General features: G+C 35.8%; 2 protein-coding genes, 2 long non-coding RNA genes and 1 other non-coding gene across 14 annotated transcripts; 4 read left to right on the top strand and 1 right to left on the bottom strand.

Annotated features, from left to right (window-relative positions):
• Positions 1 to 10,095: 10,095 nt before the first annotated feature.
• LOC145629569 (small nucleolar RNA R71) lies at positions 10,096 to 10,202 on the bottom strand. The gene has a single exon (XR_014111734.1). It is a non-coding gene; the product is annotated as a small nucleolar RNA R71 (small nucleolar RNA).
• An 18,813-nt stretch (positions 10,203 to 29,015) lies between these two features.
• On the top strand, positions 29,016 to 33,851 carry LOC145627151 (uncharacterized). 8 transcript variants are annotated; one of them, XM_081679542.1, is made up of 9 exons: positions 29,016 to 29,257; positions 31,062 to 31,144; positions 31,234 to 31,463; positions 31,568 to 31,810; positions 31,903 to 32,115; positions 32,194 to 32,289; positions 32,372 to 32,473; positions 32,564 to 32,930; positions 33,568 to 33,851. In XM_081679542.1, the coding sequence occupies exons 3-8, from the start codon at positions 31,428 to 31,430 to the stop codon at positions 32,921 to 32,923; spliced, it is 1,050 nt and encodes a 349-aa protein (XP_081535668.1). In that variant the 5' UTR covers positions 29,016 to 29,257; positions 31,062 to 31,144; positions 31,234 to 31,427; the 3' UTR covers positions 32,924 to 32,930; positions 33,568 to 33,851. The 8 variants fall into 8 exon arrangements, with proteins under 8 accessions (XP_081535668.1, XP_081535670.1, XP_081535672.1 ...); XM_081679544.1 differs by lacking the exon at positions 31,062 to 31,144 and having other exon boundaries at positions 31,389 to 31,463; XM_081679546.1 differs by lacking the exon at positions 31,062 to 31,144 and having other exon boundaries at positions 31,389 to 31,463; positions 31,557 to 31,810.
• On the top strand, positions 30,329 to 31,426 carry LOC145628071 (uncharacterized). The gene has a single exon (XM_081680396.1). The coding sequence runs from the start codon at positions 30,329 to 30,331 to the stop codon at positions 31,424 to 31,426; it is 1,098 nt and encodes a 365-aa protein (XP_081536522.1).
• Positions 33,852 to 36,297: 2,446 nt separating the features above from the next.
• LOC145627150 (uncharacterized) lies at positions 36,298 to 38,731 on the top strand. 2 transcript variants are annotated; one of them, XR_014111334.1, is made up of 6 exons: positions 36,298 to 36,524; positions 36,955 to 37,075; positions 37,535 to 37,716; positions 37,802 to 37,896; positions 37,980 to 38,034; positions 38,251 to 38,731. It is a non-coding gene; the product is annotated as an uncharacterized LOC145627150 (long non-coding RNA). The 2 variants fall into 2 exon arrangements; XR_014111335.1 differs by having other exon boundaries at positions 37,980 to 38,110.
• A 5,496-nt stretch (positions 38,732 to 44,227) lies between these two features.
• LOC145627149 (uncharacterized) lies at positions 44,228 to 46,938 on the top strand. 2 transcript variants are annotated; one of them, XR_014111332.1, is made up of 3 exons: positions 44,228 to 44,371; positions 44,748 to 45,007; positions 46,504 to 46,938. It is a non-coding gene; the product is annotated as an uncharacterized LOC145627149 (long non-coding RNA). The 2 variants fall into 2 exon arrangements; XR_014111333.1 differs by lacking the exon at positions 44,748 to 45,007.
• Positions 46,939 to 72,089: the final 25,151 nt, after the last annotated feature.

Raw genomic sequence — 72,089 nt, 5'->3', positions numbered from 1 at the left:
TTATAAGTATATATTAGGTTCGCATAGATCAAATCAATCTAGAAAATTCAGACCAAATCTTTCTATTTGTGCTTTGCTTATTACCAATTTTGAAATTTTGTACTTGTTATTGATATAATATAAAACCAAGGGTCTGGTCACATTTACTGAAATGAGCTGAACTAAATTGATTGGAGCTGAAGTGAACTAAATTGAACCGATTGGAGCTGAACTGAACTGAATTGAACTGAACTGAGCTGAATTGAACTAAACTGAGTTGACATGAATATTTTATGAGAGAAGGAAATTAGGAGCTAACTGAACTGAACTTAACTGATTGGAGATGAATGGAATTGAACTGAACTGATTAAAGCTGAAATTAAGCTGAAGTGAACAGACCTCAAGACAAATTTAACACGATTTCACTACTTAAACTCATTTATATTCTATTTAGATGTTAACATGCAATACGGTCAATGTTCAACCAAAACAGACTAGACCAAAAAAAAAAAAAAAAAAAAAAAAAAAAAAAAAAAAAAAAAAAAAAAAACGATGGAACAGATCATACTTTAAAAGAATCTAACCTAAACTCATTATTAATTCAGATGAAGAAAACACAACCTACCCTATTAGACCATGCATGTTGGTCTTGTTTCTTTTGCTTTACTAAGATAGAATAAAAGCCTAAAGATGATAAAAACATGTTAGAATAACTTAATTTAAGCTCAAAAATAGCTAAGAAAATTCCAATAAAAGTTTTTGAAAATGAATGAATTTGAAAGAGATAACTAGAAATGAGTTTCATTGCAAATGATTTACATTATTACACTACTAACAGTCTAACATAGAACAAATTAAATTAATTATAGTTTGAATGAGTAATTTAGCTAAGTAAATCTTACCAAACGAGAAAACGAGGAGGAGAGCCAAGAAGACTATCGTTGCTTTGGAAGAAGTCTTCATGTTGGGAAACATTAATACACTAGTAGTATTAAACCTTGCTATGTTTCCTACTAATATATATAGCTAATACAACGATTATCATTTATAATGGCACATATTTAAGGAGTTGGTGGCAAGTTAAGTAAAAATTAAACTCATATTATTGTATATTAATCTACTTTATGTGCTGTTAAAGAAAATTTGGAGCATACAATTGTTATCACTCTTTTTAGCTAATTATTCTTCACTAATTATTTAATTAAAGGCTTACATACAAATGACAATAATTGTCACATTTATGCGGCTAATCTCCATTGGAGCAAGAACACCGACCATCTTTTTATTAGTTTAGCAGAAGAATAGTACATAATCTTTCACTATTAATGAATTACTAATTACTAATGAACGGCTAATTAATCTATGACCATATATTAATTTATTAGCTATAATCTATACGCATGCACTTAGCCGTTCTAAATGATCCGAATCTTTTGATAGATTATTAACTGCCCATACTTCTTAACAACAGACAATCGATCCTAATCTAAACATAGGTGTGGCTAATTATGAGTGGTTTTATTTATTTATTTATTTATTTTGCTGGAAAAAAAATAATAAAAAGAAAGTATCTTCTAAAGAGATAGCCAAACATATCCAATTGTAATGTACGAAGTATCATCTATAGCAACTTTGAAAAACAAATATAATAGGAAAATAGTTAATATAAGTTTTAATCGGTAAAATAATTTCAATTTAACAAAAATAAGGCGAAGAAAACAAGGATTAAGCCTCGCTTTTTAGTTCACTAATAATTCTTTGTTAATTTGATCATTATTAAGGAACCTAAGTTATTCTATCAGACGAAAAAATATATTTACTACCAATTATATATAAATAACATTTTCTCAAACATATATATATATATATATATATATATATATATATATATATATATATATATATATATATATATATATATATATATATATATATATATATTAAGACTTGGTATATTATGACTTGGTATATTATTAAGGTCTTGTGTTATGATAATAATTTGAAGGGGATGCTCAATTATAAATTACATCCAATAATCTTATATTACACGTACATGCATAATTGCATAAACCTTATATCCAAGTATACTAACTAACCAATCTTTTAATCTTATTATGATATGCTAGCATATTTCAAATACAAAATAAAATTAATGTCATTACTTTGGTGTTGGTTTATGCTCACTTTATAGATCCATTTTATTTGATGCACATTTAAGTCATGAATGCTTTCAAGGGTAATCAAAGTTCTAGAGATGACACGCTAAAAGTCGCACAATATATTCCTTTCACTTGAGCAAATCCCCTAAATAATTCTAGCTTTATACTTTTTTTTTTTTTTTTTTAATTTTTTTTTTTTGGGATGAGATTATGTCTATTGACAGGCGTGTCGCGTACCTAACAAAAATAAACCTAACTAGACCACTACTATGTAGACGGGCAAGCAAGGGTCGGATCCCAAGAGACTATGATTCAACTAGTCAAATAGACTCAAGCAATTACTAAACAAGTAACCAAACCAAATGAGTGAAAATCAATAACTAAAGAACGAATTAAAACGATTAAATCAAAACAATATGATAAATCAATGCTAAAAACATCCAAGATCAAGCATCACCACGAATACAATTAATGCAATAGTCCTTCTACCCCTAATACATAATTTAATTGATTAAAGAGGAAAAGTAATCCATGAATAATACCAATGGTCTCTCCCGAGTTATCAATGGCTTCTCTAATCACAATCAAACCTACTTTCGTGGAATCATGTAAATTAAAGACCTTAAGCACATTACTCTAACTTCCTAATCATCCATTCAACTACTCCCGTGATGAACTTCAAACCCTTAATTGATTTATTCAAATCCGTCAAAACCCAACTCCCGTTGCGATTAAAACAAAGGATTAATAACAATACCAATTATCCCTAATCTAGTATTGGCATAAGTATAATCAATTAAGCATATCAATTACAATTATTATTAGAGAATTTAAAGAATTAAATCATGCATTAATCATATTCGGGTTCCGCCAGATCTTGGAATGAGAAAACTACTCACACATATTAATGGAAGCAAAAACAATATTTAATGAAGAAAACATGATTAATAAGCAATTAAAAGTAAAAGAAGAAATAAAGATGAATACCAATTGCTTGAATGAAGAAAAGTACCAATTGTTGATGAATAAAGATTAAAACTTGAAAGTGGAATGTAATCTAGATCTAGAGAGAATATTAGGTTCTAATAGTGTTTAAAACTGAAAAGATAATGATTAAGTCTGTTTTAGTCGGGGTTTACAAAGGGTATTTATATCCCTTAGTTAAGAAAATCCCGAAAAAAAAAGGAAAACGGGGTCTTCGACACTCCGCCCGGTCTGACCGGGCAAGGCTGCCCGGTCGGGCGCGCGAAGCAACTCCTTTTTGCGCTTCTTCATATGGCCTCTATTGTACAGTTCTTTGTTTGCCCGGTCTGCCAGGGAAATGTTGCCCGGTCCGGGCGGACAAAAGCTAACTCTTCATACTTCCTCTATTGTGACTTCTCTTCTTTCCTTCTTAGCCCTGGCTGCCAGGGCAATGTTGCCCTCCTGGGCGGACACGGGTAAAATTCTCCTCCATCTTAATAAGCTTTCGTGGCTATCCAAAACAAGTCCAAATCATCCGGAAATCTTCATATGCCTACAAAATCAATCAAATAGACCAAGCCACACTAGAGAGGAGGATATTAGCGAGAAATAGCTCCGTAGAGCTTAGAAATCATACGAACATAGCTATAAAATGAGGGTAAAATATGGTATAGAATGTGTACATCATCTATACTTGTCCATTGATTTGTATATATTAGCTCCGAATCTTAAATTTTTTAATTACTAAGGTCATGTTCTCTTTACCTTAATAATATCTAGTAAAAGTAAATTCAATTTCAGTTCAGTAAAAATAAGTTTAGTTCAATAAAAAATAAGGAAAATTTGTCAAATAACACCTTTTATAACCCTTTTGCTGTGAAAAAACACCTAATAATTTTTTTTGTTAAAACACACCTAAAACCAGATTTTTTTTGCGAGAACACACCTTACCCCAGTTTCAAGCCATTGACCTTGGTTTAAAGGCGTTGACCCCCTCACGTGAGTGTCACATGCTTAGAATACCCCATTTATCTCTCCTCACAACCACATCCTAGCTAGCCACCCTAGCCGCCAACACCACCGCCTATCTGCCACTAGAACCACCTCTCAGCCGTGGACATGCACCACCATCACCGTCCACAGCCCACCTAAATCTCTTTTAACCTACCCAAAAAATCCCCCCTCCCTTTCTTCATCCATAACAACTAGGCCATCCTCACCTCCTCCAACGTCGACGCAACAATCCACGGCAAAGAGTGACCACCTTAACCACCAGGAACAAGATTAAAGTCAGTAATTTGTGGTGGATTTGATGTGGGTTTTTGTTGGGGATTCTTGCTCCATTGTTAGATATACGGAAAAGTTGTAGAAAATTGAAGATCTTAAGTAGGAGGGAGTGAAAATGAAGGAGAGAGAAAGATATATGTGATTTTTCGGGTGGATTTTTTGTTATTTGGGTGGGCGGTGATGGTGGCTAGGTTGATTGGTGGTGGTGTCCACGGTTGAGAGGTGGTTCTAGTGGCGACTAGGCGGTGGTGTCGGTGGCTAGGGTTGTCTAGGCTTGTGGTTGTGGTGGCTTGAGGAGAAAGAAAGGGGGTATTCTGAGAATGTGACCTTCACGACTTCACGTGAGTCTCACGTGACGAGTCAACAACGGTAAACAAAAGTCAATAGTCTGAAAACCAGGGAAGGTGTGTTCTCAAAAAAAAAAAAAAAAAAAAAAAAAAAAAAAAAAAAAAAAAACTGGCTTTAGGTGTGTTTTAACAAAAAATAAATAAATTATAAGGTGTTTTTGGACAACAAAAGGGTTATAAAAGGTATTATTTGACAAATTTTCCTAAAAATAATTCAGTTCACTAAAATTAATTTTAAATTAGTTAATTTAGTAACTCCAACAAAACAAAAAATATAACAGAGTATCAATAAAAATAAATTTTAATTAGTAAAAATAATTTTAGTTTAGCAAAAATAATTCAATTTAGTGAAAATTAGTTTAGTTCAGCAAAAATAAGGTGAAGAGAACATATTTAATAGCGTGATGAAACAATTTTAAGAGATAAAATTCAAATAAGTATAGAATAATGTAGTACAATTCTGTTCGTTTACTCCTTTATATTTCTTTAAGCTCCTAAGCTTAATTATGTCAAATAAGAAAGCAAATTTCAGAGTAATGTGTCACATAAATTGTCGTAAAATATATACGAGTATATGTTTCGAGAACATGATATCATTATGTTGGAATATTAATAGCTAGAGTAGTCTATGTTCTTTTGAGCTTTTAGACATATCAGAGCAGAGCAGATTTCAGTAAAGCAAAGCAGATATATTATTATTATTATTATTATTATTATTATTATTATTATTATTTTGAAACAATTATTATTATTAATTATTATTATGATTATTATTATTCTTATTAATTATTTTTATCATTGTTATTAATTATTTTATTATTATTATTATTATTATTATTATTATTATTATTATCGCATTATTATTATTATTATTATTATTATTATTAATTATTTGATTTTTACAGATTTTTTTACTTGTTTTATAATGTTAGAAAATGTGTTAAATAAAATAAAATACTAATTATTATCATCAAATATTAGTTGTTATTATAAATTAATATTATATATTATATATTAATTAATATTATTATTATATTAATTATTATCTATAAATATTAATTATTATTATTATTTTATTTTTATTAAGTATTAATTATATTTTTTAAACAGAGCATCGGATTTCAGCAGAGAATAGCAGAGCAAGGCAGGGCAGGGTAGAGCAGAGCAGCTCTAAGGAACATGACCTAATTGTTAACTTAGCTCAAAGGACAATAAAAAGGCATGCATGATGCATCAACAGGAGAAAGTGAATCTGAGACAATGCAATTCATAATTTCATACCCACATAATTATAATACCTATTGATGTATACTGTATATGTAACATTATAACATAACGTAATAACGATACTACTATGTAATATACTTAGAATTCATTATTTTATACATTACATGATGTAATAGTTTCATCTTTTTCTCTCTCTAAAACGAGCTCTCTAATGCTTAGACCTCTAAAGTTATTTTAGAAAACTTTAATTTTTTGGGGTGTCAGTTTGGGTTAGCAGGTCGGATTCAGGTTAAAATTCAAGTTGATTTCAGATTATGCTTAAAAATTATCAAATAAGTATATAATTTAAATTATTACAAAATATGATACTTGAGTCAAATTCGGGTTGTTCGGGTTCGGTTCAGGTCGTATTTGGGTTTCTCTCAGTAATTTCGGGTCGGGTTTGAAACGGGTTAGGGATTGTCAGCCCTACATAATGTAGTGACCCTTTAAAAGCCCACGCCATTTATATATTGAACTAGCAAAACCCACTTATAAACAGGCTAGCTTAAGGCTTTTAATGGGCTCTTGACCCATGGAACAGGTTTAGTTCATGCAGTCGTACCACTACTTGAAGAATTGGGAGTGAATAATAAACCTAAAGCCTATAAGGATACATTGTGACTTTGTCAGTTTTGAAAATCAATCGGTTGAACAAATAGATTTTGGGCGTATTCGACGCTAGGTTTTAAGTAGCTTTTAGTGGTTGGCCAAGTCAACCAGTACTTCACAAAAATATGAGTATTTGACAATGTAGTGGTTGAGGTAGCCTTAATCAAAAGTAATAAATATTAGCTTTTGAAGTTAGAAGTAGCTAGTTATTGAAAATTTAATCTATAGTAAAAAAAATATTGTTACTAGGGCTGCCACCTGTCAGGGCTGCCACCAGCGCCAACGACCAGAGATTATTACCGGAGGTACCAGCGTGACCACCCAGCCTGAGTGCTTGACCACCCAGCCCCTCCTCTTCCCCTGAACCACCTTCCTCCACCCTAAAACCCTTATCCCTCCCCTCGAAAACCCCCCTCCCCTCACCGGCCGCCAGCCAAACCCCCTCCCCTATACCGGCGAAACCACTTCGCCCCCCCCCACCCGCCGTCTCCACCTCCTTTCCCCTTTGAACCACCATCCAAAAACCCTAAAACCCCAAAATCGAGTGGTTTTAGGGTTATAGGGTTTTCGACCTTTTGGTGGTGGGTTAAGGGGGGAAGGGGGTGCAGACGACCGACGAAATGGTTAAGCCGGCACGGGGGAGGGGTTTCAAGCACCAACGGTGGTGGCAGCCTGGCAAGTGACGGTGGTGGGAGGGATTCTTTTTTAGTTTTTTCTTTTAAGGTTTTTTTTTATAAAAATTTTAAGTTTTTTTTTTTTTTAAAAAAAAAAATTGTTAAAAAAATTGACCATTGATAGTGTGACACGTGTCACAAGTAACCTTTTAAATAGGTTACCAACCAGTCATGTTTTATTTTTGGAAGATGTGTATTAAAGGTGGTGTTATTGTGGAATAATCAAAAGGTGGTGTTATTTAGGGAAGACCGCTTAAAGGTGGTGTTATTTTTGACAAATTTTTCAAAAAAAAAAAAAACCCCCTCTTCCCACCCCCTTACACCGGCATTCACTGCCTCCCACAAAGATCACCCACCCGAAACCACCCTCTCCCCAGCCCCCTTCCCAATTTCCGGCACCCCTCCCCTTCCTGACCCCTTTTCCGACACCCCCTTCCTTCCGGACCCCGTTTTCGGCACACCTTCCTTCTCGACCCTATTTTCGACACCCCCTCCACTTTCCGGCAACCTCATCCCCTTCCCGACCCCTTTGCAGCACACCCTTCTTTCTCGAACGTCAGGAAACAAATTCGATCTTCAATCAATTATGAGGTTTTACGGGGGTGGTGATTGGGGAAACAAAAACCACGACAAGAATTTGGGGTTAAAGTTTCGGGTGGTGATTCAAGGGGGGAAGGGGTGGAGACTGTTGTTGGAAGGGCAAAATTGGTTCGCCGCAATAATGGAGGTGGTTTGGCGTGATGTATCTATTTTATATAGTATTTTACCCCCGTCCCTTGGTCGTAATTAGTAGTGTTTTTGGCTCTTTAGAGCCACTTTTATTACTAACTGGTGTTTTATAGTATTTTCGTAGATTTGGTTGACTTTTGCAGGGATTTGCACTTTTGGAGCATTTTCCCGAGATAAAATGGAGCAATTACGAGCACTGGAGAAACACGACCAGTTTTTATAGCCCAGGGCCGGTTAGAGCCATCGAACCGTTGATTAAAGGCTCGGTATATCTGATACCGGGGCATTTGGACCGAGTATTCAAGACCCGAATAGGAAACCCAGATTGGCCCGAAGAATTGGGCCCAATCGTAGTCCAGATAGTGGCCCAAGAGAGCCGCCCGACCAAAGAGGCTGGCGCCTGGAGGCGTGCTCGGCCGGGTGAGGGAAGCAAAGGTTGGCGCCCGAAGGCGCGCCCGATCGGGCGCGTATTATTATTAGGAGTTAATTTTGACGTTTAAGTTTGTTTTAGTTTAGGATTCTTACTGAGTATAAATACTTCTCCGTAAAACGAGTTTATTACCTTTCTTTACCTTCTTTTACTCTCTCTTAATTATTTCTTAGATTTTCTCTCTCGACTTAGCTTTTAGATTAGTTTCTCTCTCTTATACTTTGTTCTTAATTTGATTCTTAATTCTAGATTTATTTTGGTAACAATTTCTCTTCTCTTAATCTTAGTTGTTTATTTTATTCCTTTGATCATGTCTTGTTTTTTTGCTTTGATTAGTTTAGTTTCTATTATGTGTGAGAAGTTTTATTTCTAGGGTTTGTGAGGATCCATAAATAATATGAAGGGGTAATTTATTGTTGTTGATTGTAAATGCTAGATTAATTTCCTATTGATTGATTTAATGCTCTGTAACTAGATTTGCGCAGATCTTTTATGCATGAGTTTAACAATATTGATTCGAGATTCGACAGATGAGAATTGATGTTTAGGTCTAGTTTCAATAGGCAGGTTAATTTATAAATGGTTAAGTCGAGATTCGAAAGATGAGATTTAATACCGGTAAATTAATTGTGTGATTGTAATATGTAGCGAAAGCCCTTTATGATCTGATTAATGTATGCATTGATGATTGATTATTATGTTTTACCCTGGAATATTATTTATTGGTGAACCTATGCCCTAGATCCTTTTATTCATTGTTTTCTCCTTATTCTTAATCTTCGTAGTTTAGTTCCTTTTGATTATAATATATTGGTTACTTCATAATCTAGATTATATTAGTTAATTATGAATAGAAAGACTCGTTTCTTTATGGATTCGACCCTACTTCCCTATCTACATTAGTTAGATGATTTAGGAATTACTTTTGATTTGGGGATACGACTTTACCCTGTCAAAATTTGGCGCCGTTGCCAGGGAAACGGTTTTATTTTTTATTTCTGATAATTTTTGTAGTCTAGGTTATTTCTTTTTGTCTCAGAGAACGTTAGTTCTTTGAGGCAAATCTCATATTTGCTTTTAGTTTTTTGTTTATGCCCAGGTGTTCCAGATCAGGGTACATCCCATTCGATCCTGAGATCGAACGATCCTTCCATAGACAGAAGAACCTTTACAAGCAAATTCTGGCGGATTCTGGTGATAATAATAATCACCGGGACCCTCCAACTGGTTCTAGCGATTCAGAGGTATCATCATATCCAGAATCAGAGATGACGGCTCCAAAGAAGCTTAGTGATTACTCCCAACCAAAGCTTACAGATTTTCCACATCTCACTCCCACTCCGGCTCTTGATGAGGTACAATTTGAGATTAAGCCTCAATTTATAACGATGATAGAGAGGAAGCAATTTAGTGGAGCTAAGGGTGAAGACCCAAATCTTCACATTGCAGACTATTGTCAATATTGTAATACTATCAGGCAAGCCGGGGTCACACAAGACCAAATTAGGGAGATTCTCTTTCCTTTCTTTCTAACTGGAAAAGCTAAATTGTGGTTTAATGGTTTAAATAGAACTGCACTTGGTATAACTGACTGAGAAACTCTTGTTTTGAATTTTTATAACAAGTATTATCCTACAGAGAGAGCAGCCGTACTGCGGAGTGCGATTTAGAACTTTGCCCAAGAAGCCGATGAAACTTTATATGAGGCTTGGGAGAGGTTCAAGGACCTACAAAGAGAATGTCCTCACCATAATTTGGCACAATGGCAGTTAATCCAAGCCTTTTACAATGGCATTGGAAATTCATCTAGAATAATTTTAGATTCTGCAGCTAGTGGGAGATTTATGAATCTTAATGTTGATGATGCAGGTCAGGTTATTGAAGATATGGCAATACATAATTCCTAATATGGGAATCCTAGAGGCTTTGCTAACAAGGGGAAGCATAGTGTTGACTTTGTATCCTTTTTGCAAGCTCAATTAACTTCTATCTGCCAGAAATTAGATAATCTTAGCAATGCTAATATAGCTAATGTTTCTGCAATTAATAATAATGCTAATGAGGCTTTCTGTGAAAATTGTGGAATTTTGGGTCATTGGGAACAAGATTGCAGGAGTTCCGTGGAGCAAGTTAATGTCTTTCAAGCTTATAGGCAGAATAACCCATACTCCAAAACCTACAATCCTGGGTATCGGAATCATCCGTACCTTTCCTACTGGAGTACTAATGTTCAGAATCCACCACCACAAGAACCACAGGCGCCACAACAACAACAACAGAAATATTACCATCACAATACTGGCCAGAAAAACCAACCACAACAATCCTCCTCATCTTCCGACCCTACTTTGGTAGAAATTAGAGCGATGTTGGTTAATAAGCAGAAGCACATGGAGAGTAGAGATGCACAAATTGATTCAATTCTAGCACATAATAAAATTGTAGATAGTCAAATTGCGCAACTTTCCGCTACTCTACAAGCCCGCCAACAGGGAGCTCTGCCAGCACAGCCAACCAGGCCTACGGATCAAGCCTATGCAATTACTCTAAGGAGTGGTTCAAACTATGAAGGGCCCCCCTATGCCCAGAGTTGATGAACCTGTTTTAATAAATAATGCTAATCTTGATTCCGTTAAGCTAGACAATGTAGCTAATAGCCCTACAGGGATAAATCATATTACTAATATATCTAATTCTACATTGCAGGGTACGACTCCAGAGAAGGTGGCCACTCCAGATAAGAGCAATAATGCCCCAAAGCCAATTATCAAACTTCCATTCCCCAATCGTCAACTGAAAACAAATTTGGATAAGAAGTTTGGTAAGTTCCTGGAGACGGTAAAAGATTTGAAGGTAACAGTTCCCTTCACTGAATTAATCACACATATTCCTACATATGCTAAATTTATGAAAGAAATACTGACAAGAAAAAGGTCTATTAGTGAGGTAGAGACAGTAGCTTTCACTGTAGAGTGTAGTGCCGTAATTCAAAATAAATCTCCACCTAAATTAAAAGATTCGGGTAGCTTTTCTATCCCTTGTCATATTGGCAATCTAATGATTGATAATGCATTGTGTGATTTGGGTGCTAGCGTTAGTGTTATGCCATTATCTGTGTGTTCCAAACTAAATATGGGTAAATTAAAAGCTACTAACATTACTCTACAAATGGCCGACCGTTCTTTCAAATACCCCTTAGGTGTTTTAGAGGATGTTCCCGTTAGAGTAGGTAAATTTTATATACCTGTTTATTTTGTTGTTCTTGATATGGCTGAGGATATGCAAACCCCGATTATTTTGGGTAGACCATTCCTTAACACTGCAGGAGCAATTATAGACGTGAGAAGTAGTAAATTAACACTATCAGTAGGGGACGATAAAATTATTTTTAATCTTAATAACACCCCTAAAAGCCCCATGACAGAGGAGAAGTGCTTTAGTGTTAATGTGGTTCAGAATTATTCTAACAAGCCCCAAGCTCTTGAAAAAGATCCCTTGGAGGCGGTATCTTGTGTTGCATCCCTTTCAGATGAGATAGTCAAATGGCAGAAGGAAGTTGATGCAATAGAAAGAGCCCTCAACACTGTCGGTCTTGGTTTTGAGGACGAAAAGGTGGAATCAATCAAGCAAGTTGTGCAAATTGAGCCTACGGTAAGTGTTCCGCCAGATCGAGTTGCAAGTGTTAAATGCAATGACAATTTGAAGCAACCTGACAGGGTAAAGTCGTATCCCCTAATAAAAAATAATTACCTAAATCACTAACTAAGGTAGATAGGGAAGTAGGGTCGAACTCCACAGGGAAACAAGTCTTTTTAATTCTAATTAATTAATATAATCTAAATTATCTAAGTAACCAATATTTTGAATGTGAATTCTATACTACGAAGAATGAGTTTAGGGAGAAAAGAATCAATAATAAGGAAACCTAGGGTCACAGGTTCACCAATAATTAATATTCCGGGATAGAACGAAGTAATTAATAATTAACAATGCATAGATAATATGATTAACAGGCTCTCGCAATTTATTAACCAACATAGATCTAACAGGCTCTCGCAATTTATTAGACCTAAGTTCCTATTAAAAATAGCCTTTAATATTAAATCAACATCTGCTCGATTCATCAATTCAATATTGCTAAACATTCACAATCAAATTACATCTGCTCGATTCATAATCTAATTTTAAAGAATTACAACAATTCAATAAGAAATTATCATGCAATATCAATAATCAATAATAACAAACTATCCCTTCATATTAATTATGGATCCCCATAAACCCTAGAATTAAACTACTCACTAATCATCATAACTAATCCAATCAAATAAATAATTAAAAACATAAACAAGAAAATAATTAAAATAGCTGAAATTAAAAAGGGAAGAAATTGTACCAAACTAAATCTAGAATTAATGAAGGAATTAAGAACAAGAGTTAGAGAGAATTTAAGAGAGAGAAAAATACTAAGTAGAGAGAGAAAGTCTAAGAGAAAGAAGGTACGTAATTAATCCGTACAAAACGTATATATACTTCTCCTAAAACAAGAATTAACTAAACTTAATCAGACACTAGGAAAAACACGCGCCCGATCGGGCGAAGGGGCGCCCGATCGGGTCCGCCTTTTTTTCTACGCCCAATCTAAAGTGCCGCGCCCGATTGAGCCTACGCTCACCCGATCGGGCGCGCCTTTCCTTGATAGCCTTCATGCGCGCAGCCGCCCGATCGGGCGTATGCTTGCCCGATCGGGCCCGGTCTTCATCTTCAAGGCTTGGACTTCGATTGGGCTAGATTTCTCGGCCCAATCCATATTTCCTCTCGGGTCTCGAATACATGGTCCAATTGCCTCGTGATCCAAATAACCGAGCCCTTAATCACCGGCTCGATGGCTCTAGCCGGTCTTGGGCTCCAAAAGTGGTCGTGTTCCTCCAATGCTCGTAGTCGCTTCATAAAAATCCCGGGAAAGTGCTCCAAAGGTGCAATTCCCTGCAAAACTTAACCAAAACTACGAAAACACTAGAAAACTCATATTACTAATAAAAGTGGCCCTAAAGGGCCAAAAACACTACTAATTATGACCAAGGGACGGGGGTAAAATACTATATAAAATAGACATATCAAACTCCCCCAAGCCAAACCTTTGCTTGTCCCTAAGCAAAGAGCTCATCAATGAACATATAAAACATACTTCACCCCAATAAACAAATCAAAAGCCAACGATTCAAGGTAAAATTAAATTAACATGCTTCAACATCAATCAATCTTATTCATCTAATCACCCCTCCTCCCTAACAATTGTCAAGTAAAGCAAACCACAAGAGCATATAGAATTCAAGACTAGTGCTCACACACTCGACTCTCATTTATGTGGCGAGTAAAGAATGTACTCGATCGCTCTCCACCCAACCCCTTTAATGTGAACAATGCCCTTCCAACTCACACTCTCGTGTGTATAAAAACATTGAACGCTCATCCTACTAGTCGACTCGAAATATGTCAAGTCATAACTTGCATTGAAAAACAACACTTTCACATTTACATAACTTCTATGCACAAGGTCGGAAGGTCTTTTAAGCTTGTAATGTAAGGCTAGGGTAAAGGTAGGATAAATTTGGGATTATGTGAGAGAAAAGCTATGCATTAAAGGAGCCATATCCTAATAAAACCCATGATCAAAATAAATAGTGATCAACATCTCCTACATAACCAACTCTAACATCAACCAAATTTACTCTAATCATAATAAATAATCCCATCACTTACAATTTCACTCATAAAAATATAATAATGAATAAGTAGAGTGAATAAACAAACTTTATTTTCCAAACTTGAATTTTTTTCATTGAGGCTCAGAATTATTTTTTTTTTATCAACCTCCAACTAGAACATTTGAACATTTTTTTTTCTTTCGAAGTTCACTTATTTTTTTCACATATTTTATTTCTTTGAACTTCTATTTTTTCATAACATCATGCTTTATTTTTTTCAAGAAAATATAACTCTCGTACTCATAAAAAATAAACATGAATAACAACAAAACAACTTCTCAAACCCCACCCAAATTGTGCAAATAATAAGCACACTACAAACTCCCTCACCTCACTCACTAATAGCTCCCCCAAGCCAAGCTTGGGACTAGTAACCAATGGGGCAAAATAGGCTTGTAATATGGCTAATAAACAACAAAAAGTCAAGGCAACAACATGGGTAGCAAGAAGGGAACAAATGTATCTACAATGTCTGGAGGCTACCTAAAAGAACAAATACCTTCGTCCTCCACAATGTGCATAATAATGAATCATATAAATATTACTAATAGTTGCAAACCAATACTCAAATTCATTGACATACCAGGAACTATGGAACTATCACACATTCCTTACCAAATCAACTAGTCAAGCACTATATTTACAAGTAGTTGGACAAAATTGACGCAAGTTAAGGTTTCAAGGCAATCAAACATCAAATCATGATCAACTAATCCACAAAATTTATCATCAAATACCAAGAATCAAAACAATTTCGAAAAATTTTAATCAAGGGGCACAGAGAAGCATGATTCATAATTCATTGGAATAAAACTAACCTAAGAAAGCAATAAAATCTATACTAAGAAAAATAAAAATAAAAAGAGAAGAGAGAGAGTGAAAGAGGTACCATACGAACACGAGAACCTCCCCCCAAGCTAAATCAGACAATGTCCTCATTGTCTTAAAGGGAAGCTAGTAGTCAAGGTGATTACTCTTCATCATCACCACATCAATGTCACCAAAGCCTCGAGGATTGCAATGCATCTCTTTGGAACAAAATTGGGCAAGAAAGAAACAAAGTGTTAGTGGGAAAAAGTTCAAATTTGAGTCAGGTTCACTATTCTGATCATAACTTTTGATATATAAATTATAATACAGTGATTATAATTGCATTGGAAACTAGACTTGAAGAGATTTCTAACGACAGGTCACACGCAAAAATCGGATAAGAAACACAAAAGTTATAGCCTGTCAAAGTTGACTAAGTTTGCTGACGCGTACGCGCGCCCGGTCGGGCGAGCTCTGCCCGATCGGGCCCATGCTACTGATTTGACGGGGCAGCTCGCTGCTGCTAATTGCCCCGGGATTCCTTTAGCCCTTCGATCTTTTCTCAACTTTTCTAGTATCTCTGCACAAAATCACACTCCCACAAATATAAGATATACTCTCCTCTACCTCTCTAAAACAAAACAAAAAGAAAACACACAAACAAAAAAATAAAATAAAATAAAATAAAATAATCAAAAAGCAACAAAATATGGGTTGCCTCCCGCAAAGAGCTAGTTTATCAAGGTCCCGCTTGACCATACTCCTTCTCTCAATCGGAAGAATTCAATGCCTTGAGTAACTTATTAAACGCTCCTGCAAACATTTCATTAAGCACTATATAGGGCTTAATAGCAAGCACATTTATCCCTACAAAGAAAAAGTTAGGAGCACAAAAAGAGAACTCAAGGTAGAAAGAAAAATCAAAAGATCAGGGAGATGAAAATACACCACAACCTTCTACTTCCTCCGCTAAAAATTTAGAATTAATAGAACGAACATGGAGGTAGTCATTGTCTTTATCATCCAATAATGACTTTAAAATTTTACCCTCACAAATAACCTCATCATCAACAAAGGAATTATCAACCACCGTTTCTACAACTAATGATTTTTCAATCACCGATTCGTCAACCAATGATTTTTCAACCACAAATTCTATAACCGATGGTTCTTCATCCTCAATAACATTTGTAGTATTATAGTGTCCGTAGACTTTTTCATCAAGATCCTTCCAATAACTTTCATTAGCAACTAATCGTTTCCGAATATGATCATATGTATATGGAAAGACTCTAAAATCATCCGGAGCACGCACAAAAAACTCATTATAAGGGCATTCAGGATTTTCATGACAAAGACGTTGACAACTACAGTAGTTAGGTGCTGCATAAAAATTATATAATTCTTGTAGTGACATAAGCATGGATATTTTCAACTCATAAAAAAAAAATTAAAAATTAAAAAAAATAATAATAAAAAAAATAAATAAATAAAAAATAATCTAGACTCTAATAATAATTAGAAATAAAAATGAAACCGTTTCCCCGGCAACGGCGCCAAATTTTGACAGGGTAAAGTCGTATCCCCTAATAAAAAATAATTACCTAAATCACTAACTAAGGTAGATAGGGAAGTAGGGTCGAACTCCACAGGGAAACAAGTCTTTTTAATTCTAATTAATTAATATAATCTAAATTATCTAAGTAACCAATATTTTGAATGTGAATTCTATACTACGAAGAATGAGTTTAGGGAGAAAAAAATCAATAATAAGGAAACCTAGGGTCACAGGTTCACCAATAATTAATATTCCGGGATAGAACGAAGTAATTAATAATTAACAATGCATAGATAATATGATTAACAGGCTCTCGCAATTTATTAACCAACATAGATCTAACAGGCTCTCGCAATTTATTAGACCTAAGTTCCTATTAAAAATAGCCTTTAATATTAAATCAACATCTGCTCGATTCATCAATTCAATATTGCTAAACATTCACAATCAAATTACATCTGCTCGATTCGTAATCTAATTGCAAAGAATTACAACAATTCAATAAGAAATTATCATGCAATATCAATAATCAATAATAACAAACTATCCCTTCATATTAATTATGGATCCCCATAAACCCTAGAATTAAACTACTCACTAATCATCATAAGTAATCCAATCAAATAAATAATTAAAAACATAAATAAGAAAATAATTAAAATAGCTGAAATTAAAAAGGGAAGAAATTGTACCAAACTAAATCTGGAATTAATGAAGGAATTAAGAACAAGAGTTAGAGAGAATTTAAGAGAGAGAAAAATACTAAGTAGAGAGAGAAAGTCTAAAAGAAAGAAGGTACGTAATTAATCCGTACAAAACGTATATATACTTCTCCTAAAACAAGAATTAACTAAACTTAATCAGACACTAGGAAAAACACGCGCCCGATCGGGCGAAGGGGCGCCCGATCGGGTCCGCCTTTTTTTCTACGCCCAATCTAAAGTGCCGCGCCCGATCGAGCCTACGCTCACCCGATCGGGCGCGCCTTTCCTTGATAGCCTTCATGCGCGCAGCCGCCCGATCGGGCGTATGCTTGCCCGATCGGGCCCGGTCTTCATCTTCAAGGCTTGGACTTCGATTGGGCTAGATTTCTCGGCCCAATCCATATTTTCTCTCGGGTCTCGAATACATGGTCCAATTGCCTCGTGATCCAAATAACCGAGCCCTTAATCACCGGCTCGATGGCTCTAGCCGGTCTTGGGCTCCAAAAGTGGTCGTGTTCCTCCAATGCTCGTAGTCGCTTCATAAAAATCCTGGGAAAGTGCTCCAAAGGTGCAATTCCCTGCAAAACTTAACCAAAACTACGAAAACACTAGAAAACACATATTAGTAATAAAAGTGGCCCTAAAGGGCCAAAAACACTACTAATTATGACCAAGGGACGGGGGTAAAATACTATATAAAATAGACATATCACAACCCTCGATCAAAGAGGGATCTTTAGTGCACACCATTGAAGAACCCCCAATCCAAGTCAAATAGGATCCACTAGATAAGGTGAATTGGCGTCCTACAGGGCATGTCAAGATGCCGCGTCGTAGCCAAAACACCGCTCGTCCGGGTGAGAAACCGCCCGATCAAGCGTTAGGCCAAGGGTCCTAGTTCTTGTACTTGGTAAGAAGGTCGTGCGGGACCTAGATAAACCAGCGCTTTGCGGGAGGCAACCCGTATTTTTAATGCTTTTTAGACTAGTTTTTCTTTCTTTTTCTTATGAGAGGAGAGATGAGGGAATTTAATGAGTTTTATGAGTTTTTGTACAGTTTTGAAGGAAAAGAGTTAGCCAAAAATTGAAGAAAAGAAGAAAGCAACAACTTCGTCTAATAGCCTCGGGCCCGACCGGGCGAAGTTCGCCCGACCAGGCGCGAGAGCTGTGTTAAAAAATCGAGTGTTTCCGCCCGACCGGGCGCGAAAATTGACGTTTACGGACATCTTCGATCGCCCAATCGGGCGAATCTCGCCCGACCGGGCGCGAGAAGAGACGAAAATTTCAGCATCAGATCGCCCGATAGGGCGAAGGGCGCCCAACCGGGCGCGAGGGTTAAAGAAAATCGGGCATTTCGATCGCCCGACCGGGCGAGTTCCGCCCGACCAGGCGCGAGAGCATAGCAGATATTAAAAATCTAATCGCCCGATCGGGCGAACACCCGCCCGACCGGGCGCGACACATACGACCCTCTTCTTCTTCTTCTTCTTCTTTCTTCGTTCTTTTCTCATTTCTACCTCTTTCCTCCATAACTTTCTCTCTCTAAAACCTTAAATCCTCTACCTTCTCTCTAAGTTTTCTTCTCCATTTCTCACCCAAATCCAAAACTTCTTGCATATTATTAATCCTCTCTTCATCCTCTACATTTCTATATCAAAATTTTCGAATTCCATTCAAATTAATTTACATACCCATTTTTACCATGGCTTCAAAAAGGGCTCGATCTATTTTCGGTAGGAGTTCTAGCTCGAGGGAGGAGTATGACCTGGATTTACAACTCCCGTACTGGCCAACGATCCGTATTGCTAGCCAGGAGCAAAAGGAGCGGCTAGAACACCTAGCCGGGCGCGAGGTAATTCCTTCACGGTGGTTACACCGCCCTACTTTAGAATTATATGGTTTGTTTGATTTTGTTAAACGATTTTTAAATGACATAGGCATGAGAAAATTCGTTGATATGCATTATCCTACATACCGTGAATTAACTTGTGAATTCTTGTCTTCTTTAAAAGTTGTAAATAGTAGAAATGGACCGAATTTAATTTTTAGGTTGAACAATAGGAATATTAGTTTAACTTATGTGGAATTTTGTAAATTGTTTGAATTAAATTCTGAATTACCACACCAATGGCATGCTGAATATAAAATGGGTGACATTTATTATGCTATGACTGGTTTGCCTACTCCCGACCCCCAACATGCTAGTACCAAACTTATTCATCACCCTATTCCAAAAATCTGGCAAAGATTTGCGGGTTTGTGTTTTTTGGGCAGGAACGAGCCCCATAACGCCCAAACCAATGAACTAGCTGTTATAGGACACTGTGTGTATGGGTTTGGGAAACTGAAAATAGGTAGGTACATCATTCACCATCTGAGCAGACATGCCACAGCCAGTACCTAATCTCGCACCCCCATTCGTGTAGGAGGCCTTATCACTAGAATAGCAGTGAAAAAGGCCGATTTTGTTGAGGGTGGACCCCACCAACTGACCAATTGTGGACCAGATACCTATATGACTGCTAGGTATTTTGAGGAGTTAGGGTGGGTATGACCGGACAGTGAGCAGACACTCCACTGGTGTATTAGGACTGGGACCGAGCAACCTTTGCCCATCTTTTCCCTACCTAGTCCTGACTTGACCGCCTTTCCCCCCAGGCAAGCATCTTACACATATGACCTTTTAGTTGCCAATGCTAGGGGGAAATCACCACCAGTACCACCACCAGTTCCACCACCCCAGCCTCAGCCTCAGCCCGAGGTAGCATTTTCTCCACCTCGCATGTCTCACTCTGTCCCCCATGTTGACTCTGACCCAATTTGGGACCTTCAGAGTGTAGGTCAGGCTTTAGGCCGTATCGAGCATTCCCACACTGACCTTAGGAGGATGGTAGTCTCTATAGACCAGAGGTTAGGGTACTTGGAGAGGAACCAGGGTAAAGCTCTCTACCCTATGTACGATGATTATGCTCGTCGGGGCGAAATTCCCGATGATGCTATTTACCCTTACTGGTTTCAGCCTCCACCCTAGGGATACGATAGGGGTCCCACTGCCCATGGTATTTACACTGATTATTCTGCCTTCCATGCCGGCAGGACATTCCTTTCAGGGGACCGACGGGGGGGAGAGGGAGTTTTCATGCTGATTATTTTGGTGGTAGCTCTTCTGGTGCAGGTGGTGCAGGTGGTAGTGGAGGTGCAGGGTTCGGCTCCATTGATGAGGATGATCAGGACTAGCTATGCTGGGCTAGTTCCCGAGCCAATGAGGACATTGTCTGATTCTGGCTTGGGGGAGATTTTGAATTTGGTATCTTTCTTTTTCTCTTTTCTTTTATTTTTGGTGTGTTTTCTTAGTTTAGATTTATTGCTTTCTAGGTTAGTTTTATTGCTTTCTTATATATGAAAAATATAAAAAAATTGAAAAATAAAAAAATCCAAAAATACGTTTCAATGAATTATGAATCATGCTTCCCTTTGCCCCTTACTTGAGAAAATTTGTTTTGATTCTTGGTTATTGATGATAAGCATTGTGGATTAGTTGATCATGATTTGATGTTTGATAGCCTTGAAACCTTAACATGCTTCAATTTTGCCCAACTACTTGTGAATATAGTGCTTGACTAGTTAATTTGGTTATGAATGTGTGTTAGTTCCTGGTATGTCAATGAATTTGAGTATTGGTTTGCAACTATAAGTAATGTTTATATGATTCATTATTATGCACATTGAGGAGGACGAAGGCATTTGTTCTTTTAGGTAGCCTTCAGATGGCTGTAGATACATTTGTTCCCTTCTTGCTACCCATGTTGTTGCCTTGACCTTTTGTTGTTTATTAGCCACATTACAAGCCTATTTTCCCCCATTGGTTACTAGTTCCAAGCTTGGCTTGGGGGAGCTATTAGTGAGTGAGGTGAAGGAGTTTATAGTGTGCTTATTATTTGCACAATTTGGGTGGGATTTGAGAAGTTATTTTGTTTTTGATCATATTTATTTTTTAATGAGTTTGAAAGTTATATTTTCTTGAAAAAAATAAAGTATGATGTTATGAAAAAAAAGGGAGAAGTTCAAGTGGAAAAAATAAGTGATCTTCAATAAAAAAAAAAAAAAGAAAAAAAATAGAAAAAAAGTGTTCAATGTTCAAATGTTCTAGTTGGAGGTTGATCAAAAGGAAAAAAATTGAGCTTCAATGATAAATTCAAGTTTGGAAATAAAGTTTGTTTATTCACTCCAGTTCTTTTTATTATATCTTATGAGTGAAATTGTAAGAGTTGGGATTGTTTATTATGATTGGAGTATATTTGGTGGATTTTTGTTAGAGTTGGTTATGTAGGTTATATGAATTTTGATGGATATAACCTTCAATCGCAGTTGAAAGGTTTGGAATCTTGAGTCTCGGTCAAGAAACGCTAAGCAACACGAGCTTAAAACCTAAACTAGGCCAAGAATACACAAGCACAAGCTTACGTAAAACTTTATAAATTTCAAATCAATCAATCATACTTTTCGTTAAACACCATCACGTATTTATAAGCTAAATAATTAGCCTAAAAATCGGTAAAACAAATTCTAATCTAACTAGGAAACTAACTCTAACTTGTAAAGATAATATTTTGCAAATATGATCTTTAAAGTTAAGCTTATCTTATACTAACCGAATTAAACTAACAAAAATATCCTAATAAATTCGTTCATCTAATAATAAACTAAAAATAACAATAAAAATAATTATAATAACAATATTGATGCCTTGGAACCGCATCAGTAGGAGATGCTGATCATTATTTATTTTGATCATGGGTTTTATTAGGATTTGCTCCCTTTAAGCATAGCTTTTCTCTCACTTATTCCCAAATGATTCCTACCCTTTACCCTAGCCTACATTACAAGCTTTAAAGACCTTCCGACCTTTGTGCATAGAGTTGTATGAATGTGAAAGTATTTTTTATCAATGCAAATTATGATTTGACATATTTCGAGTCGACTAGTAGGTTGAGCGTACATTTTTTTATACACAAAAGAGTGTGAGTTGGGAGGGCATTGTTCACATTAAAGGGGTAATTGGAGAGCGATCGAGTACATCTTTTACTCGCCACATAAATGAGAGTTGAGTGTGCGAGCACTAGTCTTGAATTCTATATGCTCTTGTGGTTTGCTCTATTTGACAATTGTTAGGAAGAAAGGGTAATTAGATGGATTTGATTGGTTGATTTTGAAGCATGTTTATTTGATTTACTCTGAATTGTTTGTGCTTGATTTTTACTATTTGGGGTGAAGCATATTTATTTATTCATTGGTGAGATCTTTGCTTAGGGACAAGCAAAGGTTTGGCTTGGGGGAGTTTGATGTGTCTATTTTATATAGTATTTTACCTCCGTCCCTTGGTCGTAATTAGTAGTATTTTAGGCTCTTTAGAGCCACTTTTATTACTAATTGGTGTTTTCTAGTGTTTTCGTAGATTTGGTTGACTTTTGCAGGGATTTGCACTTTTGGAGCATTTTCCCAAGATAAAATGGAGCAATTACGAGCACTGGAGAAACACGACCAGTTTTTATAGCCCAGGGCCGGTTAGAGCCATCGAACCGGTGATTAAGGGCTCGGTATATCTGATGCCGGGGCATTTGCACCGAGTATTCAAGACCCGAAGAGGAAACCCAGATTGGCCCGAAGAATTGGGCCCAATCGTAGTCCAGATAGTGGCCCAAGAGAGCCGCTCGGCCAAAGAGGCTGGCGCCGGGAGGCGCGCCCGGCCGGGCGAGGGAAGCAAAGGTCGGCGCCCGAAGGCTCGCCCGATCGGGCGCGTATTATTATTAGGAGTTAATTTTGATGTTTAAGTTTGTTTTAGTTTAGGATTCTTACGGAGTATAAATACTTCTCTATAAAACGAGTTTAGTACCTTTCTTTACCTTCTTTTACTCTCTCTTAATTATTTCTTAGATTTTCTCTCTCTACTTAGCTTTTAGATTAGTTTCTCTCTCTTATACTTTGTTCTTAATTTGATTCTTAATTCCAGATTTATTTTGGTAACAATTTCTCTTCTCTTAATCTTAGTTGTTTATTTTATTCCTTTGATCATGTCTTGTGTTTATTGCTTTGATTAGTTTAGTTTCTATTATGCGTGAGTAGTTTTATTTCTAGGGTTTGTGGGGATCCATAAATAATATGAAGGGGTAATTTATTGTTGTTGATTGTCAATGCTAGATTAATTTCCTATTGATTGATTTAATGCTCTGTGACTAGATTTGCGCAGATCTTTTATGCATGAGTTTAACAATATTGATTCGAGATTCGATAGATGAGAATTGATGTTTAGGTCTAGTTTCAATAGGCAGGTTAATTTATAAATGGTTAAGTCGAGATTCGAAAGATGAGATTTAATACCGGTAAATTAATTGTGTTATTGTAATACGTAGCGAAAGCCCTTTATGATCTGATTAATGTAGGCATTGATGATTGATTATTATGTTTTACCCTGGAATATTATTTATTGGTGAACCTATGCCCTAGATCCTTTTATTCATTGTTTTCTCCTTATTCTTAATCTTCGTAGTTTAGTTCCTTTTGATTATAATATATTAGTTACTTCATTTAATGGAGATTATTGAGCCACTACGAAGACATTGGAGTCGGAGCGTATTTTATGACCAAATATTTTAAGCCGAATACCGAGTTAGAGGAATTTATTTCGGTGATTAAGGGCTCAATTAAGTGCGTAGGCTACGAAGGTCCAAGTTACTAGCATGAGTTCAAACAAGTATGACGGACTACATTTATTATAATTGACGAATTAGTGAATAAAAGAGAGAATTAAAGGCCTGCATTTAATGGCCCAAGATTACAAATCAATGGACCAAGAAGAGCCAGCTGCTGGGCGTTATTTTAGTGGTCTTGATCTATCGGACCAAAGCAAAGTGGGCTGCTGATCTTGTGATTTGAGTTTTTGTATTGGGGTAGGAAAGCAAAGTCGGTGGACTATTTTAACTGGGGATTTGTTTATGGTGGAGTTTGAGGAGGATTAGAATTTAGAAGTTGATTTAGTTTTAAACTACTTTTTCCTATCCTATTTAAGGAGGTAGTACATAGGTAGTTAGGCAAGTTTTTCTTACTTTAGTTTTTAGACTTCTTTTAGTTTTCTTTTAGCTTTGTTTCTGTTTCTACTCTTCGTATAAATTTTATTATTTTGTTTTCTTATTACTTTAATACTATTATTCTCTTCTCTTAATTCTTGCTTTTTTATCATGCTTTCTTTAACTGCTTTGTTTAGTTTAGTTTTTATTATGTGTGAATAGTTTTCTTTCCAGGGTTTATGGGGATCCATAAATAATATGAAGGGGTAATTTATTGTTGTAGATGGTCAATTCTAGATTAATTTCGTATTGATTGGTGCTCTGTGACTAGATTAGGCCTGATCTTTTATGCATGAGTTTGACAATATTGATTCGAGATTCGAGAGATGAGAATTGATGTTTAGGTTTAGTTTCAATAGGCAGGTTAATTTATAAATGGTTAAGTCGAGATTCAAGAGATGAGATTTAATACCGGTAGATTAATTCTGTGATTGTAATACGTAGCGAAAGCCCTTTATGATCTGGTTAATTATGCATTGATGATTGATTATTATGTTTTACCCTGGAATGTTATTTATTGGTGAACCTATGCCCTAGGCCTTTTATTCATTGTTATCTCTTTACTCTTAATCTCCGTAGTTTAGTTTCCTTTGATTATAATATATTGGTTACCTTATAATTTAGATTGCTTGAATTAATTAGGAATAGAAAGACTCGTTTCCCTGTGGATTCGACCCTACTTCCCTATCTATTTTAGTTAGTGGTTTTAGGAATTACTTTTGATTAGGTGATACGACTTTAGCCTGTCAAAATTTGGCGTCGTTGCCGGGGAAACGATTTTATTTTTATTTCTAATTATTATTAAAGTCTAGATTATTTTTTTTATTTTTTATTTTTTTTATGAGTTGAAAATCTCCATGCTTACGCCACTACAAGAGTTATATGATTTTTATGCAGCACCTGAATACTATCTTTGTCAATATCGTCTTTGTCATGAAAATCCTGAATGCCCTTACAGTGAGTTTTTCGTGCGGGCTCTTGATGATTTTAGAGTCTTTCCATATACATATGATCATATTCGAAAACGATTAGTTGCTAATGAAAGTTATTGGAAGGCTCTTGATGAAAAAGTCTATGGACACTATAATAATATGAACATTATTGAGGATGAAGAACCATCGGTTATAGAATTTGTTGTTAAAAAATCATTGGTTGACGAATCGGTGATTGAAAAATCATTAGTTGTAGAAACGGTGGTTATTTGTGAGGGTAAAATTTTCAGGTCATTATTGGATGATAAAGACAATGACTACCTCCATGTTCGTTCTATTAATTCTAAATTTTTAGCGGAGGAAGTAGAAGGTTGTGGTGTATTTTCATCTCCCTCTTTTGATTTTTCCTTCTACCTTGAGTTATCTTAATGTGCTCCTAACCTTTTCTTTGTAGGGATTAATGTGCTTGCAATTAAGCCCTATATAGTGCTTAATGAAATGTTTGCAGGAGCATTTGATAAGTTACTCAAGGCGTTGAATTCCTCCGATTGAGAGGAGGAGTATGGTCGAGCGGGACCCTAATAAACTAGCGCTTTGCGGGAGGCAACCCGTATTTTGTTGCTTTTTATTTAGTTTTTTTTTATTCATTTATTTTTGTGTGTTTTCTTTTAGTTTTGTTTTAGAGAGGTAAGGAGAGTGTATCTTATGCTTGTGGGAGTACCTTTTTGTGCAGGTTTTGATCAAGAGAGCGAAAAAGAAGAAGACGAACTAGTACAAAAGATATTTGGGCAGAGAGTAACAGCAATCAGCGTGGTCGAATTAGGAGCACGGGCTTGATCGGGCTGAGCTCGCCCGATCGGGCGCGCGTATGCGTCAGCAAACTTTGTCAACTTTGACAGGCCATAACTTTTGCGTTTCTCATCCTATTTAGGTGTGTGACCTATCGTTGGAAATCTATTCAAGTCTACTTTCCAATGCAATTAGAATCACTGCATTATCACTTATATATCAAAAGTTATGATCAAAAGAGTACACCTGACTCAAATTTTGGACCTTTTCCCACTAACACTTTGTTTCATTTTTGCCCAAATTTGTTCCAAAGAGATGCATTGCAATCCTTGAGGCTTTGGTGAAATTGATGTGGTGATGATGAGGAGTAGTTACCTTGACTACTAGCTTCCCTTTAAGACAATGAGGACATTGTCTAATTTAGCTTGGGGGGAGGTTCTCGTGTGCGCTTGGTATATGTTTCACCCTCTCTCTTTTTATTTTATTTTATTTATTTATTTATTTCCTTTTGGTGTGCTTAGTATAGTTTTTATTGTTCCCTTAGTTTAGATTTTTATTGCTTAAAAAATAAAAAATCCAAAAATACGTTCTTATGAATTATAAATCATGCTTCCCTGTGCCCCTTGATAAAAAAATTTCGAAATTATTTTGATTCTTGGTTATTGATGATAAATATTATGGATTAGTTGATCATGATTTGATATTTGATTGCCTTGAAACCTTAATATGCGTCAATTTTGCCCAACTACTTGTGAATATGGTGCTCGACTAGTTGATTTGGTGAGGAATGTGTGTTAGTTCCTGGTATGTCAATGAATTTTAGTATTGATTTTTAACTTTGAGTAGTGTTTGTATGACTCATTATTATGCACATTGAGGAGGACGAAGGCATTTGTTCTTTTAGGTAGCCTTCAGATGATTTTAGATACATTTGTTCCCTTCTTGCTACCCATGTTGTTGCCTTGACTTTTTGTTGTTTATAAACCACATTACAAGCCTATTTTGCCCCATTGGTTACTAGTCCCAAGATTGGCTTGGGGGAGCTATTAGTGAGTGAGGCGAGGGAGTTTGTAGTGTGCTTATTATTTGCACAATTTGGGTGGGTTTTGAGAAGTTATTTTGTTCTTAATTGTAGTTTATTTTTGATGAGCTTGAATGTTTAATCTTCTTGAGAAAAATAAAGTATGATGTTATGGAAAAAAAAGGAGAAGTTCAAGAAAAAAAAAAGTAAAAAAAAAAATGAGTGAACTTCAATAGAAAAAAAAGAGCAAAAAGGAAAAGATTGTTCAATGTTCAAGTGTCCTAATTGAAGGTTGCTCAAGAGAAAGAAGAAAAAAATAAGTTTAAAAAAAAAAAGAGTTCAAGGTTTGTTAGTTCATTCAAGTTCTATATTATTATATTTTTATGAGTGATTTATTGTAAGAGTTGAAAAATATTATTGTTATTATTGGTTGGTTTGTTTGGTGAATTTTTGTAGGGTTGAGTTGGAGATGTTGATCATTATTTATTTTAATTGATCAAGGGTTTTATTAGGATTTGCTCCCATTAAGCATAGCTTTTCTCTCACTTTTTCCCAAATTTATCCTATCCTTTACCCTAGCCTTACATTACAAGCTTTGAAGACCTTCCGACCTTTGTGCATAGAGTTGTGTTAATATGAAAATAGTTGTTTATCAATGCAAAGAATGATTTGACATATTTCGAGTCGACTATATAAGTTGAGTGCTTATCTCTTTAAACACACGAGTGTTGCGAGTTTGGGAGGACATTGTTCACATTAAAGGGGTTGGATGGAGAGCGATCGAGTACATCTTTTACTTGCCACATAAATGAGAGTTGAGTGTGTGAGCACTAGTCTTGAATTCTTTATGCTCTTGTGGTTTGCTCTATTTGACAATTGTTAGGGAAGATTGGTAGGTAGATGGATTTGATTGGTTGACTTTGATACATATTTGTCGGATTTGCCTTGAATTATATTTATTTGATTTTAATTGTATTTGGGGTGAAGTGTTGATTTAATTATTCATTGCCTTGCTTAGGGACAAGCAAAGGTTTTCTAGTGTTTTTGTAGAGTTGGTATTATTTTGTAGAAATTTGCAGATTTATGACAATTTCCGAGCTTATTGAGCCACTACGAAGACATTGGAGTCGGACCGTATTTTATGACCAAATATTTTAAGCCCAATACCGAGTTAGAGGAATTTAGTTCGGTGATTAAGGGCTCAATTAATTGCGTAGGCTACGAAGGTCCAAGTTACTAGCATGAGTTCAAACAAGTATCACGGACTACATTTATTATAATAGACAAATTAGTGAAAAAAAGAGAGAATTAAAGGCCTGCATTTAATGGCCCAAGATTACAAATCAATGGACCAAGAAGAGCCAGCTGCTGAGCGTTATTTTAGCGGTCTCGATCTATCGGACCAAAGCAAAGTGGGCTGCTGATCTTGTGATTTGAGATTTTCTATTAGGGTAGGAAAGCAAAGTCGGTGGACTATTTTACACTACTAGAAAAAGGTCTATTTACGACCAAAATTCACGACCATACGCATTTTTTGTCGCAATAAATCAGTATCAACGTCGAGTTTATTAAGTGGTCGCGAATAGTATAGTTATTTACAACCAGTTACGAATCTCGTTGTACTTTGTCAATATTCTTGTCGTCAAAAATACCAAAATTTCGCCAAAAGTAAGGCGGGATTCTTCCCGGGTTTGCAATAACAATTACGACCATATGAAATTTATTTACGACTAGTTAGTAGTTGTGTTTGTCAAATAAACTTTATTTTTTTAAAAAATGCTTGAAATGACAATACAACTTCAATTAAAAATAAAAATAAAAGTTGAAAATGAAAAAGAAAAGTTAGGAAATAAACCCTTTGTTTCCTTTGTCATTTCATTACCGATTCACCGTCACTTTTTCATTCTCTCTCTTCCAAGTTTGATAATTGTCAAAAGTGATTCTACTTGTTCAGCTTGGATTTTCCTCACTAATCTTAAATTTGGTTAGTATTTTAGTAGATTCATACTCTAAAGGCCCAAAATTTGGATATAATTCGCTCAATTGTTCGATTTGTTCCAAGTTGCTAAGTGTTGAACTGTGATTGTGGGGGAAAAACCTGTTGAGGTAAGCCTAATCTTTTCAATTTTATTTTCGTTTAATCATCTTTATATGGGTTTAATTTTCTATTCATTTTTCTGTTTTCATTTCTAAGGTATAATTTTTTCTATGGGTTTAACTGCTTTTTTAGGTGGTATAGGGTTAGCAAATTTGTCGTTGTTTTGGGTTTTGTTCTAGAAATTATCAGTAGAGATGGAAGAATGGGGTTTTTATAGTGGGAATTTTAGAAAAGAAAGTGAAAGTTAATAAAATAATAGTTTGAGGAATCCAAAAGATTACTTCATTTGTTAAATAGTTTGGCCTTGATTTAACCAATTATGTTTTGTAGTGGGAAGAACAAAGAGTAAAATATTAGTAGGAGCAGAGTATATGTGATATGAAGTCTTTAAGAAAAATTGAGTTTTTTTTAACAAGAATATGCATCGACATATCTTCAGAATAGGAAAAATTGGATGAATGTCTTTAGAGCTTAACTTTTTCTTGTCTTCTTTGTAAATGATTATGTAGTAAAGTAAGATAGTTGTTCTGCTTCTTTATTTTTATGTAATTTATATGTAGGCCACATACTTTTATACGAAGTATGAGTGATCCCATATAGTGGGTCTTACGATTTAATCATAAAGAATAGATTGAAAGTAAAGTGATTAACTTATAGTAATTCTTATTGTTTATTATTGAATATATGTTGTTAATGTTTCATATGTTTGCCCCACATTATTCGTATGACACTAAACTTTTTGCTCTTGGTTCTTATGATTGGTATTTTTGTCTTATATGCTAATTAATTGGTGAAAAATTTATAGTAATTCTCAATTTGTTGGTTTATTTAACTATATTGTTTATAAGGTGCACATAGTATAGCTATGGATGATATTGGATCTTTCTTGTTTGTCCATTTTCCTTTTAAGTCCATTCCTTTGATTTTTACATATTAAAATTATAATTAAATTGCTAAGTTAAATAGTTATTGGTACCTAGGATTAACTATACTTTATTGTACTATATGTTTATATGTTGTCTTCAACAAATCATGGTAAAAAAATCTTTAAGGGTGATGTAAATTTGTAATTTCATATTATGGCACCTTGTAAACTATGGATGAAACTAGCAGGAGATGATCGTTTGAATAATGAATATGAAACTGGAGTTGAAAATTTTATTAAATATGCATTTGAGAGGACAGGTGAAAAAGAGAAGATTAAATGTCCTTGTGTAAAATGCAAAAATTCATCATTTGCTTCTCAAAATATGGTTAGAGATCATTTGCTGACCTTTGGCATCATCCAAAATTATACATTTTGGTATCATCACGGGGAGAGGGTGGGTGAGAATTTCTTTGAATCACCAACAAGAAATCATGGTGATGAGTTATTAGAAAGTGATAACGAAGCAGAGATACAAACAATGCTTAGGGATATATTTCCTAATTGTGATATTCCTGAAAATGATATGTATATGGATTCACCTACTCGTATACCTAAAAATCCAAATAATGATGCAATGAGATTCTATAGATTGTTTGATGATTTTCAAAAACCATTGTATGAAGGCTCAAACTCATCCAGATTGTCTGCAATTGTTAATCTGCTTCACATTAAAACTCTTGGTAGATGGAGTAATGAGTCATTTACTATGTTGCTGCAATTTTTGAAAACTCAGCTACTACCAAAAGAGTCATCCCTTCCTGATTGTTTTTATGATGCTAAAAAGACTGTTAAAGATTTAGGTCTCTCTTATCAAAAGATAGATGCATGTGTTAATGACTGTATGCTCTTTTGGAAAGATGATGAACAATTAGAATGTTGTAAAGTATGTAAGGCTGCTAGGTGGAAGCAAGGTAAGCATAGTGGAGAAACTAGAACAAACAAAAAAGGTAAGAGAATACCCCAGAAGGTACTTCGTTATTTCCCACTGAAGCCTATACTTCAACGTTTGTTCATGTGTTCTAAGACAGCCTCTGATATGAGATGGCATAATGACAGACATATTGAAATTGGTGTGATTAATCACCCTGCTGATGGTAAAGCATGGCAACATTTTAATGAACAACATGCAACCTTTTCTTCAGAACCTCGTAATGTCAGGTTAGGGTTAATTAGTGATGGATTCAACCCATTTTCTAATATTGCAAATTCAGAACCTCGTAATGCTGCCCTTAGTGACTTAATCGATTAGAATGCTTTGCAAGAGTCTTCACCAAACCAAGAGGAAGGTATTTTTATTAACTTTTATCCTACAATTTGTATAATGTTATTGCATTATAATTGTTTGATTAAAAAAATTTAATGATAAGTATGTAACTCAGCAACAAGGAAGAGAAATCGAAGACCTGATTCAAAGCCAAGGGGTGTAAACAAGTGCAAGAAAGTAGCAAATTTAAAAGAAGGTGAAAAGTTGGAGGTTGACTTTTATATGAGTGGTCCAGTTGGTGAAAACCATAAAGATTTGTCACGACACATGGGAAAACTTGTTCGAGATCGCAGAATATGTCCTGTTAGAGTGCATTCATGGGATGAGATAGATAATGCTACGAAGGAGCATTTGTGGCTGTCAGTTCTGGTAAAGTACTAGTTTATGATTTATATGTAGTATATTTGTTCCATTAATACTTTTTTTTAACTATGATTGAATTAGTTCATATAATTGTGTAGAACAAATTTGCTGGTAAAGGATTTGAATTAGATCGTAGATCAACTATTGATCATATGAAAAGATTGTGGCAAAATTGGAGAGGCATATTGATGCAAGAGTCAATAATTAAGAAAGGTGGTCTTGAACATGCTTTGAAGCAAACACCTAATGATTTAACTCCAGAAGACTGGGAGTGGCTTGTGAAAGAGCATTTTTCAAGTCCTTCTTTTATAGTAAGTTTGATAATATTTAGCCAACCTTTATAAAAGTGACAATGCTATTTAATTTTAATTTTCTGTTATGTATTACAGAAAGCTAGCTCAAGAAATTCCAGCAACCGAGAAAAACTTACCATGCCTCATCACACTGGTAGTACACCTTTCAGACAAATTATTTGGGAAGAAATGGTAAGATTAACTTCTACTTATAGCCTTAAATTTTGTAATACTGGATAATAATAATATTGTGACGATCTGGTTAACTTTGAAGGGTGGAAAAGAAGGAAAGGATCCACCTCCTATTTCTGCTATTTTCAAGAAGACTAGATCAGGGAAGTCTAGGAACTTAAAAGAGCCTGAAATTGCAAAATATGTATGTCATCTTTGTAGTTTTAAAAGAAACTAACATCATTATATATGTGTGGAACTAGTATAATGATTTTTTTTCTAAAAATTTCTGTAGGATGAGATAGTAAGTGTGGAAACAGAAAATCCATCACTCTCACACTTTGACATTGTTGAAAAATGCTTTAAGCCACAAGATCGTGGTAGTGTAGTTTGTTTTGGCTTTGGTGTAAGACCTAAGGATGTACGAGGCCCTTTACCTACTAGAGCAGATCTCACAGCAAGTCTCCACGAGAAACAGAAAGAGAATAATGATCTTCAAAAGAGAATGGATGAAATGGAAAAAACTCATCAAGAGGAGCGTGAGGCCAACAACAAAAAGATGGACGATTTAGCAAAGAAACTCAATATGTTCATGTCAATGTATATGCAACAAGCTAGTAGTGGTGGTGATCAAGCTAATCCTAATGCTAATTGAAGCTAAGGTAAGATGACTTTTATACATATATATATATATATATATATATATATATATATATATATATATATATATATATATATATATATATATATATATATATATATATATATATATATATATATATATATATATATATATATATATATTTTCTTCTTATCTTCTAAATTTTATTGGCATGTTTGGTGAAGTTTTCTGCCTTTTTATCTGCCTTTTTTTTTTATCCTTTTTCTCTATACTTATCTATTGATGATTTCCTTTTTGAACTTGAAACCTCAAGTGATAAATGGTACTAATATAAAAAATTGCATCAGCTTTGTTTATGTTGTGCGCACTTTGAGTATAAAGTTTAATATATGATATGCTAATATATAATATGCTGATTAAGTCAGGGGCTTTTTAGGATAGCTCATTTGTTGTTTGTCTATGATACTCTTGTTCTAGCATGAGGTGGTTTATTACTTTTATGTAGTTCGATCTGTATTGCTTGCTTCCTAATTTTGCTGTCATTGGGCGAGCTTTGTAGTTTTCTTTTAGCTGCTGCTATTTTATGTTGGTTGTTATTTTATGTTGGTTGCTTGGAGGTGGTTCTAATATGTTTGATTGTCTATCCTAAATATTACCTATGTTTCAATGGATTGCAGGGATATATAGTAGATATTATTGGAACAACTTTTGAAGACTCGACAAAGCTCAACATGCTCATGGAAGCTTCTATTTTGGTGATTGATCGAATCCACTAATTTTAGTTAGATCAATACTTTTGATATATTCTAACTTTAGTTTATTGGAAATATTCTAAGCACATCGTATATATGATGATTTTTGTTATTTTGGACGATTAAAGAATGTGTATCCTTACTTTTGAATATTTGTAATTGACATTGTGTTAAACTATATATGATATCAATGAGCAAGTTTGGAGTTATTATAAGGGTGTGCTAAATTGCAACTTTATAACTATTTTGATGAGTATATTATTTGTGTAGAAATTATATTTAAAATTTATATATAAAAAAATGATGATAAGAAATCTGGTCGTAATTATAAAATTATTCGTCGTAAGTAATTAGCATTAAATTTTCAGAAAAAATAATCGCGACAAGTAATCTGGTCGTGAATGTGTACAATTGTTGTCTATGAGGAAAATGACGACAAGAAATCTGGTCATAATTATAATATTTATTTGTCGTACGTAATTAACATTACATTATCATAAACATTAATTACGACAAGTAATTTGGTCGTGAATGTGTACAATAACGACAAGAAATCTGGTCGTAATTATAAAATTTAGTTGTCGTAAGTAATTAACATAACATTATCGGAAACAATAATTACGACAAGTAATCTGGTCGTGAATGTGTACAATAACGACAAGTTTTGTACCTCGTCGCAACAAACTTAATTACGACGAGTCTTCAAAACCAGTCGTCAACTTTTCGCGACCAAGCCTATAGCGACGACTGACGACCATACGCGTTTCTCATCGTAAAAGCCCTTTTACGACCAGATTAAGCTCATTTGCAACTGGAAAACTCGTTTTAGATGAACTATTTTCTAGTAGTGTTAACTGGGGATTTGTTTATGGTGGAGTTTGAGGAGGATTAGAATTTAGAAGTTGATTTAGTTTTAAACTCCTTTTTCCTATCCTATTTAAGGAGGTAGTACGTAGGTAGTTAGACAAGTTTTTCTTGCTTTAGTTTTTAGACTTCTTTTAGTTTTCTTTTAGCTTTGTTTCTGTTTCTACTCTTCGTATCAATTTTATTATTTTGTTTTCTTATTACTTTAATACTATTATTCTCTTCTCTTAATTCTTGCTTTTTTTTTTATCATGCTTTCTTTAATTGCTTTGTTTAGTTTAGTTTTTAATTATGTGTGAGTACTTTTCTTTCTAGGGTTTATGGGGATCCATAAATAATACGAAGGGGTAATTTATTGTTGTAGATTGTCAATTATAGATTAATTTCCTATTGATTGGTTTAATGCTCTGTGACTAGATTAGGCCTGATCTCTTACGCATGAGTTTGACAATATTGATTCGAGATTCGAGAGATGAGAATTGATGTTTAGGTCTAGTTTCAATAGGCAGGTTAATTTATAAATGGTTAAGTTGAGATGCATGAGATTTAATACCGGTAGATTAATTCTGTGATTGTAATACGTAGCGAAAGCCCTTTATGATATGGTTAATTATGCATTGATGATTGATTATTATGTTTTACCCTGGAATGTTATTTATTGGTGAACCTATTCCCTAGGCCTTTTATTCATTGTTTTCTCTTTACTCTTAATCTCCGTAGTTTAGTTTCCTATGATTATAATATATTAGTTACCTTATAATTTAGACTGCTTGAATTAATTAGTAATAGAAAGACTCTTTTCCCTGTGGATTCGACCCTACTTCCCTATCTATTTTAGTTAGTGGTTTTAGGAATTACTTTTGATTAGGTGATACGACTTTAGCCTGTCAAGGGTTTTAGGGCGGGAGGAAGGTGGTTCAGTGGAAGGAGCTGGTGGTCGGGGTTTGGGTTAGGAGGGGTGCCGCCGACGCCGGGGTAGGGTGCTGGGGCTCTGGCCGCCGGCGGTTATTAGGAGGCCCAACAGAGGGGTGGTTGCCAAGGAGGGAGGTTTTTTTTTTTTTTTTTTTTTTTTAAGTATCAGTTCTTTTATTATTATTATTATTAATTTTTATAATTTTAAGTATTGTTTTTTTATTTTAAGGTTTTTTTTTTTAAAAAAAAACTTTTAAAAATTGACTAATGCTTTGTGACACGTGTCACTAGTAACCTTTTTAACAGGTTACCAACAAGTTACGTTTCATTTTTGGCAGATGTGTGTCAAAGGTCGTTTTATTTTGGAATAATCTAAAGGTCGTTCTATTCTTAGAAGACCGGTGAAAGGTGGTGTTATTTTTAGCAAATTTTCCAAAGATAAAATACAATGACTTAGCAAGCAAGCTTGGAGTGGTACACTGGTGTCCAAGGTCGAGATATCAGCTATGCATGTAGCATGCCTAAATTTCTAAATGGGTTGCTTAAGTATAATCCAAGTTAACATGCCACTGTATCATGTTGTATAGTACTTGTTTGCGGTAAGTTTTAATTTGTTTATTGATTATTATGTCGTGTTGGGTCATGTCTTGTTATTATGCTTAGACTCACAATTTAAGTGTTGCATTTTGTTTGCTTCATTTTCATGTTGTATTTTTTTTACGTTAGGTCATGTCATGTCACGTGTCAGCTTAACCTAATGTCATCTAGCTTATGAATAGTAACTTCTGGTGCTATTACATAGATGCCCTTACATTTAATGAATTGCCCAAATTGCATGCCCTTGCTTAATCAATTGCATTCTGTGTGATAACTGTAATTGAGAGTGGGCCCCCTTCTTCTCCTCGACTTCCGTCTTTCTGTTTTCATCTCAGAAGGAAAGGGTTAGAGACCTCAGAGTATTTATTTAGGGGAAACAAGGAGAGAGAAACCTAGAGAGAGAAAACTTCAGCAACTCAAGACCGATCATCTCTTTCGACGATGGGGCTTCGATTCTTCTCAGCGTCTTAGGTTGTGGAAGATGACTTTCCGATCGTCACATTCATCGGGTTCAATCTTGTTTCTCTCTCTTGATTTAGTTTCAAAATTTTGGGTTTGATTGTTTGATTGTCGTGGATTTTTGCATATATGTTCTTGTTGTTTTCGATATGTTCAATGTGTATTCGAATTTTTTGGGTTGAATCTTTATGGGTGTATTTGTGCGAAATCGTTTCCTTTTTAATTGGGTTTATTTGATCGATTTATTTTCGGCTTTTTGGCTTTATTTGTTCGATTGGTTTTCGATTATTTTGGGGTTTATTTGATCGATTTGTTTTCGATTTTTTATCTTTATTTGATCGATTGGTTTTCGATTATTTTGGGGTTTATTTGATCGATTTGTTTCCGATTTTTGGTTTTCATTTTTTGGGTTGAATTTGAGTGATTTATCGTTCTTTTGGGTTGAATTGTCTGATTTGTAGTTGAATTGTTGATCTCTAGGTACAATTATCTTTCCTCTTTCTCTTCCGAGCTTTCTCCAACCCTCCACTGAAGCAAATCTTGGAATTTCCTCTCTATTGAAGAAGCTTGTGAGGTTATTTGATGATTCTCTGATCTCCAGGTTTGATTCTCTCTTCTTCCACTCTCGTGTTCTAATTGTTTGAATGTTCAGCTCTTTGATTAAATTTTTCCTTTTCTTTGAATTTTGACTAATTTAGCTTCCTTTCCTACGAAAAATTTGGAGTAGGTTGTGTGTTTTTCTAATAAAATGTGGGAAAGTTTTGAATTTTATTTGTTTCTAGTATAAATATGTGAAGTAATCGCAGAAATTTAATAGATTTTTGTGGTTAATATTCAAATTGTGGTGATAAATGTGTGTTCTGTGTAACAAATTGTTTGGATTATGGCTTACACATGTAATTTTAATGATGCATTGGTTTGGGATGTGTAATATGTAATTGATATGAAATGGAGGAGCTGATTTGGTTTTAGTATTTTCAGATGCTTAATTATAGGCTATATGATCTGAGTAATTGGTTTTGGTTTTAATGGGTGATTGATTGGTACTTTTGTTAAGCAGAAATGGGTGAGGAGGCTACTATAGTTGTTTTACCGTAGTCTCTTTTGAAAAAGCAGAAGAGGGAGGAAGAATGAGTTTTGGCCAAGAAGGAGGATCAGGATGTTCAGAAGAAGAAGAGAGTTGAAAACAGGAAGCTGATCTTTAAGAGGGCTGAGCAGTACGCCAAGGAATACGCAAACCAGGTCTTAGTTTGTTATTTGTGGCGTTTGTTATTGGTGTATGGTTATTTAATTAAGTTTATGATTAGAACTGTTTATTGTTAATCAGGAGAGGGAATTAATCTGTCTTAGAAGGGAGACTAAATTGAAGGGTGGATTCTACGTCGAGCTAGAGGCTAAGCTCCTATTTATCATCCTTAGAGGGTGGGTGATAAATTATTTTTCAATTAGTTAAATATGTTAGTTGATTTTTTGTGGTATTAATGTAAGTTGTCATGTTTATACAGGATCAATGCAAACCCAAATGCCGCAGGAATGGTTAAGCAAAGTAACTATGAAGTGGTGAGTTCTGCTGTCCTTGGCTGATTTGAAATAAGGGCTCTGGAATAAACCTCACTGTTTTGGGGAGGGGGTGGAGGTAATAAGATCAGAAGCTCTCATGAATAGTCCTTCCAGTTTTGATGGAAAAGTTGGATTTATGTCTTGTGTTATTCTTTGAGCAGATTCCCTTGCCAATTGTTATATACTACTTATTATAGTAATATTTTTTTTGTGCAGGTTTGTTGCTCTGGATATGGAAAGAATGGTGCACTTTGCGTTATTCAGCGCTTAATTCGGCCAGCAACGATGAATGAGGTGTGTTCTGGTAGATTTTATGGTATTTACTATTTGTGCTTTCCTGGCACTTTTTTTCAGGGTGGGATGGGATGTTTCTGGATTTTTGTGCTTGATTTATGAAACTTTGTATTGCAATATTACTTAATATGGTGATTTCTTGTAGGAAAAATTAGAAATAATAATCCCAACTTACATCGATTTTGGTAGAATAATCCCAACTTTGGATTATTCTGAAATAATCTGAACTTTGGGGGTAGTTCTTTTTCTTCAATCCCATAAATCGGTGACCGGTTGAATGGGTTAATTTTTATTTATGTGACACGTGTCACACGTGAATTGGCTAAAACAATTAATAACAAAAAAACAAAATAAAAAAACTCAAACTCCTAATAATTCTGACCACCGCCACCGCCTAAACCCCTTAATCCCCACCACAAGCCAAACCGCGAATACCACCAGCCGACCCCAAAAACCGCCTTACAACCTAATTCCGACCACCGCCTAACCCCCTTCCCATTGCGTCGGTTTCCTCCTCCCCACGTCGGTGCTGCGAACCCCCACCGCCCCTCTTTATTTCCGGCAACAATTCTCAATCAAAATCCACCATCCTCCCTTGAAACCTCTCCCTCCTCTCAAAAATCCCTCAAAACTACCTCCCTCACCATCGAAAACCGCCGAAAACCCCTCCCTGACCATTGAAAACCCTAGCCTCTAGGGTTTCGGGGTGGTGGGAGGAAAGATTTGGGATTTTTGGCAGTGGGGAGGGGTTTCATTGGTGGTTTCGTGGTGGAATTGGAGCGTGTTTCGGGGAGAGAGGAAAACGGCGACGCCAGGGAGTGGGGGAAGCGTGACGGGCCGACGAGGGAGGGGCGAAAGGTTGGCTGAGCGGTGGAGGTTAGGGTCGGTCAGTTGGTGAAGCGGAGGTTGAGTGGTAGTTTAGTGATTTTTGGGTTTTTTTTCTTCCTTTTTTTTTAAAAAAAAAATCTTTTTTTTTGGACCAATCAGGACTTTGACACGTGTCAAATGACCTGATATAATAGGTCATTGACTTTTGTTGACCGGTTAGGGATTGAAGAAAACGGTTAGGGATTAAAGAAAAAAAAAGACCTCCCAAAGTTCGGATTATTCCAGTATAATCCAAAGTTGGGATTATTCTACCAAAATCAATCAAAGTTGGGATTATTATTTCTAATTTTTCCTTTCTTGTATTGATTGTATGTTTTGTCTACGCTTCTTTTCTTATAGAAGCAGGAAACTGATAATTTATTAATCATGTCATCATGATTACTAAATTATAGGGATATTAGATGGTCATGCAATTAAATAAGTTGGGTTAATATAGTAATATCTTGAGGGAGGAGTAGTTTCTAGAAATGGCAATGGTGAAGAGGGGAGAGAGAGAGAGAGAGAGAGAGAGAGAGAGAGAGAGAGAGATATTGTGTATAGCTTTTCTAGGAATACTGCCTTAGTATCCCAAATTGATATTATTAGACTTTAGTTGTTTGTACAACAACATAATCGCATAGCTGAGGTGTGAGGAAAGTATTAATTGAAATTTTAAATAAAAAGCATTTGATTTAAAATTCTTTGCTAGTATCGTGTTTCTATTCTAATTTCTTCATATCATGTGCAATTTTTATTTATTTGCGTTTATTGGCATTTGTTGGGAGCCATTAGGCAAAGAAGAGTGCAAGAGGCAATGGCACAGCGCGGCGGAGATTCTTCGACATAAATACTTGATTGTGTCATTTTTTTTATGAGATCTTCCAAACCTTAAATGTAATATTGGTTTTATTAATGTATTATATATAGTCTTATGTTAAAGAAATGAATCATTGTTTTAAAACTTTGTTCGTTCGCTTAGATTTTTCATATTTTGGCTTAATGTTAGAGATAGTAACGTTCATTTATTCCAAGTTGTTTAAGCTCTTTTTGCTTATATAAACATTCAATGCAGATAAAATAATATTATGAAAGTCTAGGAAATGAGTGAATTTGTTAAAGGCTCATCCTAATGTGAATTAATTGCTACAAAATATATTAGAGGGAGAGATGAATGACCAAAGAAAGAAGGGCTTAAGTGGGTAAATATTTAATCTATCGTATTTAATTAGTTTTCAAAAAGTAGAATTCAAAAGAGAGATTTGGGAAAGGAAACAGTGGTGCACACCCTTTTTAAAGTATAAAATTAATAAAATTATAACTTTGTAAGAAAGTGAGACCAAGAAAGAGATATAGAGAGTTTGATGAATAACTTTTTAAATTGTAATTAAGGAGATGAAAATACTTTTTAAAAACTTTCTAAAATTACTCAAAATTATAAAACATAAATAATGAAAGAAAATGACAGTTAAATGAATAGAGAAACAGAGTAACCAAGAAAGAGGGAATAGAAATCGACAATTAGATTTGGACAAACTTTAATTCTTTCAATAAATGTTATTCATTAACAAATGTGGTTTTGTGACAATTATGGAAATGTTGACTAATTTGTAACAATTTTAGAATAAAATATTTTTTTTAATGTTAATATAACCATAGTAATAGATAGTTTTAAAGAGAGAGTATGGAAGAAGGACGGAGGGTGGAAAAGAGAGGAAGAAGAGGGGTGGGAGGAGAAGGAGAGAGAGAAAAAGGGAAGGAGTGGGAGGAGGAGAGAGAGGGGAAAAGAAGGAAGGGGTAGGAGGAGAGAAAGAGACAAAGTGATAGGAAAAGAAAGAGGGAGTGGGACGAGAGAGACAAAGATTGATCTAGAGAGAAGGGTGAGAAAGAGAGAAAGAAGGGTCGGGATAGAGAAAGAAAGAAAGAAGGGTCGAGATAGAGAAAGAGAGAGAGATAGAGATGAGCCAGGTGGAGAGGGAGAGATTGAGAGGTTAGGAGAAAAAGAAAGAGATAAGGGTCGAAAGAGAAAGAAATAGAAAAATTAAGAGAAAGAGGGGCAAGAGAGATCAAATACAGAGTGATAAAGAAATAGATGGGTCGGGAAAGGAAGAAGGGTCGGGAGAGAGAGGGAGGCTTACTAAACCGCTCAAACTATAAAAGAAGAGTAAATAGGAAGGAGAATAAAGGAACAGGAAGGTGAAAGAAAGCAAGGATGAATAGAAAAAGGGAAATAAGATAAGACAAGGAAAAAAAATAAGAGAGGGTATATTATGAAGGAAGAAGAGATAGGAAGAACTTAAAAACAAGTTAGTGACTATCACATAAATAAGTTCCCCTAGTCATCATGTTGATAACATCCCAAACTACGAAACACGATCACAACTATGAATCTTATATATCTTATCGTTGGGTAGGGGGTACGCTCGTAGTGCATGATTCAACGACTATAACCTTAAATAAAAAAAGTGTTAAGATATTTCCTCCAATTGTGAACATCGTATATAAAATAATTCATAGATAAATAACTACCAAATAAACTTTAATACACACACATATGATATTTCTCATTCATTTTATACATTCCACGTCAATTACAAACTCTAACTACTATAATTTTCAATAGAAGAACCAATCAAAAATTTTCTACTTTAAAAAGTCTAACAAACAAATATACAATTCTTTCATATATTTTACATTTAATCTATTTTATAGAACTTCAACCTTTAGTACTCCCTCTGTGTTTTTTTAAGTGTTACACTTTGACCGACACATAGTTTTAGGAAATTTAATTGACTTAAATAAAATAAGAGGTAAGTGGGGTAGTTGGAGTATTAAAAAATTATAAAAGAAAGATAGTGGGGTTAATAATTTATTAAAAAGTAATGAATGTGAGAGGAGAGATATATAAATAAAAAAGTAGTAGTGGGTTTGGGTGGGGACCATGAGAGGAGATGGATATAATATTAATGTAGCTTTTTGCCAAAAAAGGAAGTGTAACACTTATTAAAACACGGTCGGATTTAGTAAGTGTAACACTTAAAAAAACACGGAGGAAGTATTGCATTTCCTTAAACTACTCCTTATTATCACAATCATTTCAAAACAAAACTATTCAAAAATTATTTAGGTACTCAATAGAAACCATATTGCGTTATAAAATAATATCTAAAACAATAATATAATTCTTATAAAAATCTTTAAATTGTAACAAATTCTGGATAATTTCACTTATAACACTGGTTTTTCCATAGGTATTTTCCCATGGAAACTTTATCACTATTGCTTGTTAGTACTAACAAATTCATGTATTTTTTTCATAGCCCGAACACAATCACAAATATCACAACCACTAAACACAATCACGAATTTTACTTTTCTTACCGTCGGGGAAGCACGTGCATGCTTCAACGACTAGTAAGACAAAGTATGAGAGATTTTATACAAAGATGGATATGTCTAATAATATAAAGAAGGAAAAAGAGTATAAAAGGGAAAAATATTGTGGGATAAGAGGAATATGTTGGACAAAAGGTATGTGAAAAATTAAATAAAGAAAAAAAAAATTTAAAAGCTATTACATAAAACAAAATTTAAAAATAAAGAAAATTTTGATTTATCTAATCCAACCTTAACCTTTATTTTTAATAATCCAACCTTTAATTCTACTGAATAATCTACCCGTTACCCCCATTTTGTTTTTCTTAAGCTAAACTGACCATTTACCTAAAGAACAAGTTATTTAATTTTTTTAAATAAATAAACAACCTATCTCCTCCTCCTTCCCCAAATGCCTTTCCCCCTATTCCCCCCAGCCACAATCACCTCCACCTTTGCCTTTCCCTTTCCTTTAGGTTAAAATCGTCAAAGGTGGCCCGTTTTTATGGATTGATTTTACAATTAAAAAAAAGGGAAATAATAAACTATACATATGCAGTATAAAAAGTGCTTAAAAAACTGATATAATATTTTTTGTGCATTGCACAAAATTTGAAGTAACAACGCATTTAAAGTGAGCCTCTCCCTATTGTAGACCATGAGGACTCACAATGAATGAATGTATATATATATATATATATATATATATATATATATATATATATATATATATATATATATATATATATATATATGGTTTGATTAGATCTGATATATTGGCATTCAATTTTATATTTTGTTACAGCTCATGTAATTTATGATGATTAATATATTTTCATGATCTAATTTACAGCTCATGTAATTTATGATGATAGATATGTTTTTATGATCTAATTTATAAGCATGTATGAGAAATAATAATAGAAATGACCTATTTCATTTCAATAATTTTTGCAATTTGTGCATCGCAAGGGTCTAACCTAGTGACTTACTAAAAGTCATAATACGGGTCTAGGCCGCACCCGCAAATCAAGAGAGAGAATCCACTTCACAAGATCTAATAAAGTTCATCCTAAAACACTACAAGAGAAAGAGGAATTAGCAACAGAAATTTGCGACTACCCTAATATTCAGTCGCAAAAAATATTTTTGCGACTAAAAAAGACGACAAGTCACAAAATTTGCAACTAATTTTGCACCAGTTGCTACGCAGTCGCTAATTTGCGACTGAATTTTGCGACTACTATAATAATCAGTCGCAAAAAATATATTTGCGACTGTCAGAGACGAGTAGTCGCAAATTTTGCGACTCATTTTGCAGCAGTTGCAATGTTGTCGCTAAATTGCAACGCTCTTATAATTTTTGCGACTATAAATTATAGTTGCTGGGGATAATGATTTTCTAACTTTTTAATTTAAAAAATTTACAACTAATATTGCAACTAAATCAGTAGTATAAAAAAGAAATAAAAACAAAACCCTTAATATGATGAGGAGTTGCCAACAAAACAAAAAGTAACTTTTTTTTTACGGAACAAAAACTAAATTAATCACTTACTACTCCATAAAAAAAAATAATAAAAAAAAAAAAACTCAATCACTAAAAGCCTTAAGTAATTTTTTCTTCAATAGTTCTATACAGTACATAAACTCTTCCTCCTTTCACCAAAAAATAAAAAACAGAAACTCTTCCTTCTAAAAAAAAGCACGCATAAGGCAATTTTCAGAGATTCAAGAATTCAACCCTCATTGTCGCTCTTCATCTGCCTCCGCTGCGCGCCTACGCCACCACGTCTCCTCCAAGGTAAGTTCAAACGCTTGACGTCCCTTCTATCTTTCGTTTATTGTAATTCACCAAATACGATTTTTTAGGGTTATCATTTAATTTTTTGTCCAATTATTGATTTTAATTTGGTTTCCATAGTGTAATTTAAGTAAATTAATGAAAAATCATTCGAAATTGATTGAGTTTGCTAAAATCCCTAATTATTTTCAATGTAACAATCCCAATTCTTGTTATTTCGAACCCAATATTTTCTGAAGAAGGGGGTTTCGTTGCTTAGAGTGTAATTCTAATTGGGTAATTAATGGATGGAGGGTATTGAGGTTCGTCCGAAATCCATTGAATTCTTGTTTTGCACTGAATTCTTGTTTTGCTCTGACTTTATTCTATTTTTTAGGCTAACTTGCTGCTGGCTGATTGTTATGACAATAATTGTGGTGGAATCTAGAATGGGTGCGAGCTGAGGGAGAATTAGGTGCATCAATGTGGTGTGAATGCATGGCTTCTAGATGCGTGGCTGCTGCATGGTTGTTTTTGTTGTTGTAGGGAGAATAGTGGTTTGGTGTATGGTGCATTTAGTGAATGAGTGGGAGTTGATTGTGTTGTTCATAGTATTGTGGATTGTGTGTTAGCGATCGTTGGTTCATTGAGTTTAAGGTATGTTTGAAAATTTGAGACATTTTCTTGTATTCATTGCTCTTAAACTAGTGAAGCTATATATTTGAATACTAGCTTTTTGAGTCTCTAATTCTCTGTGGAAAGCATGGCCTGGTTGAGTCTTTAATTCTCTGTGAAAAGCATTTCATATTAGAGCAGATTTCAATTTCCTATGTCCCGAGACAATTAAATCACTAACATTTTACCAGTGCATCCATTAACAGTCATATTTTTTTCTTAAACTTTAAGCCACAACCTATAACGAAACCCACCCGTGCTCGATTGATGCACCTAATTTGATTTGTTGTTAGTATGTTGTTATGTTAATCTCTTGGTTGTATAATCTGTTATGTTAATATGTTATGTTTTTCTAGCAAGTTTTATCTGGATGACAGAATCCTATCACCGGAATCAGATTTTCAAGCATTAGTCATTCCTGCTTTCAATTGCTGTCCTGGTCAGAATTTTTTTTAATAGAATTGAGACAATAATTCTCGTTATTTTCTTGGTTTGTTTTTTGGTTTGCTTCTTTTATCAACACCTAGAGTCTTTCATGGGATCATAATAATCCTCCCCCTCCCCCTATTTTTCCAGACATACATTGCAAATTGGCAAGTACCACCAAGAGTTTCTTGATTGTATTTATTACTGGTATTAGACATTATTTTTGTGTTCAGTAGAGTTTCTAAACTTGCACTTATTAGAGATCTCTGTCCTTAATTACAATTAAGGTTTCTTGGTTAATTTGGAGCGAAGGATTTGTGTAAGTGTGAGGAAATGAATGAAAGAAACCAGAAGAATGCTACACCACTACTTGACATTTCTTTTTTGCACAGCATCAAACTCCCTCTTATCTCCCATTTCATTTTCTTGGTTTGTAGCTACCCATTTGTATTGATTATATCTCTTCACAAACTGCTTCAACTCTGGAGGCAGTTGTCTTTGATGCATCCATTTCTCTATATCTGTTATCCTTATCCTCCACTCTCCAATCAGACTGTAGTTGACTGCAAATATGTCTGCAATTACATAATATGGCAACATTCACTTCTAAAATTCTTAGATACTACATTTTTTTTATATAGATACTAAGCCACTATTGTTGTAACTTCAATCTACTCAGCTGACAGTGGTAACCTTTCAAAAAGAGAGAAAGGGTACTAACTTGCTTGTTTCAATGGTTAAATTTTATGGATATTTTTATACTTAGCTCTTTACTTATATCTTAAGCAAATTATATAAAGTAAAAGTCTGATTGGATATTGTGCATTACAATCTTATTATGAATCCCCAGCCTGTTATCAGTGCTATCAAATATTGCAGACTTCCAAACTGTCGAACTTTGTTTTATTCTATATTTTTTTGGTGCCTTTTCAAAGTTTCAGCTTATTCCATTTCTTGTTAATTTATGATAGTTCCTATAACAAAAAGGTAACATATTATATCATATTTGCTATTTGAGACACAATGTTAAACTCTTGGGTAATTATGTGCAGCGTACATACATATATACCTGGAGACCAGAGTTCGATGCTAAGGCTAGGAGAGACTTTGACAAAAAAAGTTGGGGACCGACTTAGGGGTACGTTGAACCAAGTTTTCAAAATGCCTCTCCATAAGAAGTTAATTTAATGATTGACAGTGTTGGAGCCGAATTCATAAATAAGCGTAAGCATCCAGATTTTGTGAAACGCTGAGAGCAAGCAAGAGATAATCAGTTATCTGGACAAATATTAGAGATAATCGGTTATCTAACTGATCTTTAATTTTTGGAGGCATATTTGTATATCTTCATTAATTTTTATTTGAAGTAGCTTCTTTATGTAGGAGGTGATTTTTGAAACAATTATTCGTAGTTTAGAATATTGCTTTTTAGTACATTGATACAAAATTGAGTATATTTAAATAAAATTATCATGTTGGTTATTTAACTTTATGCGTGGGTACCTTTTTTTTGTGATTGATATTGGTCGTTGGCTCGTTGCTAAATTATGGTCTCTAAATATTAATAGTCAGTTGCAAAAATTTTGCAACTGCAGATTTGTTTTAGAGAATGATTGGTTAGTTGCAAAATAATTAGTCTCAATGACTAATCTGTCCCAAAAAAATAGTTTTGTAGTCGCAAAATTAAAATTTGGTCTCGTATGTAGTTGCTAATCCGTAGCAAAAAACATTAGTCTCAATAGTCGCAAATCCGGCACAATAAAACTAGTCTTCGTAGTCGCAAAAATTTGGTGTTGTAGTTGCTAATGCGTCGCAAAAGTAGTCTTAAAACATTGGTCTCCGTAGTTGCTAATCCGTCGCCAATACATTACGACAGACAATAATTTAGTTGTTGAAATTTGAAAGTTAGTTGCTAAATGGCAGTTGCAAAGGCGTTGCAAATCCGTTGCTAAATTTGCGACTGTTCAAAAATTAGTCGCAAATATGGATTTGCGACGAGGTCTTTGGCAACAACCAAAGTAGTTGGAAATCCGTCGCAAATCCATTTTTGCGACTACTTTGGCCGTCGCTGATTACCCTTTTTCTTGTAGTGAAATCATATGTCAATAGGAGGAGTAGCCCTTTAACCTTATAAAGTGTTTTACTCTCTCTTATTTTCTCAATGTGGAACACTTACATGTGTTATTTGGTAGGATATACTTCAATAGAAAATTCGGTGGAAGTTAGTATATTACAACATTTTACATTTTATAGGAAGTAAATTATAACATTTTTTACTTTATAGTTTCTCGCAAAATCTGTACTTTAATAGGTAGTTTTTGACAAATAATCCTTTAAATTATTAATTATCAGTAGCTAGCTGTAGACACCCATTTGTGTCTCCCCAAAACCAAACCCGGTGATGAGTACCTTTCACGTCGAATCATAATCGAATTAAGTGAAAGTGTGGAAAGTCTAGTGTTGCGGATAGTTTTTATTTCTTTTCCTTTCTCTCTGTTTTTGAAAACCTATTTTTAAGAAAACAGCCAATCCAGTTAGGTTTGGTCCATGGAAAGGGTCCAATAATGATGTATTTGGGTGGGGTTCGAAAAGAGCTTTCCAACGATATATTATAAGCCCAATTCCGATGAATAATGAGGAAGTTATGACCAAATTACTAAAATGGGCCCGGTTTAATATTTATATGCGGCCCAATGATCTAGAGGAGGGCCTAATATTGATTTATCATTCTAATGCAATTAGAATTGATTTTAGTCTTCTAGATTCTTCTAGAAGGTTCTTTTCATTCCTAATTTAATTAGCATTGATAAATTGACTTTAGTTGACTTTTTAGAGTTTTAATCAGTATAAAAGAAGTGTTTTTAAGGAAAACACGATTTCGCCCTTCTAACGGCTAAATTTTATCAAAATTAAGAAAACGCGTGAAATTGTTTGCTGGTGCCTGAAGACAGGATTAACGCTTGGCGCTAGCCTTAGCGCCTGGCGCTAATGTCTGGCATCTGGCGCTAAGTCGTTTTATTCTCTTCGAAATCTGATTCGTTTTTTTATCCATCCGGCTGATTTTCTCAATAAATAGCCTCCTAAACCTCCGTTTTCAATCATCAACAACAATTAATTTTCTTATTCTCTCTAGTTTTCCAGAATCTCTTGATATCTTTTCTCTCTCTCTAGCTTTTGCATACAAAATTCCGCATTCACAAGCACTAGACACGCCTAGCATAATTCGAAGTTGCCTTCGCCCTAGACGTGAAAGGTTTTAATTTCTGAGGGTTTGGTCCCAAATCTCTATTTCAATTATTTAATTTAATTGTTTGATTTTATTAATTTCCTTGAAGTTACTAACGCATGTATTTTGTTATTAGAAAGAGGTACGAGGCATCCAAGTAAGTACTTTAATTGATTTATTGATATTATGATATAGAAATCATGTCTAGGTTGTTATTATGATTCCTAGTGTCATGTTATGATGTTTTGATCTTCCTAGTATTATGTTTAGGGAAAAGGTTATAATATCAAATATGCTTATTATGATTCCTGCAACGCCTTTTATTTCTTTCATAATATTCATGTTAGTATCATGTTAGGGCTATATATTTGATTTTAATGTTTAGTGACATGCTAGGGTTTGTTATTAATCTTGTTAGTATCCTGCCTAGGATCTTGCTATTTTTATGCTTTAACATGATTGTTTTTATTATTATGATTATTATTATGTTGCTTGATATTTTATATTTATTTGTTATTGCTTGATCACGCCTTTTATGCATGTTTAAAGGGAATTTGTACTTGTTATCATGCTTAATAAGATAATTAATAATCTTGTTTAGGGTTAATATGATTATAATTCAAGTGATCGCAAATAATAGATTTGTTTGTGCATTAATATTCAACCAACATAGATAAACAGGTTTAGGGTAAATCTATTGATTGCATGTTAGTCAGAAAGCGCACATGAATACGAGAAGAATAAAGTAGAGGCCTATTATTAGGGCAGGTTCAATCTCTTTTAGGTTGGATTTGTACCTTCATCCCCAAACTACCAGTTATGGTTCCAGACCTATTGGAGTTGACGATCTCCTAGATCGTTAAGGGGTGTAACCTTCACCCTGTGAACGGTTTACAAGTTCCTAAAACTTGTTGGCGACTCTTTTGCTCTATCTTTTTTCCCTTTGGACGACACTGTACTTTAGTGTATGATCACAGTGGGGTTCAAGTTTGGGGTAATGCTTGAAATATTCACTACAGTTTTTTGGCGACTCCACTGGGGAGGATTTTTATTTTAATTCTTGAAATTAATTTCGGCAATGATTTAGAATGAGTGGATGAGACTCGAAAAGTTCTAAGTATTTCATGTGCGTAATTTTGATAAAAATTATTGTCATATGCATAAAAAAGATCTCATTAGAAAGACCATCCGTAATGAGTTAAAAACATAGGATATTTACACATAGGAAATTTGAGGAATATCTTTCACAACTAGAATCGAAATAATGCTGCGAGAAACTGGAAAATTTTATCGAGCACAGAAAGTTGCCGAGGAATGTAGGAACTAGCGTCAAAAAACAGAGTCTAGCGCCGATGATTTGACTCTGGCGCCAGAGCCAAATTGGGGCGCCGGCCTCTGTTCGCTGGCGCCAAGTTCTTCCAATACCGAGCCAGAAATATGCGTTCTCATTTTGACCAGTTTTTAGCACTGTTTGCTCGATCCTACTTCCTGATTGATTTTTTCTCACTATTCTGAAACCCATATGTGGTCTACATATGGACATAACCCTCTGGGAATTCATGCTCCATCTACCTGATTGAACGCTCTGTGCAACAAAGGGTACATCCGAGAATGTTGAATTTACCAAACCATGGAAGTGAGTTTTTAACTCGCGGTGTCCCATCCACTCGCGCCAACCCTTCAAAAGGTAAGGCTTTCGCGCGTTGCATCCGGACAATTAACCATGAAACCTCTTCGAATAACCCATATCCCGAACTTAAGAGAACTAGAGCCATGGTTAGGTTGCCAAATAATTGCATTATATTGTGCCTACTTGACTAAGTGTGTATTATTTGTTGTGCATACTCTATGTGTTTTTCCTAACCGTTTGTTTGACTTGTGTTAAGACTAAATAAATTGATTAATGACTAAAAGAACTTTGCTTAATTATTTAATTAATTAGAGTAATTAAAGTCTAATAATTTAATCAGAATTGACTTAGTACGACTTTAAGCATACCCTGTAGAGTAATAATACCGAAAGCAGTCCCAGATCAACGTTCTAGCAATGGCGCCACGATTTGGACTGCAGCGCCAGTCTATTCAGTGCAGCGCCAGGCGACAGCTCTATCGTCTGGCGGTACACTGCATCTTGCGGCGCCAATCCTGTCGTCTTGACGACAGTTCGCTATGTTGCTCGAGTCATCAGTATGAGTCTAATTAAACAGTTTGCTAATCAATTTGATTATTTTATTAATAATAATACCTTATTAAGTCCTTAATCGAGTCTAGTCACATAGTCTAGCCACATAGTCTAGCCACATGGTCTTACACAAGAGTCAAAGCATGTCACTTACACCCATTAGTCTTAGTACACACTTTGAGTATATGTCACCATGACCATGTCTTAGGTTCATGCATAAGTTGGTTTTTTCCGTCATTTGAGTGGGAGTACATTTACTCCTAATTTTTCATATCTCTCCATATACATCATCTTTCTCCATATCACAACTTTCATTCTTTCTACCTTCTTCTATCCATTGCATGTTGAATAAAGTTTTTGTCAAATAATTAACAATCGATATCCCTAATTGCCCTTTCCACAGTACTTGCTCAAGGAGAGAAGAGAGATTAATCAAAGACAACACCTTTGTTTAAGTCTTACTTTTTGATAAACCGATTCATCAAAAGAGGAAAGCTAAAAAGATAATGGCAACTCAAGAAGAAGTCAACGAACTTAGGAATCAATTGACTACTGTGACTGAGGCATTGAATGCTTTAACCCTTAAAATCAATGACCCCGTGAAGCAACAACAGATGGACCTTATGAAAGAAAGCTTGAGCAATCTATCTAGTGATTACAAGTTTCAAGGCATTAGTTCACAAGGGGTCTCGCTGGACAAGGAGCTTCTTCCGCAGAAGTTCAATGCCAACGACATCCCAAAATTCAAGGCAACAAATAACCCTTATCTTCACTTAAGAGCCTTTGAAACTATAATGAACATTAAGGGGATTGATAAGAAAGTATTTCATTCCTTGTTTTCCTTGTCTCTTAAAACCGTTTGCCAACAATTGTTCTTCTCCCTTGATAAAGAGAAAACCTCTACCCGGGAATCGATAGTAAACGCTTTCATTGATAGGTATGAATGCAACATTCAAGTCGAAACCGATTATAGACAACTAGAGATGCTAAGATAAAAAGAGAATGAAGGCTTTACTTCTTTCTTCAATAAGGGGAGAGAAACTTCTGCTAAGATGATTGAGGTGCCCACCGAAAAAGAATCTGTAAGGATGTTTGTCAAAAATCTCCAAGAGAAGTATTCGAAGCATTTAAAATATTAACATAATTTGAATACTTTCAAAGCCGTTTATGACATCGGAATTGAAATCGAAGACGACCTCGCAAAACAAAAAGCTACTAACAATAGTAACCACGGTGGCTGGAAAGGAAGTAGAACGACAATCCTTCTTCTTCCGAAAACGCCCACTCTAGTAACAATGTTAGTACCTATGATCTTAGTGAAGTTTTAGCCATGGATAACCAAGGATCTAAGAAGAAACTAAGGAAATACTTCACCCCCCCATTGGGATGAGTTACGATACCGCCTTCGATCGACTCCATGCCAAGGGACTCATTACTCCCATTGGACCTATTCAAGATCCCGCACCTAAAAGAGATTGCCTAGTTGGAATATAGATGAACACTACAAGTACCACCAAGGTAGGGGTCATGCTTCTGAGAGCTGTTGGAAGCTAAAGGAGGCTATCCAACATTTGATCGATAATAACAAGCTTCCCATGCCTCCAGCTAACAAGAAGAGCGAGTGATGATAAAGCAAACGATGCAAGACAAGAGGCGAACTTCAACGACAAGATTTCATGACCTCTTTTTCTATTTTATTTATTTATTTACCCTCTCCCCAATAAGTCTAGCATAGGCACCTTTCTTTTCCCTTAGGTTAATTTGTAGATTCTTTCTTTTTCCCTTTCAATAAAATGAGCATTTATTTCTTTGCATATGATCATTTCATTACATTGCAATATATATATATATATATATATATATATATATATATATATATATATATATATATATATATATATATATAAATTTGTATATATATCCATGTCAAACTAAGCACAAGGTATACCGATGATTTGAGGCACCCCTTGTAGCCACGTCATATCACCTTTCAAATATGCAATCCTTTTTTGATAAACTAATTTGAGCCTCGTCTAACGATAGACCTTTCATTTTTCAACCCATATCTACCTTACCTTGGGATGGGATGGTGTGCAACTTATCAAAAGCTTGAGTGACTTCAAAAGATTAAAATAGCAAAAAAAAAAAAAAAAAAAAATAATAATAATAAAAGTGTACAAAAGGGCAAGTGTTCCAATGTCTTTGAAATGAACATGTCTTTGATATGAACATGTCTAGGATTGCGTCTTTTATCGAGTGCTCGGTACCGTGCCTGAGAAACATAAATGCCATGTGAGTGATAGACCGCATGATCGGGATTGCCCACACTTATAAAAATACATAGATGCTAAAGCAAAAGAGAAAAGAGAGCTAAAAGGGAGTTAAAAGCCTTAAGCATAAAAATATAAAGATTCAAAAGCAAGGTTGCACACCTTGGGGGCTTATCGAGGGTCTTGAGCCTTTATCCTATTCTTTTATAACCTTTAGCATAACCACGTTACAACCCTTCAAAAGACCTTTTTGAGGTAAACACACACTTGTGCGAGGTTCGGCTAGAGCTACGTTCGGCCTGATTCCTAACGGATACGTAGGCAACCTCACATTGAGGTGCGGCCGTAATAAACATGCATTCATATTCACATTAACATTCACACAACATGGTCATATCTAGGAATTTCAAATGCTCATCCCTTTTCACTTAGAGCTAGACTTTGGGGCTTGATCCCTACATCATTAGCCTACTCAGCCTAAGAGTCACCATTATTTGACTCTTTTAAAAATAATATCTTTCCACACACTTATCCCTTGCGGCCTAACTTTAGTATCACCTTCATACACTGCACAGATACATGACCAAATATACTTCCCTTAGGAACCCTTTGTCATGAAATCTTAACACAACGTTGAAGCATGCCTCGTCATATCAACATCACTCATCAATCATAATCATCATTGCATCGAAGTATGAAGTGCTTAGCCTCTTTGCCTAAGTTACCCAAATACTTTCATTGTGGAGTCAACTGGGATAGCCTAGATGAATTAACCTTTGCACCTTGAGAGATAGTATCAAATGACATTTGACTAAGCTCATTTAACATGCATCTTAAAAAAACTTCACTTCGATTCTTTTTTCGTGTCTTTCTTGTTCGGGAGAAAGTCGGTACCCTCCACAAAAATGACGGAAAATTTTTGCTTTTTTGCATTTTCGAGTCCCACGATCACATTACGATGCACACACGAGTCATGTACACGTCGAGTCATGTCGTGTCATATCACCTTGGTTTGAGTCTAACACATGTGTCAAACACTTTGAGTCGAGTCAACCTCGAGTCAGTCAATCATAGTGAATCAAGTTTATACCTTGAGTCATGTCAAGTCAATAAGTCAAGCAACACTAAGTCTTAGGTCAACCCTAAAGAAAGATAAGCAAACTCCTATAGTCAAAGATATAAATACAGGTGCATCCCAGCAAGCGAGGACATTCTCGGATTTTTTTTTTTAAAAACCGCGAATATGACACAGGAGATTCCTCCAAGATAAGAGGAGTTACATAGATCAGTATATTAGAGATGAAGAGCTTTAATTTACAAAGGGTTTGAGCGGATTTGTGTAGGGAAAATTTCAAGCATTATCCCTAGCTTGAACCCTACTGTGATCATACACTAAAGTACGGTGGCGTCCAAAGGGAAAGAAGATAGAGCAAAAGAGTCGCCAACAATTTTTAAGAACTTGTAAACCGTTCATAGGGTGAAGGTTACACCCCTTAACGATCCAGGAGATCGTCAACTCCAATAGGTCTGGAACCATGACTGGTAGTTCGGGGATGAAGGTACAAATCCAACTAAAATAGATTGAACCTGCCTCAATAATAGGCCTCTACTTTATTCTGATCGTATTCATGTGCGCTTTCTGACTAACATGCAATCAATAGGTTTACCATAAACCTGTTTAATCTATGTTGGTTGAATATTAATGCACAAATAAATCTATTATTGGCGATCACTTGAATTATAATCAAATTAAACTTAAACAAGATTATTAATTATCTTATTAAGCATGATTAAAAGTACAAATTCCCTTTAAACATGTGTAAAAGGTGTGATCAAGCAATAAAAATAAATATAATCAAGCAACATAATAATAATCATCACAACAATCATAATTATAATAATAATCATAATTAAAATAATCATGTTAAAGCATAATAATAGCAAGATCCTAGGCATGATACTAACAATATTAATAACCAACCCTAACATGTCACTAAAAATCAAAGATCAAAGCTTTAACCCTAACATGATACTAACATGCTATTAGGAAAGAAAATAGGAAGCATCATAGAAATCATAATTGATATAAGCAAATCACCCTAAATATCATACTAAAGAAAGCATCCTAACATGATACTAGGAACATCTTAAACAAGATACTAGGAATCAATAAAACATCCTAACATGATACTAGGAATCAAAATAACAATCTAAGCATGATTTCTATATCATAAAATTAATAAAAATCAATTAAAGCACTTACTTGGATGCCTCGTATCTCTTTTTAATAACAAAATACACGCATTAGTGTAGACACCCAAATGTGTCTCCCCAAAACCAAACCCGGTGATGAGTACCTTTCACGTCGAATCATAATCGAATGAAGTGAAAGTGTGGAAAGTCTAGTGTTGCGGATAGTTTTAATTTCTTTTCTTTTCTCTCTGTTTTTGAAAACCTATTTTAAGAAAACAGCCAATCCAGTTTGTTTGGTCCATAATAAGGGTCCAATAATGGTGTAGTTGGATGGGGCTTGAAAAGAGCTTTCCAACGATACATTATAAGCCCAATTCCGATGAATAATGAGGAAGTTATGGCCAAATTACTAAACTGGGCCCGATTTGAGCCTTATATACAGCCCAATGATCTAGAGGAGGGCCTAATATGGATTTATCATTCCTAATGCAATTAGGAATGGTTTTAGTCTTCTATATTCTTCTAGAAGGTTCTTTTCATTCCTAATTCAATTAGCATTGATAAATTGACTTTTGTTAACTTTTTGGAGTTTTAATCAGAATAAAAGAGTGTTTTAAAGGAAAATAATATTTTCTCCTTCTATACGGTTAAATTTTATATGAATTTAGAAAACGCGTGAAAGAATTAATTAGCGCCTAATGCTAGACATTAGCGCCTGGCGCTAAGCCTTGCGCCTGGCGCTAACTTGTTTTTTCCTCGTCGAAACTCTGATTTTTTTTTCTATCTTTTTGGCTGATTTTCTCTATAAATAGCCTACTAAAATCTCCGTTTTTCGTCACGAATTCTAATCAACAACTCTCCAATTCTCTTCTCTCTCTAAAGCTAAAGCTTATTCTCTCTCTCTCTTTTCTAAACTAGCCTTTTTACGAAAAAAATTCCGCATTCACAAGACTTAGAAGAATCTAGCCAAGTTTGAAGTTGCCTTCGCCCTAGACGTGAAAGGTTTTAATTTCTGAGGGTTTGGTCCCAAATCTCTATTTCAATTATTTAATTTAATTGTTTGATTATTATTTTCCTTGAAGTTACTAACGTGTGTATTTTGTTATTAGAAAGAGATACGAGGCATCCAAGTAAGTGTTTTAATGATTTATTGATTTTATGATATAGAAATCATGCTTAGGTTGTTATTTTGATTCCTAGTATCATGTTAGGATGTTTTATTGATCTTCCTAGTATCATGTCTAGGGTAACTTTAATATCAAGTATGATTAAAAGTATGATGCTTCTTATAGTCTTTCCTAATAGCATGTTAGTGTCATTTTAGGGCTATATATTTGATTTTTAATGTTTAGTGACATGCTAGGTTTTGTTATTAATCTTGTTAGTATCATGCCTAGGATCTTGCTATTATTATGCTTTAACATGATTATAATTCTAATTGTTATGATTATTATTTTGTTGCTTGATGTTTTATTATTATTGCTTGATCACACCTTTTATGCATGTTCAAAGGGAATTGGTACTTGTAATCACGCTTAATAAGATAATTAATAATCTTGTTAGGGTTAATTTGATTATATTTCAAGTGATCGCCAATAATAGTTTTATTTGTGCATTAATATTCAACCAACATAGATAAACAGGTTTAGGGTTAATCCTATTAATTGCATGTTAGTCAGAAAGCGCACATGAATACGATCAGAATAAAGTAGAGGCCTATTATTAAGGCAGGTTCAATCTCTTTTAGGTTGGATTTGTACCTTTATCCCCGAACTACCAGTCATGGTTCCAGACCTATTGGAGTTGACGATCTCTTGGATCGTTAAGGGGTGTAACCTTCACCTTGTGAACGGTTTACAAGTTCCTAAAACTTGTTGGCGACTCTTTTGCTCTATCTTCTTTCTCTTTGGACACCACCGTACTTTAGTGTATGATCACAGTGGGGTTCAAGCTAGGGATAATGCTTGAAATATTCCCTACAGTTTTTGGCGATTCCACTGGGAGGATTTCTATTTTAATTCCTAAAATTTATTTCGGCAATGATTTAGAATGAGTGGATGAGACTCGGAAAGTTCTAAGTATTTCATGTGCGTAATTTTGATTAACATTATTGTCATATGCATAAAAAAGATCTCATTGGAAAGACCATCCGTATTGAGTTAAAACATAGTATTTTTACACGTAGGAAATTTGAGGAATATCTTTCACAACTAGGATCGAAATAATGCTGCGCGAAATTGGAAAATTTTATCGAGCATAGAAAGCTGCTGAGGCATGTAGGAACTAGTGTTAGCGAACAAAGTCTAGCGCCAACAATTTGACGTTAGTGCCAGGCGAGAGCTTTTGTCACCAGGCGCTAAAGCCAAGTTGTGGCGCTGGCCTCTGTTTGCTAGTGCCAAGTTCTTCCAATACCGAGCCAGAAATATGCGTTCTAATTTTGACTAGTTTTTAGCACTGTTTGCTCGATCCTACTTCCTGATTGAGTTTTTTTTCACTTTTCTGAAACCCATATGTGTTCTACATATGGACATAACCCCTTGGGAATTCATGCTCCATCTACCTGATTGAACGCTCTGAGCAACAAAGGGTACATCCGAGAATGTTGAATTCACCAAACCATGGAAGCGAGTTTTTCTAAACTCGCGGTGTCCCATCCACTCGCGCCAGCCCTTTACGGTTAGGCTTTCGCGCGGTGCATCCGGACAATTAACCATGGACCCTCTATTGACTAACCCATATCCTGAACTTTAGAGAACTAGAGCTATGGTTAGGTTGCAAACTCATTGCATCATGTTGTGCCTACTTGACTAATTGCGCATTATTGGTTGTGCATACTCTATGTGTTTTTTTCTAACCGTTTGTTTGACTTGTGTTAAGACAAAATAAACTAATTTATGACTAAAAGAACTTTGCCTAATTAATTAATTGATTAATTTGAGTAATTAAAGTTTAATAATTTAATCAGAGTTGACTTAATACGACTTTAGGCAGACCCTGTAGAGTAATAATACTGAAAGCAGTTCCATATCAACGTTCCAGCAATGGCGCCAAGATTTAAACTGCAGCGCCACTATGTGGAGCGTAGCGCCTGGCGCTGCACTGCAAAGAGAGGCGCTAGTCCTATCGTTTTGGCGACAATTCGGTTTATTGCTCGAGCCATCACCTTATGTCTAATTACACAGTTTTCTAGTCAATCCAGCTATTTTTTTTTACTGGTAATAATATCTTGTCAAGTCATTAATCGAGTCTAAGAACTAAGTCCCATGGTCTTACACAAGGGTCAAAGGATGTCACTTACACTCACCACATAAAGCACACACTAATGTACACTTTGACCATGTCTAAGGGAGTCTTGTATGCGCGTATTTTCCGTCATTTTTTTAGGGGGGTAAGTCGGATATTAATCCTCCAATTAAATCAACTTGTTTGAACCCTATACTTAACTCCCAAAAATATATACCTTATTTTTGCCAAAAATTATGCACCCTATTTTTGCTTTTTTTCCTTTTTTAAACTGTGAAGTCAAAGTCAATTTGAGTCAAGTAATTAAAACAAAAACGGTTTAATTTACAGCGCGTGGTCAAGAAAGGAGGGGCGTTTGATCAAAGACAACCTTTTTATTCAAGTCCAACTTTTCGACAAACCGATCGCTCGTAAAAGGAAAGCTAAGACAATAATGGCAACTCAAGAAGAAGTTAATGAGCTCAGGAACCAATTAATTACTGTGACTGAGGCGTTAAAGGTTTTAACCCTCAAGATTGATGATCCTGTGAAATAACAACAGATGGACCTCATGCAAGAGAGTCTAAGAAAGCTGTCTAGTGACTATAAGTTTCAAGGAATTAGCTCACAAGGGGTCTCGGTGGACAAGGATCTTCTTCCGCAGAAGTTCAATGCCAACGACATCCCGAAATTAAAAGCGACTGACAACCCTTACTTTCATTTAAGAGCCTTCGAAACAATAATGAGTATTAAGGGTATTGACAAGAAGGTGTTTCCCTCTTTATTCTCACTATCTCTCGAAACCGTTTGCCAACAATGGCTATTTTCTCTTGAGAAAGAAAGAACCTCTACTTAGGAGTCCACAGTAAACGCTTTCATTGATAGATACAAATGCAATATTCAAGTTGAGACTGACTATAGGGAACTTGAAGTCCTCAAGCAGAAGGAGAATGAAGGTTTTACCTCTTTCTTCAACAAATGGAGAGAAACCTCAGCTAAGATGATCGAGGTGCCAAGTGAGAAAGAATCTGTGAGGTTATTCATCAAAAATCTTCAAGAGAATTAATCCAAGCATCTCAAATACCAGAATAATCTCCATACCTTCAAGGCCGTCTATGACATTGAAATCAATATTGAAGACGACCTGGCTAAGCTGAAAGATGCTAACAGTAACTCCAACAGTGGATAGAAAGGCAAGAAGAACGACAATCCTTCTTCTTCCAAAACTACCCACTCAAATAATGTTAGTACCTTTAACTTAAGTGAAGTCCTTGCTATGAATAATCAAGGACAAAATAAACCATTTATGAGGAACTTTACTCCTATAGGTATGAGTTATGACACCACATTTGATCGATTAAATGCAAAAGGTCTTATAACTCCTATTGGACCATTTGGGGACCCACCGGTCGAGAACAGGACAACTAATTGGAATCCCAATGCACATTGCAAGTATCACCAAGGTAGGGGCCATCTTACCGAGAATTGTTGGAAGCTTAAGGAAGCTATCGAAGATTTAATCCACAACAACAAACTACCATTGCCTCCTGCCAGTAAGAAGTCGAGCATTGATAATGCACCTATCGCTCACTCTTTGGCCATCTCTGATGAGGAAAACGAGGTTGATCCCTCATCTCTCATCAAGCCTATCAAAGAAATCCATGCTATTGAAGAAGAGGAGGAGATCTTTTTCGATGCCATGGATAACCTTCCAGAACTAGAAACTAAAGAAGACATACAATTGCTTTCATTGTCTATGTTAGAGGGATCAAATTTGCTGCGTGAAGCTCTCGAAGTTGCAAAGAAACAATTAGAAGAGCTTCAGAAAAAGGGTGACAAGATTCTATCCACAAAGAAAAAACCCTTTTCTCTGCAAGTAATCGATAAACCCAAGAAGAGTAGACTCTATACTCCAATTGGGATTCCATATGCTCAAATGTTCAATATGCTCTCCGAGAGTGGTGAGGTCAAACCTCTCGAACCGAGACCATTTGAATCATTAAAAAGGACAGATAGATTCTACTGTCAATACCATCAATCAGGGGATCACACTATTGAAAACTGTTTTAAATTTAAGGATTTAATTCAGAAAATGATTGATGACAAAAGACTAGTCCAAATTCCACAAGAGGAAGACATAAGCATTAATGGAGTTTGGAACAGTGATGAAGAAGACATTTATTTAAAGGACATGGTAGGACCTCCACCTTCAGTGTCATATGCCATGGATGACTTCTGGGTTGAAGAAGATTCATCCATAGACGTCCTCACAAGATCCGGGAGAATGCAGCCTCCTATTTCGACACAACCTATGCCAACCACGCAGCAAGTTCCCATACCTATCATAGATGACAATGATATTGTCAAATAGTTCAAGAAAACTAAAGTGGAAATGAATGTATGGAAACTTTTAGCAACATCTAGAGAGCATAAGTTGGCAGTGATGAATGCCTTGGATAAGATAGGGATAGATTCTGACACCACTCTTGAGGGGTTGGCTAACTTCCTTACGAGTGATCTCCCTAGTCCTATCAACTTCATCGCCTTTTCCGACAAGGACTTACCTCCGGAAGGTGACAAGCATTATAAGGCGTTAAACCTCACAGTGGTTTGCAAGAGAATGAATGTCCCTATGACTCTTGTAGACAATGGATCGGCCATTAATGTCTTTCCACTCAGAACTGCGAGGATTATAGGCATAAGAGATGAAGACCTAACCCCGTCAACGCAAGGAATAAGAGCTTACGACAACACTCGTCGTCAAGCTCTTGGTAAAATACTATGTATATAACGGCGGGAACAATAGAACACGCTACTACATTCCAAGTAGTAGATATTAAGGCTTCATTTAATCTATTATTGGGACGCCCTTGGCTTCATGACCTAAAGGTCGTCCCTTCATCTCTCCACCAACAGGTAAAGGCCATAGTTGGAGGAATTCCCATTACAATCGATGCTTCACCTATGAGGATTAAAGCCATAGAATATCTAATAATTAATGTGGAGAACGATGAAGATGATGAAGATCTGTGGGGCTTTAATGAAGAGGTCTCCTTAATCGAGGAAGATGAAAGGACCCCTCTCTGCCACGACCCCCACTCCAATATGGTAGTGAACGCTATTTTGAAGAAACAAGGACATTTTCCAAGGATGAACGTAGGAAAGAAGAAAGGAATAGCAAAATCGCTGGAATCACCTGGCCTCCCTAAATTAGACACTTTCGGACTTGGTTTTGAACCGACTCAGAAAGATCTCAAGCGAGCCCAGGAAAAATCAAAAGCACGTAGGGACGCTCGCATCCAAAAGAAAGCAATCCCAATGGATCAGTATCCTCTTACCCTCAATGGACAATTCATTAAAGAAGGAGAGGACTATCCATGCTACGAATTTCCTGAACCGTTTGTCGTAAATGGCATAAGGCAACCGGGATTTGAGATCTTCCTAGATTGCTATTTTTATAGATGAAATCCCAACTCCTATTCATAAGGAGAAAGCACCCCCATGCTTTGACTTTAATGTCATGGGATTTCTATTTGGGCGAGAAAAAGATGAGGCAACATACAAAGAGGATAACTCCTCGCTCATCCAAACGGTCCTACAAAGCGAAAGCTTTGATCCCTCAAAGCTCATCACTCTAGCGGAAGGATCACTACAAGGGTGGCGCAAGACTGTCAAGGTAACTACTCCAAGCGGAAGGAAAATCTCCATCACAACGGGGCAAGGACCGATGTTCGAAGAGTCATCTGAGTCAAAGTCAGAGTCAGAGTCTCTCCCTATAGAGTCAACTGAGTCTTTATTGTAGCACCCCCTCCTTCTATCTCTTCCCCTAGAATATTTAGCGAACAAATCCCTGAGGATATATCCCTCTTCGATGTAATGATCTCTGAATTTAATAATATGTCTTCTTATTCTTACTCCTTGTGTTCTTCTTTAACCTAAGATGACGAGCATTGCTTAACTAACAATGAAAATCACAAAGAACTTATTAAAGCAATGGAAACACTTGAAAAGAAAACACCGATAATTGAGGAAACTGAGACGATTGATATCTCAAAAGATTCAACCAATAAAAGAGAAGTTAAAATCGGATTAACACTTAACAAACAAGAAAGAACCGATTTAATTAATTTGCTTAAAGAATTCATCAATGTATTCGCTTGGTCATATGAATATATGCAAGGCATTAATAGAGAAATAGCTCAACACACCATACCGCTAATTCCAAGAATGAAACCTGTAAAACAAAAGTTACGTCGAATGAAACCCGACGTAGCTCTTAAAATAAAAGAAGAAGTTCAAAAACAAATAACTGCAGGTTTTATCAAGGTATCCAAATACCCTGAATAGGTCGCCAACGTCGTCCTAGTTCCGAAAAAGGATGGAAGGGTAAGAATGTGTGTCGACTATCGAGATCTGAATAAGGCAAGTCCAAAAGACGACTTCCCTTTACCACACATCGATATTCTGGTAGATAACACAGCGAATCATGCACTTCTCTCGTTCATGGATGGATACGCGGGCTATAATCAAATTCTCATGGCGGAAGAAGACATGGAGAAAACAACCTTCATAACACCATGGGGTACTTACCGCTACATGGTAATGCCATTCAGGTTGAAAAACGCGGTTGCTATTTACCAACAAGCAACAACTGCCTTGCTCCATGACATGATGCATAAAGAAGTTGAGGTATATGTGGACGTTATGATTGTGAAATCAAAAGATCGCCCAGGCCATCAAATAGCCTTGAGAAAATTCTTCGAAAGGCTAAGAAAATACAGCATGAGGTTGAATCCATCTAAGTGTGCTTTTGGAGTCACCTCAGGAAAGCTTTTGGGTTACGTCATAAGCTATAGAGGAATAGAGATAGACCCAATCAAGATCAAGGCAATCATGTCAATGCCACCGCCCAAAACCGAGAAGCAAATTCGAGGATTTATTGGTCGGTTGCAATACATAGGAAGGTTCATATCAAAATTGACAACAATATGTGAACCAATATTCAAAAAGCTAAAAAAGAATGTGCCAGTAATATGGGATGAAGAGTGTCAAAAATCCTTTGAAAAGATCAAAGCCTATCTCGCAAATCCTCCCGTATTAGCACCGGCACTTCCAAGAATACCTCTTAGGTTGTAATTAATAGTCATCAAAGAGACAATGGGAGCCATGCTAGCGCAAGAAGTAGAAGGCAAAGAAAATGCGATCTACTTTCTAAGCAAAAAGATGCTCGAGTATGAAGTACGTTATACACCACTTGAGAAATTGTGCCTCGCATTGGTGTGGGCCACAACCAAGTTAAGACATTACATGCTCGTGCATACAGTCTTTGTAGTTTCCCGATTAGATCCAGTCAAGTATTTATTCGAGAAATCTACACTCAATGGGCGCATATCAAGATGGATAGTCAACTTAGCACAGTTCGATGTAAGGTTCATGCCAGAAAACGCTATCAAAGGATCTGTAGTTTCGGATTTTCTAGCAAACTTTCCAATAGAAGATTCGACGCCAATACACGACAATGAATTTCCAGACGAAGACTTGATGGTCACGGAAGATGATACTTGGACTTTGTACTTCGATGAAGCCTCAAACCAAAAGGGATGTGGCGTTGGAGTATTGCTAGTATCACCTAAAGAAGACCATGTTCCAATCTCTATAAAGCTTGATTTCGACGTTACTAACAACGCTGCTGAATACAAAGCATGCGTGGTAGGCCTTGAAACAGCTTTGGCATTGGGAGTGAAAAAATTACGAATATTCGGAGACTATTCATTGATCATCAATCAAATCTCTTAAAGATGAAAAGTAAGGAGCAAAAGTCTAGCCCCTTACCAAACTTATCTGGAAACTCTCACTAATCAGTTAGAGAAGGTGGAATACACGTATCTACCTAGAGAGGAAAATCAATTTGCTGATGCCTTGGCAAGACTAGCCTCAATGGTTAGGATTCCTACGAAAATCGAGCAAATGCCTCTAACTATAGAAAAAAAGACATAAAACGGCTTATATTCAAGCTATAGAAGATAATGAAGTAATCCAAGAAGAAGAAGAACCGTGGTATACGAATATACTCAACTATGTCACCAAAGGAGAATACCCTCCCCATGCTGAAAAAAGAGCAAAACGAGCATTAAGATTGTTGGCTTCCCAATACGTACTCATAGACAACGAGTTACACAAAAGGGTACCTAAGGGCCGAGCTTTCTTATGTGTAGGAAAAAAGGATGCTCAAAGAGCAATGAGGATAGCCCATGAAGGAATTTGTGGAACTCACGTAAAATGGCAAAATGCTAGTCCAAAAGATAATGCGAGAAGGATACTATTGGACTACCATGAATAGGGATTGTAATCAATACGTAAAAAGATGCCCTAAGTGCCAAATCTACGCCAATTTACAACATGTTCCTCCATCTCTACTCTACACCTACACTTCGCCATGGCCATTCTCTACATGGGGAATTGACATCATTGGCAAAATCACTCCCCCAGGAACAAGAGTTCACGAATATATTTTAGTGGCAATTGATTACTTCACAAAGTGGGTCGAAGTACAATCATATGCTAAACTCACTGCAAAACATGTAGCACTCTTTATCGAAAGAAATATTATTTGTCGATATGGAGTCCCACATGAAATGATAAGTGACAATGGAACTCACTTTCAAGCCGAGTGTGAAGAATTGCTACAAAAATATGGTATTCAACATCATCATTCTTCTCCTTATAGACCTCAGGCAAATGGAGCAGTTGAAGCGACTAACAAAATTTTTAAAACTATCATCGAGAAAATGACGGAAAATTACAAGGATTAGCCTGACAAACTCCACTTGGCATTGTGGGGTTATCGCACGTCAATTCGCACATCAACAGGAAATACGCCATTTTCCTTGGTTTATGGAATGGATGTCGTACAACCTGTAGAGCTAGAGATACCATCTCTACGCATTGCATTAGAAAGCAAACTCGATGAAGTTGAATGGACTAGAGCGATATATGAGGAGCTAATTGTACTTGATGAAAACGACTAGAAGCTCTACATCATACTCAATGCTACCAAACTCGTATGGCTAGGCATTTTAATAAGAAAGTCAAGACAAGAAACATCAAAGTAGGAGACTTGGTGTTAAAAGCATTAAGGAAAAATGTTTTAGATCCAAGGGGAAAATTTAGGCCTAATTGGTCTGGACCCTATATTGTCAAAACAATCCTGTCAGGCGGTGCAACAAAGTTAACTGATATGGATGGCAATGAGTTCTCAAACATGACAAATCTTGACCAACTTAAAAAGTACTACCCATAATTACTTGAGTAGGACACTCAAGAGAGCAACGTTTGGCCTGATTCCTTAAGAAAAGATACGTAGGCAACCCTTTATGGGTGCGGCCACTTTATGTTTTTTAAACCTCGCATCCCAGACTTAATAAAAAATTTTGACAGAAAATCGACGAAACATCGGCGTCATAGAAAAAATTCTGGCGCTAGCCGATGAACCTTAGCGCCATACGACAACCCCTGTCGCCTGACGCCAGACTGCCGTAGCTGGCGCCAGTCGTAAAATCACGGCGCCACTTTTCTGGAATGTACCTGGGAATATTTCGGTGTTTTTCGGAAAATTTTCGACTTCCGTACTCGAACAATTTCTGGAAATATAAAATTTCAGTTTTCATCGCTTTAACAAATTAAATTTAAAGGAGATAATTTAATCAAAAAGCTGCAATTTCATTAATAAAATAAACTAACAATTACATTATTGATGGAATTTAAATAAAGCTCAAATAAATTAACTTTGAATTTAAAACTAAGTCTAATAATTGAAAGTTAAGCAATGCTTTAATCTTTTTTCTCTTTCTTTGCTCTCTTCCAATTTTTATCAGCGTCCTCTTCTTCATCCATAACTTTAGCTAGTAGGCATCCTTTAGAGGACCTACATTCAATTTTGGAGTAAATAGTTTCTCCCTTAGCTACGACCCCATGTTTCTTCTCTACCCAAGCCTTCTTCTCTGTAGTGTCAGCTTTTCTTTTTCCCTTATCCTTCGTAGAGCTTTTCTTCTTAGGCATTGTAGGAGTCTTGAACTCAACTCTTTCACCCAAGCGTTCCTTAACAGGAATCACTTTGTCACCTAGACGACTCTTCACATCAGTTTTACCCTGATTTTTCTTCATGTCCTTTGAAGGTTTCTTCAGAAGCCACTTCTTCACATCATTAGGCAAGGAAGGAGGAACCTTTTGGGTGATCACTTCCCATAGAGGTCTAGCGCTCCAATAAGCATCAAATTTGTCTACTTCCTGAGAGACAGGAAATTCATAGGGACGACGAAGATCCCCGGAAGGAATTGTTTGCAATAGGCCGTACTTGCTTTTTACCCTGCAGGGATATTAAAAAGTCATTCTGGACAAGCATGGAAGACGGTAGAAAGGTTGCTTGTTGACACCAACCATTTTTTCTATTTTACGCCAAGGGATGACCCACTTGATGGCAAAATTTCAAGAACCAAAGACCTTCTTCCATTCATGGCGCCCCATCTTAGAGAAGCGTTTCTTCCTTCTCACAAAGCAGTTTGAAGTGTACTTTTCAATATTGTCGGGAGGACTAATTAATTCTAGTCTTTCCATTAGCCACATCTGTAAAAACATTCAACGCAAATAATTTAATATTACTATACAAAAGTATGTTTTTGATTTCTGTAATTAAAAATATTATTTTTCTACCTATAATAAAATTAGAGAGCCCCGAAAAGGCGCTTTTGGATTCTTCTTTAATTCATCAAGACTAAGCATAGTCTCTCCAACAATTAAAGGCATTGGATTCCTCCCAGACTCAATCTGCTCCAAAACACTTGATATGATTGCTTTACCCTCATTAGTTGTACCACTAGTGAGAAGATATTGATTAAGCATGCAATAAAGAAAAGCCCTTCTTCTATAAACATGAAAAGACTCAGAATAAGGTCTATCAAAATAATGGCGAGCAAATTCTTTCAAATTAACTATGCAACCATCTACTATATTTGTTAGATCTTTGTCTTTTAAATTAAAGAAGCGCTTAAAATCCTTATAATAATATTCATTTATTCTAGGGATTACTACAAGATCTAATGCAGGGAAGCCTAAGATAGCACCGAATTCCTCCGGCAAAGGGCTAATTTCATCATACCCTAACCTAAATCAATGAGTATCCACATCCCAATATTCCAAGGAGGTATAAATAAAGTCTACATCAAGATCTACCCCTTTGACACCATAAATACCCCCCATATGAAAAACATCTAACTCTTTTCTCTCCTTGGCAGTTAGAGACCGACACCATTCATGAGTGAAGTTGGTAAAACTTTTAGAGACTAGAGACATGATTATTATTTTCAAGAGCTAAGGTTATATTTAATCTGCTGAAATTATGAAGAAAATCGGCTGGGCAGGGGCTATTTATGAACAAAATCGGCGCAATTTTAATCCAGAAAGGATTTGGAGTTAGGGCTCATCAGCGCCAGACGCCAGACATTGGCGCTTGACGCTAGAGCCTGGCGCCAAACGCTAACCCAAAACGCGTGACGCTAGATGGCGCTGACGTGTCTTATCATATGAGCTTTTCAAAACCGCGTTTTTTGCCTGATTCGAGTCTGACCAATGACTTTACGATATTTTTTTTAATTCTTTTTATACCTTTTTTCTAAATTATTTTTTCTTTCTTCTTAAATAATATATCCATTATATTAATTACATTATTTCTTGGATTTTATTTAGACTTAACTTTTAAGTTCTTATAAATCCAACATTTTTACTTTTATTTTTTCATTTTTTCTTTTTGGGGGAGAAAGTCGGATACCCTCCATCAATAATAAAAATGACGGAATTTTTGCGCAAAATCAGTAATTATCACAATTCATTGCACACACAAACATGTACATAAAAATGAAAAAATGATAAATAATTTTTAAATAAACTCATAGTAATATGTATATACAAATATGTTTAAATAATGAGTCTAAATAAAGGCAAAGTTCTATACAAAGTCAAATAAAATAAATAAAAAAAGCATAGGAATAAACTACGGCGCCGGAGGACGTACACCCATTATCTCATAAAATTGCGCCATACGAGGAGTAAACTTTCCACCAGCTCCAGCTCCAGCTCCGGTCTCCTCGGGAGGTGGAAAACTCAGCACAGGACCTGTCCACCCAAGATCAACCTGAGGCTGAGGCTGCGGAGGCTACTGCGATGACGAGCCGACCTCGTACGTCCCACCACCTCTAAGAGCCGAGGCAGCCTCTCCCTTGCCTACTGGCACAACATCTGCACCCTCAGGTGAAGAGCCCGAGCCCTCCACCGCCTCGGTCCGAGCAGCCTCAGAACGACCACCCCGACTGCCAGAACCAGTACGGTAACGTCTCGAGCTAGACCTCGCCGGCTCTCTCCGCACCTCAGGTCTCGTACGGGTACGAGAAGGAATGGGCTAACCCTGCAAGAAGAAATTAAGTCTGAAATAAGAAAAAATAGAAGCAGTAATGCAAAAAAGGAAACTACCTCCTGAACGGCGTCGTCGCGACGACATGTAGCCACATTCCTCATCCGAACGAGCTGGCTCCGGAAGGCATCTATGCATCGTGCCATCGCCGTGACCACCTCGCGCGAGAACTATCAAGGAAATAAAATCAGTAATAATGCATAACATATATAGACAAAATTTGCAAATAAATAAGCTTACCCGAGTCTGGCGACGAGGGATCGACCGCTCCACGAGGCGCTCACCCTCAGGAGCCGGAGGAATCATCTCCTCGATCGGCTCATATGTCCCCTGATTATGGATGGACATACGAGGTGGCACGAACTCAGTAGGTCCAGCCTGGCAAAAGCAAATCAAAGTCAGTAAAACATTACTTGGGGGCTACTTAACGAAAGGTAAAAGCTGAAAATCATACCGCCACCTCCTTAGCCAGTACAGGGACTGGATCTAACAACGGAAGTAGCTCCTCCTCATAGCATCGCCCATGGATCGTATAAGATCGCCAAGGGGTACCAGCTCTCTTTGACATGCTCACCAACCTCGCAGCGTTGAACATGTGACGCGGTGGAGGAGAAGGAACGACAAAAGTGTCCGAGGAATGCTGAATAGCAACCCTCACTCCAAAGTATGCAATCGCTCCATATGTCCTCAAGTAGTAGTGTAGGGAATATTTTTCAAGCATTAACCCCTAGATTGAACCCCACTGTGATCATACACTAAAGTACGGTGGCGTCCAAAAGGGAAGAAGATAGAGCAAAAGAGTCACTAACAAGTTTTAGGAACTTGTAAACCGTTCACAGCATGAAGGTTACACCCTTTAACGATCCAAGAGATCGTCAACTCCATAAGGTCTTGAACCAAATAAGGGTTCGGGGATGAAGGTACAAATCCAACCTACAAGAGATTGAACCTACCCTAATAATAGGCCTCTACTTTATTCTGATCGTATTCATGTGCGCTTTTTAATTAACATGCAATCAATAGGATTAACCCTAAACCTGTTTATCTATGTTGGTTGAATTTAATGCACAAATAAAACTATTATTGGCGATCACTTGAAATTATAATCATATTAACCCTAAACAAGATTATTAATTATCTTATTAAGCGTGATAACAAGTACAAATTCCCTTTAAACATGCATAAAAGGCGTGATCAAGCAATAACAAATAAATATCAACAACATAATAAATCATAATAATAACAATCATCATAACAATAATCAAAATAATAATTATAATCATAATCATAATCATAACAATAATCATCAAGGAATGAAAATTGATAATAACAAGCTTCCCATACCCTAGACATGATACTAGGAATCATAATTACAATTTAAACATGATTTCTACATCATAACATCAATAAAAACAATTAAAGTACTTACTTTGATGCCTCGTACCTCTTTCTAATAACAAAATACACACGTTAGTAACTTCAAGGAAAACAATGAACAACAATTAAATTAAATAATTGAAATAGAGATTTGGGACCAACCCTCAGAAATTAAACCTTTCACGTCTAGGGCGAAGGCAACTTTGATTATGGCTAGGTGTTTATAGATCTTGTGAATGCGGAATTTTGTATGGAAAAATCAAGGTTAGAAAAGAGAAAAAGAGATGGGGAATGATTAAGGAAATCTTGATGAGAATAAACGAATGATTAAAGAGAATGAAAGAGAATTGAAAATTGGTTGTAGGTGATTATAATTGAAAACTGATTGTTGATGAGAATTGGTGAATGAAAACGGAGTTTTTAATACGTTATTTATAGAGAAAATCAGCCAAAAAGATAAAATTAACAAAATAGAGTCTGGCGCACGCAAAACGAGATTGGCGCTAGGAATTGGCCATTGGCGCCAGGCGCCAATGCCTAGCGTAGGCGCCAATCCTGTTTTTGACGCGTTTTCTAAAATCAGATAAATTTTGCCGTACAGGAGGATAAAATCGTATCTTTTCCTCAAAAATGTTCTTTGATTTTAATTAAAACTCTGAAAATTCAACAAAAGTCAATTTATCAATGCTAATCGAATTAGGAATGAAAAGAACCTTCTAGAAGAATCTAGAAAACTAAAACCATTCCTAATTGCATTAGGAATGATAAATCCATATTAGGCCCTCCTCTAGATCATTAGGCCGTATATAAAGCTCAAACCGGACCCAGTTTGGTAAATTGGCCATAATTTCCTCAATACTCATCGGAATTGGGCTTATAATATATCGTTGGAAAGCTCTTGTCAAACCCCATCCAACTACACTACTATTGGACCCATATCATGGACCAACCAAATTGGATTGGCTGTTTTCTTAAAATAAGTTTTCAAAAACAAAGAGAAGAGAAAAGAAATTAAAACTTTCCGCAACACTAAACTTTCCACACTTTCGCTTCATTCGATTATGATTCGACGTGAAAGGTACTCATCACTGGGTTTGGTTTTGGAGAGACACAAATGGGTGTCTACAAGTAGCGACGCTCAGCAGTATACTGCGCGGCTAAACCAGGGTTAACCAAGTCGACCCACGGCCAGTACAGCACGTTAGGCTCTTGTAAAGAATTCCTATCAGATGAGAATCCATCGAAGGTAATGCGAAAGTGTTCAAATATATAAAAGAACCATACCGAGATAATCCGATCTCGGACATAAGCAGTAGACATCCCAGCACGACGGCTTCCTTAAGAGGCACTCACCGGAAACCTACGCGGCGACGGTCTCGCCGGCGCAACCGAGGGAAAGTACTCGTAGAATCAGATCTACAAAAGGCAAAAATCATCAGCAAGTGCTAATCAAAGTTTAGAGCTAAACTTTATGGGAGATAAAGTATACCTTTACGACCCTCCAAAAGCCGGATAGAGCGACGTTCCCCGTGAAGGACCGGTGTCGACGCGAGTCTCGTAACGCTCGAATGAAGTCAGCATAGGCCAAGCTGGCCCAGTCATAAGTCCCGATCAAATGTAGATCACGAACAACAGGTAGGTAGTAAAGCAACACTCTACTACCCTTGTCAGGGGAGAACGTCCCTGACAGCAAAATAAGCACAAAGA

The sequence above is a fragment of the Chenopodium album genome, chromosome 4 (genome assembly GCF_948465745.1).
Source record: "Chenopodium album chromosome 4, dcCheAlbu1.1, whole genome shotgun sequence".
Lineage (NCBI taxonomy): Eukaryota > Viridiplantae > Streptophyta > Magnoliopsida > Caryophyllales > Amaranthaceae > Chenopodium > Chenopodium album.
The sequence above is the reverse complement of the archived record's forward strand: the minus strand, read 5'-3'. Positions and strand labels throughout refer to the sequence as shown.

What these genes read in the sequence shown, in the direction of transcription:
- LOC145627151 (XM_081679544.1), top strand. Translation starts at nt 31,428, where the DNA reads ATGCTTTGCAAGAGTCTTCACCAAACCAAGAGGAAG. An exon ending in TTTCAAGTCCTTCTTTTATA is followed by an intron (nt 32,116 to 32,193) that starts GTAAGTTTGATA and finishes TATGTATTACAG; the next exon opens with AAAGCTAGCTCAAGAAATTC. An exon ending in AGCCTGAAATTGCAAAATAT is followed by an intron (nt 32,474 to 32,563) that starts GTATGTCATCTT and finishes AAATTTCTGTAG; the next exon opens with GATGAGATAGTAAGTGTGGA.
- LOC145628071 (XM_081680396.1), top strand. Translation starts at nt 30,329, where the DNA reads ATGGCACCTTGTAAACTATGGATGAAACTAGCAGGAGATGATCGTTTG.